At 38.4% G+C, this 63718-nt stretch overlaps 2 protein-coding genes across 2 annotated transcripts in view; both read left to right on the forward strand.

Moving 5' to 3' along the window:
- The window catches only part of PTPRE (protein tyrosine phosphatase receptor type E), a 139359-nt gene extending 131832 nt beyond the window's left edge, over positions 1–7527 (forward strand). The window contains exons 18-21 of the mRNA XM_087725982.1: positions 182–307; positions 2269–2420; positions 4653–4788; positions 6616–7527. Of these exons, the coding sequence (XP_087582108.1) occupies positions 182–307; positions 2269–2420; positions 4653–4788; positions 6616–6690 (489 nt within the window). The 3' untranslated portion in view covers positions 6691–7527. The remainder of the gene's footprint in view (positions 1–181; positions 308–2268; positions 2421–4652; positions 4789–6615) is intronic.
- Positions 7528–28921: 21394 nt separating this feature from the next.
- Positions 28922–60366, forward strand: MKI67 (marker of proliferation Ki-67). Its single transcript, XM_087725983.1, has 16 exons — positions 28922–28998; positions 30376–30489; positions 32621–32702; positions 32806–32921; positions 33194–33263; positions 33626–33704; positions 35202–36431; positions 38352–38593; positions 40637–40949; positions 41097–41215; positions 42968–43157; positions 50923–51018; positions 52334–54519; positions 55228–55297; positions 55680–58583; positions 59897–60366. The coding sequence occupies exons 1-16, from the start codon at positions 28964–28966 to the stop codon at positions 60013–60015; spliced, it is 7965 nt and encodes a 2654-aa protein (XP_087582109.1). The 5' UTR covers positions 28922–28963; the 3' UTR covers positions 60016–60366.
- Positions 60367–63718: the final 3352 nt, after the last annotated feature.

Consider the following 63718-nt stretch of genomic DNA (forward strand, 5'->3'; position numbering starts at 1 on the left):
GTGAGATTCTTTTCATTACTCCGATTATATGGTACATATTGTTGTGGTACAATATAAGTGGATGGGGAAGATTGGAATTAATTTGTAAATCACCATTCCCAGAAATGATTGACATACAGCTTAGATAGCAACCAGAAATCTAAAAGCATCATATATTTTTTTCTGTTTCTAAATTTTACAGGAAAAATGTTTTCAGTACTGGCCATCAGAAGGTTCTGTTTCTTATGGCGAGATTACCATTGATATTAAGAATGACTTGCTTGTTGATACTATAAGCATAAGGGACTTTTTGATTACACACAAACAGGTATTCTTCACATTTTCCTATTTCTTAAACTTCTGTGTTTTTTTTTTACTGTTGCATTAAATACATTTGTCTTCATATTTATCAGACTGGTCAGTAGTTATGAATATCTAATTTTAACAAATGTATTCTATCAGGAATAAGCAAAGGAGCAAATATCACAACAGGGAAATTTTCACTGTCGAGAAATTGAATCAGACCCTTCTGTAATTGGCTAACAGTGGAAGTTTACAAGTTGAGTTGGCTACATTTTGCAGACAAGAAAGAAGATATATACTGCAGAACTCAGAAATAAAGTCATCTCTTCTACACGCACATGGACACACACCACACATACATACCCTGACTCTATGTGTGTATTATACATACACACCTGTATTTATATAAGTACAGTATATACCATACATATACACACATACATACATACATATATGTTTGCATGCATGGTGTGACAGCATCAAGGTTTAAATTCTAAACCTTTTCAAATCAACAGATTGGAATTATTGTTTCCTTGGCCTGAAGCGTGCGAGATATTTATTTCATTTGATTCTGTTTAATCCTTAAATTAATGAAGAACTTCCTTTCAACAATTTAGTGTTCAGATTACTGGAGAATGTTAAAAATGGAAACTCTGGATGTATGTGTATATATATCTCTCACATACAAAATAGATTAAAAATACTACATATATATGTATATGGTATAGGTGAAACTTGAAAAATTAGAATATCGTGCAAAAGTTCATTTATTTCAGTAATGCAACTTAAAAGGTGAAACTGATATATGAGATAGACTCATTACATGCAAAGCAAGATAGTTCAAGCCGTGATTTGTCATAATTGTGATGATTATGGTTTACAGCTCATGAAAACCCCAAATCCACAATCTCAGAAAATTAGAATATTACATGCAAGCAATAAAACAAGGATTGTATATAGAACAATATCGGACCTCTGAAAAGTATAAGCAGGCATATGTACTCAGTACTTGGTTTGGGCCCCTTTTGCAGCAATTACTGCCCCAATGTGGCGTGGCATGGAAGCTATCAGCCTGTGGCACTGCTGAGGTGTTATGGAAGACCAGGATGCTTCAATAGCGGCCTTCAGCTCTTCTGCATTGTTCGGTCTCATGTCTCTCATCTTTCTCTTGGCAATGCCCCATAGATTCCCTATGGGGTTCAGGTCAAGCGAGTTTGCTGGCCATCACAATTATGACAAATCACGGCTTGAACTATCTTGCTTTGCATGAAATGAGTCTTATCTCATATATTAGTTTCACCTTTTAAGTTGCATTACTGAAATAAATGAACTTTTGCACGATATTCTAATTTTTTGAGTTTCACCTGTTTATGCACACACACATACATATACATAGCAATAGCAATAGCAGTTAGACTTATATACCGCTTCGTAGTGCTTTACAGCCCTCTCTAAGCGGTTTACAGAGTCAGCATATTGCCCCCAACAACAATCCGGGTCCTCATTTTACCCACCTCGGAAGGATGGAAGGCTGAGTCAACCTTGAGCCGGTAAGATTTGAACTGCAGAACTGCAGTCAGCTGAAGTAGCCTGCAGTGCTGCATTTAACCACTGCGCCACCTCGGCTCTGTACATACATACATACATATAGTGTGTGTGCATATACCACATACATACATAAATACATACATATATAGATACATACATACACACACATATATATTATTTTTAATCTATTTTCTAATATTACATTGGGCAGTTAAGAGAAAAAGGTAGCAGTTGATATAAATTGCATAATTTGTGTCACTAACAGAAAAGTTGCAATACGTAATAGACTCTGAAAGCTTTTATGAACCTTTTTCAAAGTAAGTCTTGCTATGTCTAACGGAATTACTCTCAGAAAAGCGGACAAGGCTTTGGCATTTAAAACTATTTCTTTCCATTGCTTATTTTAAACTTGTGGCTTTCTCACTTCTGAAAAACCAGGAGAAGCAAGGCAGAGTGATTCGACAGTTTCATTTTCATGGCTGGCCTGAGATAGGCATCCCGACTGAAGGGAAAGGTATGATTGACCTCATTGGAGCTGTTCAGAAACAGCAACAGCAGACAGGAAACCATCCCATTACAGTCCACTGCAGGTAAACCCATTCTTACATATTTTTTCTCCTCATATTCTTTTACAGCTTGAAAGTTGAAAAGCTAGCAAGGACTTTTGCTCTGAAGTAGAGCCCCCTAAGGTATCTGAAAGAACATTTCCCATTGAGAACTCTGTCTTCCAGCATACTATATTTACAGCTGCAGGATAAGGAAGCAGGTGAATTGGCTATTGATGAGCATGAGTAAGATGGCATGGGTATATATGGCGAACCTTTTCGGCACTGACGCAGTGGTGGGTTTCAAAAATTGTTCGAACCTACTCTGTGGGTGTGGCCTCCTTTGTGGGAGTGGCTTGCTGCCCATGTGACCGGATGGGAGTGGCTTGCCACCCATGTGACCGGATATGAAGATGCCGACGACACTTGTCAGAACCACCTTAAATTACCTCACACACAGCACTGGAATGCATAAGAATAGGATGTCAACTTGTTTTTTAAAAGGCATCTTTGGTTTGCGTTAAAACAACTTCAACACACGCAATGTTCTGATTGCACCACAAACGCAGTAGTCATCCTTACCTTTCACAGAGGCCCTGAGTTTTATAAATAGGAGCATGATAGTGTAGAATAATCATATCCAAGGACCAGTGGTGGGTTTCCAAAAATTTTGGGACCTCTTCTGTAGGTGTGGCCTGCTTTCCGGGTCCACTGGTGGAACCTCTTCTAACCGGTTCGGTAGATTTGACAAACCGGTTCGACTGCATAGGTGCCACTCCCACAAAGGAGGCCACACCCACAGAGTAGGTTCGAACAATTTTTGAAACCCACCATTGATGCTATCATAGCATGAAATGCACATGGTGTGGCGGTGTAGCACTTCACAATTCTATAGAAGACTTAACACATGATTCCATAAAGGATTCCATAAAGGATAAAGCAACCCAAGAAGAATTTTAAGTTAGCACATCGTTAATATCCCTTTGCTTCTAACTGGATAAATTGTTCAGATTCCTGAAGATGTGCTTCATTCAATCTTGTTCACTATTAATTATAATTCACGCTTTGCTTTAAGCTCATAAATTATCAATATTGAAAAAGAGAATAGGAAATATTTTTATGGTTAAACAAAGTACTGCAATGTGACAGAATCTTGAAAATTCGCCAAAGCAATTCTCCGGATCAGTTATAACTAATGTAAATACGGTGGAGTTATTCTGAGCCTCTTTATCATGCTTACCTTTCCCCCGGATGAAGGATTTCTTTTTGTGAGAGTCTTCTTTCCCTCTCCATCTTCCTGGGATCTAGTAAACATTCCATCGTAGCAGTTTACACAAATGTACTGACCTAGGCTTCCTGATACAGTAAAAAGCACACACAGTCCCCAAAACCCTCTTTTTTATTTCAAAGGCTGTGAATTCACAGCCTTCAATAAGTTCCAAATAGTTGTAAAGAGTCCTACAGTAGGCTGCCAAAGTCTTTCGTGATAAGGCTGATAAGCACCTCCCTTTATCTTTCTTGAAACGCTTCCAAAGACTTAATTGGCAATTAGCTGCAGCAAAGAGTTTAAGGAACAGGGGGAGCCTGTTCCTCTGCCTCGCTGATGTCTGACTCTGGAGGCTCTAGAGGCAGCACATAACTACGAGATGGTCCTGGCCCCCTCTTTGCCTCCGACGCAGAGCCCTCGTCCAAGCCTTCCCCAGACTCCAGGACTGGCCCATGTTCCTCCCCAATCTCCTCGCTGTCCGACTCTGCTGCCAGCAGACCACAGCAACAAGCTAAATTGAGACACAATTCAAGAAGTGTGTGAAAGTTGGGATTTTTTTCAAACTTCTCTGGAATATCCCAATTCCTAATTCTATATTGTTCGACAAAGTTGAAGAACACAATCAACACTGAAATAACTATTGTTTTCCCCATTTTTCAAGTGAAACTTCCTCTGGATCTTGATGGATGGATAAATGTATTCCAGGGGAAACTCTGTTTATAAGGAAGTAACTACAACATCAGCATTCATTCCCTGAACAATTTTAAAAGTTTAAATTTAGAAAGCTTATTTTTACAGTAACAGGAAGAAGGTTCTATAAAATCTATATACTGTCTGCAAAGCTTCAGCAAATCTGCAAAATGAATGAATGCCATATCTGGTACTAATGAAAAAGCAAAGAACTATAGAGTTACTAAGCCTATTTATATTAGTACAGACTCAATTCTACATGTACGTATGTTGTATTTTTCTGCATGTGATAGCCTAACTTATTTGTCCTTTATTTGTAGTGCTGGAGCTGGAAGAACAGGTACATTCATAGCCCTCAGCAATATTTTGGAGCGAGTCAAAGCTGAGGGACTCTTAGATGTATTTCAAGCTGTGAAGAGTTTACGGCTGCAAAGACCTCATATGGTGCAAACACTGGTACGTTGTTTGGTTCACCGACAAAAGGGCGAACGACAAAACCGTGCCCGACTAAACCGCGGTGACAAAACCGCGTGTTCTAAAGCGTTCCGACGAATGAGCGCTGAATCACGCCGACAACAGCGCGGCGACAGAAGCACGCTGTAAAACTAAACCTAACCCTAAACGTAACCCTAACCCTAACCGTAACCCTAAACATAACGCTAAACCTAACCCTAAACCTAACCCTAAACTAACCCTAACCCTAACCCTAAACGTAACGCTAAACCTAACCCTAAACCTAAACCTAACCCTAACCCTAAACCTAACCCTAAACCTAACCCTAAACCTAACCCTAACCCTAACCCTAAACCTAAACCTAAACCTAACCTTTACCTTAAGTTAAATCGGCTTTCTGTCTCTGCGCTGTTGTAAAGCGCCCTTCTGTTTCCCCACTGTTGTCTCCTCACTGTTGTTGGCACGTTGATGACGTCACAGTTTTAGCGACGCGGTTTAGTCGGGCGTGGTTTTGTCGTTCGCCCTTTTGTCGGGTCACGCGTGTGGTTTCACCACAATTGATAATATGGCCTTAATATTTTAAGAGTAAAATAGAGGCTTTATCTATATTCATACAATAGAATTGGTTTGCTCAAGCATAGCGACTATGGGGCTCAGTTGATGATGGCAACCATGACTGCAGGGATTGCTAAGCAATTCTGTCACACATTAGGACCGTATCACTTAGTGACAGAAATTCCCAATTGCCGTTGTGAGTTGAGGAGCAAGGACCTGTATAAATTTACTTCAAAATTCCTCCCCAATGGTAAAAATACCCAGTTCTAAAATAGCAGTTAGACTTATATACCGCTTCATAGGGCTTTCAGCCCTCACTAAGCGGTTTACAGAGTCAGCATATTGCCCCCAACAACAATCTGGGTTCTCATTTCACCCACCTCGGAAGGATGGAAGGCTGAGTCAACCTTGAGCCGGTGAGATTTGAACAGTCAAACTGCAGAACTGCAGTCAGCTGAAGTAGCCTGCAGTGCTGCATTTAACCACTGCGCCATCTAATAGCAATAGCAATAGCAGTTAGACTTATATACCGCTTCATAGGGCTTTCAGCCCTCTCTAAGCGGTTTACAGAGTCAGCATATCGCCCCCACAGTCTGGGTCCTCATTTCACCCACCTCGAAAGGATGGAAGGCTGAGTCAACCCTGAGCCGGTGAGATTAGAACCGTTGAACTGCAGATAACAGTCAGCTGAAGTGGCCTGTTCAGTACTGCACCCTAACCACTGTGCCACCTCGGCTCTCTGCTCTAATGCCTAAGAGGGTACGTTAGGATACAATTCCAGATCCCCTTATTTTGCCGGCATGCTCTAAAAGAGCTGGAAACCAATTATGAATAAGAGCATAGAGGAAAAAAAGAGAAGGACAAAAGATTAAAACATCTACTCAGTTTTCATCCTGGCCAGCAGCAAAAATTAGAACAGGCCTTTTGTTTGTTCTATGAAAACCTGTTCTAAAGTGAGTAGCGAATTTGCATTAATAGGCTCAAATGTGGGCCAGTAAACTGGAAATACTTTCATATTAATGAAAACATATATAAGTACCAGGATTCATTTCTCATTCAAATAGTTCTTCAAAGGAAATAATTGTTTTGTTCATTGTTTTACACATAGAAGTCTTATTCTAGGCAGTGTCACTTGATAGATAATTGTGCTAAAACATGTAACAAAAAGTGAAAAACGTTTTATCAGCATATTATATCATGATTCTACAGTTTTGAAGTTAAATGCGGTTCAACAGAGTTCAAACATAATAATGTCTCTTTTTTTGCACATTGCAGGAACAGTATGAATTCTGCTACAAGGTGGTACAAGATTTCATTGATATATTTTCTGATTATGCCAATTTCAAGTGAAAATGCCTGTCACTTTTTTTTTAATTTAATAATCTGTGTACAAAGATTTGTAAATCATGTTAATTTATTTCCATTTTCAAAAAAAAATAATTCTAAATGTACATATGATTATGTATGTTTTTGCTTTGAATGTCTCTTCAGGTGTATGTATGACTCAAATAAGCTTCAACCCCGATCCAAAGGAGTATGCACAGACTCTTTTCATACAATAAAATAAACTTCTAGTTCAGCTATTTGGTGGCAAAAGGAAAGAGCTGGTTTATGGGATTTGTATAGTTTTGAAAGGACTTAATATATATTCACCCCAGCTGGTTGATAAAGGAGGAACGTTGTATTCACAGAATATAGTTTGCATGTTGGACTACTAATTCAACTGAAGAAATATGTGCAAAAAACTGTGTCTGCATGTGTTAACAACCATATCTTGGTCATTGTTTTGTGTCTTTGTTGGTTTTAATTTTAAATAACTGAGGCCCATGTACAAATATAGTGCAGTATATATTGTTGTGAATACAGGCATAATTTAGCCTATGTTAGGCATATTTAAGACTCACTGATTTCAGTGGGTTTAACAAGCATATGCTTAAATATTTCCAATTGAAATTAATGGAACTTTGAGTCCAGCTAAATGTTTAAAAGCACTGTTTCTGAAATTAAACTGATATAGATCTGATCAGTGGCTTGGATGACAGCCCTCTGATCACTCTGAGCCCATATAAAAGCAAAATATATTAATAGAACTTCAAATCTCCTTAATTTTGGCTGAATCTTTCCCATATTTTGCCTAAATGCATGAAAAATTGTGATTCATTATCTCTAATCTTAAGTTTATATATATATATAGAGAGAGAGCACAAATATAACATATATATTTTAAGTTTATATATATATATATATATATATATATATATATATATATATATATATATATATATATATATATATATATATATATATATAAACTTAAAATATATATGTTATATTTGTGCCCCCTCTCTCTCTCTCTCTCTCTCTCTCTCTCTCTCTCTCTCTCTCTCTCTCTCTCTCTCTCTCTCTCTCTCTCTCTCTCTCTCTCTCTCTCTCTCTCTCTCTCTCTCTCTCTATATATATATATATATATATATATATATATATATATATATATATATATATATAATTTATTGTATATAGTCCCTTTTATTTATATAAAAAAGGAAAAAGAGTACATTTTTAGAGCTAAAATCATCTTGCTATAATTGAGCAATATTTTATTAAAAGCAAGCATCATTTAATGACTACACCACAAAGATATTATACCATCCAGACTGAAAGGAATATGGGCTTTCTGTAGACAGATATAAAAAATTCTTGAGTTTTCATTTCAATAAGATTTACATCTGTTTCTTGTTTCCTTATGTTGATGCTATTGTGGTTATTAATATATTTGATCCTGATACAACATCACTAATATTAATGTGGAGAATTCACTGAAGTAGATAATATACAAAGTGTGCTAGAATATGATAATATTCTAAATATTTATTTTTATTTTATCAATACCAATTAGACTCATTTGCCTTTTTGGTACTGTTTTGATCTTTATAGTTAAGCACAACTAGAATAGGGATGAACACAAATCTTCCATAAGCAACAACGTAAGATATCATTTTAACTTTTTTAAAAAATGTATATTTTTAAAAATAGGTCTCTAGAAAACTCTGTTTTAATGCAAGTTCTCAATTAATACCATAGTGTAAATATGGAGTTGCTTAAATTTAATTAAGTAGTATTAAAATGCAATTTTAAGTTATCATTTTATTGCATTAAGAGAAAATATATTTAACTTATAAACCAGCTGATCAATATTTGATACTATTTTGTATCAAGAAATTTTGTTTTGTTAATCATAAATAGCTATAAAGCCAGATATTACATTTATACAAAGAAAATGTCTCTCTTTAGTAAGCAACCTAAATTAACTCATCACTTGCTAAGTTATACTGAAGGTAATAAAAGTTAATAAACAGATATCATTTTTAAGCCTAATTGAAGTCAAATATTCAATATTCAATTCACAATAAAGCCCTTAATCATTTGAGTCCTTTTGATACCCAAGGCACATAAATAAAATAATGATTCTCTGCACTGTATCCCCAAATATCTAGTTGCTCCTTATCTCCATTTAGTTCCAAAATGAGCAAAGGTCTTATTTCTATTGTAATGTGGCCTGCATGAATCTAGAACTTAAAAGCACCATGTAGATACTAGAATACCTACTGGTGTTCTGGTTGGGCTAATCACGTAGCACGAAACCCAATCATCTTGATAATACTTGGATAGAAATTGCACTCTATATAGTTCTATCTTACTGACTGCTGCAAGATTTCAAAGTTCTTGCAACAGAATAAACATTTTATTGATGCCAGCAAACACAAACAATAAAAACAAAACAACATAAGCCCGGATTCAATTATGGTTAACTCCACCATTTTCAGGAAATAGTAGAGGCTGCTACAAGAAGATGATAAATTATTTTTATACTGTACCTTATAGTTTTTCACCCCCTCCATTCCCCATACATTTTTATTCTGGAACAAAGTAGAGAATAGGATAAGAATAAAGATGGAGATACTCTTAGAAATGTCCACCCATTCCTTCCTCTGTGGAGCAACTCATAAAAACTTTGCTCTGCAGAAGTATGGATCATACTTAAAAGTCTGTACAAAACTAGGATGACAGTGAAGTAACAAAGCAGAACATTTTATTTGCCCTCTATTTTAAAAGACATATCTAAAAGCACAAACATAATGTATATAATTTTATATACAAATGTCTATCTAATATGCAAGATATCTGGCTTCCCTGATTGTTTTATGAATTACAAATGCCTTATTACAATTATGTAGACTGCAAAATGGTCTTTCTACTTTAGCTCTTGTTCTTTTTAATTCTTCTTACATTTAAATTGTTTCTGAAAGGGAAAAAAAAAAGTGAATAACTTGGTAATCCAGAAGATAACAAAATTTCCATATCAGGCCAATTACTTTTAATTGCTAAACTGTTTATGTTAGTAGCTTAGATATTGTTGGACAACTGCTTATATCTTCTGAGGAAAAAAATCCTATGTACATATAGGATAAGGAATCATTTTATGAAGTGACTGATATAAAAATTCTAACCTAAAAAAATGTTATGTTAAGAAATATTGAGTAAACTTTCTAAAACTTTAGAAAAGCAAATTTTCCCAATTTTGATATAGACAAAAATCCATTGAGTCCAAAAGATGAACAATTTCCATAAGCTGCTTTGGAAAATGCTTCTAGCAACCTTGGAAATATCAAGCGTTTTCTACGTGAGTTACCGTATTTTTCGGAGTATAAGATGCACCTTTTTTCCTCAAAAGAGAGGCTGAAAATCCGGGTCCGTCTTATACATCGAATGTAGCATTTTTTGCATCCCGAAGCCTTGCCCCCTTCACCAAAATGGCCGTGCATTCCCTTATGAAGGCTTTCAGAGAGCTTCTGGGGAGGGCAGAAATCAGCAAAAAATGGGTCATTTTTTGCCTCTCCCCGGCCCCCAGCAGCACTCTATAAGCCTCCATAAGGCTATGCATGCAATTTTTTTGACAAAAAACAGCCCAATTTTCACGAAAAATGGGCCGTTTTTTTCTCCTCCCAGAGCACTCTGCAAGCCCTCCCAAGACTATTCATGCCTTTTATTTGAAAAAAAAAGGGGGCCGTTTTTGTGAAAAACGGGCTGTTTTTCGGAGGTTTGCAGAGTGCAAAAACTTTTTTTTTCCTTTTGGAAAGCTCTTTAACTGATGAGAATTACATTGATCAAGTGCTGTGCCAGCAGAAACAAAGTCTTAAGGTTTATCAGCGATTTCCTTCTCCAGCACATGGATAAATACACCTGGAAAAATCTACCTACCTATGTACTCTCTCTCTCTCCCTACCTACCTACTGTATTTCTCTCGATTTCGCTCTCTATCACTCTACCTACCTATCTACCTACACACACACTCTCTCTCTCCCTACATACCTTCTGTATTTCCCTCTCCCTCTACCTATCTATCTACCTACATACTCTCTCCCTACCTACTGTATCTCTCTCTATATCTATCTATCTATCTATCTATCTATCTATCTATCTATCTATCTATCTATCTATCTATCTATCTATCTATCTATCTATCTGTCTGTATCCTACCTACCTACCTACCTACTTACCTACTCACTCACTCTCCCTACCTATCTACTATATTTCTCTCTCTCTCTCTCTCTCTCCCTCTACCTACCTACCTACCTACCTACCTACTCTCTCTCTCCCTACATACTGTATTTATCTCTCTCTATCCCTCTACCTACTTACCTACCTACTCTCTCTCTCCATACCTACCTACTGTATCTATTTCTCTCTATCCTTCTACCTACCTACCTACTCACGCTCCCTACCTATCTACTGTATTTCTCTCTCTCTATCCACCTACCTACCTAACTAACTAACTTACTAACTAACTACTCTACCTACCTACCTACCGTATTTCTCTTTCTTTTTCTCCCTCTCTCTCCCTCTATCTACCTACCTACTTTTTTAAAAAATTTGCCTCTTCAAAACCTTGGTGCGTCTTATACTCCAGTGCATCTTATACTCTGAAAAATACGGTCAGTAAAAATTCACCCTGGCAATTATTGTGTCCCAGCTGTTCTTCTGTAAAAGGGTCATCTTATATAGATTGTGTGTGGGATGTGGACCTGAGATTAACATCAAAAATTATTTTGAGCATCTTCACATGTTGAACAAAATACATGTCTTTCAGCCGTCTTGATTCCTCAGTTCCTTCCTATGGATCTATGCAACTTTGCACTTTATATAAAACAGCCACTAGTTTAATCCATATCCTTAGATAAATCCAGGCTACTACAACTGGCTGGTGTTTATTCATCCATGTCCAGAATAGGGATGGGTGTTTGGTGCTCTCTGAGCTTGGCTGTTTTCTTGCAGATGTTTCATTACCCAAACTAGGTAACAACATCCATGCTAGTAAGGGAGCCTTACTCTTACTAGCACAGATGATACCTAATTTAAGTAATGAAATTTCTGCAAGAAGACAACCATGCTCAGAGAGCACCAAAGATCCCTCATTCCAACCTGAGCTACAAATATTCTTCTTTATCAGTACCATACCAGAGAGTTCTTGCTGCTTCCTATATAAACTGGCACCACACCCAGATGTATAGTACTTTATATCCTACTCAAGCATTAATGATTGTATCATTGTTGGAAAAAGTATGGGACTCTAACACATTTGAAGGAAACGGTTCACCGACAAAAGGGCGACCAACAAAAGCGCGCCCGACTAAACTGCGGTGACAAAACCGCGAGTTCTAAAGCGCTCCGACGAATGAGTGCTGAATCGCGCCGACAACAGCGCGGCGACAGAAGCGCGCTGTAAACCTAACCCTAACCCTAACCCTAAACATAACGCTAACCCTAACCCTAAATGTAATGCTAAACCTAACCCTAAACTTAACCCTAAACCTAACCCTAACCCTAAACCTAACCCTTACCTTAGCTTAAATCGCCCTTCTGTCGCCGCGCTGTTGTAAATCGCCCTTCTGTCGACGTGCTGTTGTTGCCGCGCTGTTGTCGGCGCGTTGATGACATCGCGGTTTTAGCAATGTGCTTTTGTCGGCGCGCTTTTGTCGTGTCACGGAAAGGAAACAACATTTGGAAAGTTTTGTAACATAACTGCACCTATGTGAATCACTTAAGGGGGATAGCATTACACGTTGTATTTAAATTACCCATCAAAAAAAACAAGAAAAATCCTTCCTGTTGTAGACATATGCTTCATTGTTAAAATAAATAAATAACAGAACTATTATTGTATAAAATAATATAGAAATAAAGTCTGTCGAAAGTGCACATAAGGTCCATGAATAAAAAGGACTGATTTCAACTGAGGAGATTGTAGCTCATGGTTGAACTGTGGAGTCCTTGATGCTGTCTTAATTTAGTTTTGTGCTTGATGATGTTTCATTCTCTGACCAGATAGGTAAAATCTTCAGTGCTAGAAGAGAGCGGGGTTTCTCTGTTATATACAGCTATACAGTATAGCTATAAGCTATACAGTAGCTTACTCAATCAGTGTTGGTTTATTTTTTCTTGCAGTTCTTTGATTAGGCTGTTTACTGAATGAATTGGTAATTCCTTGATTAGGGTCTTATTTAATTGCTTGATTGTCTAGTTTTATTCATGGTGTTTTCCTGGCTGATTGCTACTAAAGAGGTGTTCTGGTCCGTGGCACGACAAAACCGCGCTCCACTAAAGCGCGCCCGATTAAACCACGTCGCTGACGTCATCAGCAGGGCGACAACAGGGACCGTGGAGAAAAAAGGGCGCTTTAAATAGCGCTTTGAAAGCAAGCCGATTCACGTTAAGGTAAGGGTTAGGTTTAGGGTTAGGTTAAGGGTTAGGGTTAGGGTTAGGTTAAGGGTTAGCGTTAGGTTAAGGGTTAGGTTTAGGGTTAGGCTAAGGGTTAGGTTTAGGGTTAGGTTTAGGATTAGGTTTAGGGGGGTTAGGTTTAGGGGTTAATTTTAGCTTTAACATTTGCAGCATGCTTTTTTCGTCGCGCTGTGATGACATCAGCTACGCGGCTTCATCGAGCGCGCTTTAGTCGAACGCGGTTTTGTGGTGGAACCGACCTGGTCTTTTGGGGTTTTTTTTAATTGTCTCTTTTGAATGGTAGGAAAACTATTGTACATAGGTAGAGAGCAAATCTCACTTATTCTAGAACTGAACGTGTTATCTAATCAGGTAAAAAAATGTCTCTAACCAAACAGCCAAGTTACGAGAAAGTCAGAAAATGGAATACTTGGAATTGGTGCAATATAACTTAAGTAATTCAAAATATAAATCCAAATAGTCTCCTCCTAACATTTCTCCTGCAGTAGCTGATTTTAAATAATTATGTTGGATTCTAGGAGAAAAAGAAAAACAGAAAACATAATCTCTTTCTTGGATATTGTTCAGTATATTTGGTTCTGTGTAATTCCATTTGATGCCAATATTTTTGTTCTGGGTATAAAAAGATTTAATTCTGAATCTAATACAGGTAGTCCTGATCTCACAAGCACAATTGAGCCAGAATTTTCTGTTGTTTAGTGAGACATTCGTTAAGTGAGTTTTGCCTCGTTTACAATTCTTTCTTGCCAACATTGTTAAGTAGCAGTTGTTAAGTTAGTAGTAAGTTGTTAAATGAATCTGACTTCCCCGTTGACTGTGCTTTTCAGAAGGTTGCAAAAGATGGATTACATGACTTCAGGAGATTGCAATTGTCATAAATATGAACCAGTTGCCGAGCGTCCAAATTTTGATCACATGACCCTGGGGATGCTGTAACGGTTGTAAATATGAAAAATGGTCATAAGTCACTTTTTTTCAGTGCCATTGTAACTTTGAACTGTGACTAAACAAATTATTTTAACCCAAGGACTACCGGTAATAGAAAGATTACAAGGTTGAAGGATTGAAGCATTAAGGAATTTAATTTGGGGTTCAGAATATTTTAATCAGATCAGGGTACTATACTTTATATAGCATGCAATATTTTTCATGCTTTGTTTTTACACTGAATGAAACATCATTAATAAATGCCAAATAAAGATTAGAAATTATATATTCTGATCTGCATAACAGTCACTATGTGATTGACTTTGTCTTATGCAGTAATAGACACTGATTTACCAAAGTTTTAAGTTCCGGTTTAACTTGGAACATGTGAACAACTAGAAACATTAAAGCCATTTATTTCAAACTTATGTTTCTAGAAAAATCCTACATTCATCAATAATACATCAGAAGTTCATTAAGGAGCAAATTATTAACTAGCCAATTAGCTAACCAAAAAGAAAGATTATAAATTGCTTTTTATATTCTCTTCCAATGCAAAACACAGGAGTTATACATATTCTATATATGCCTGGAATTAGGGATGGACAGTCTTGACTAACATCTGCTATTTGGGAAACTGCTGAATAGCTCTCATCACTACACATCTGTATATAAACATGTTGGCATGATGCCAGAGGGACCCAGTTTTGAGCTACTACTAGGTTGCTTACAGACAAATGTTGCCATGGGATTTGTAACAGTCAGCTAGTAAATTAATTGAAGATTAATTTAGTCTGGATACTGTTGTGAGACTTGGGTAGCCTAAATCTGTATCTGCCCTTCCTGACCTCTTCCATTTTTCTATATAAAGGGTTAGTTGTGCCTGGTAAGAGGTAGTTATGAATTAACTACCTAAAGAGCTAAAGAGCCACGGTGGCACAGTGGTTAGAATGCAGTACTGCAGGCTACATCTGCTGACTGCCGGCTGCCTGCAATTTAGCAGTCGAAATTTCACCAGGCTCAAGGTTGACTCATCCTTCCATCCTTCTGAGGTTAGTAAAATAAGGACCCAGATTGTTGTGGGCGATATGCTGACTCTGTAAACCCGTTAGAGAGGGCTGTAAAGCACTTTGAAGCAGTATATAAGTCTAAATGCTATTGCTATTGCTAACTAGTCTCTTAGAGACAGCCCAACTCAGAATCCACTTTAGCCAGTCAATTAATCTTTGATGCAGAAAAAGTAAACAAGCACATGCTTTCTCTTTTAAGAAAGAAACTCTATTCAGGTATATTATTCCAAGTCATGCTAGAAATGGTTTATGAAGAAGAAAGAGAATCAGTCTGGTGCATTGGATAAGGCACTTGGCTAGAGACTGTGAATTCTAGGCCCATCGCTGACAAAAATCCAGTGGCCTGATTTAGGCCAGTCACTTCAGACCTAGGAAGAATAACAATAGCAATAGAAATAGCAGTTAGACTTATATACCGCTTCATAGGGCTTTCAGCCCCCTCTAAGCGGTTTACAGAGTCAGCATATCGCCCTCACAGTCCGGGTCCTCATTTCACCCACCTCGGAAGGATGGAAGGCTGAGTCAACCTTGAGCCGGTGAGATTAGAACCGCCGAACTGCAGATAACAGTCAGCTGAAGTGGCCTGCAGTGCTGCACCCTAACCACTGCGCCACCTTGGCTCCTTCAGAACACAGTAGCAAACCACTTCCAAAAGATGTTGCCAAGAAAGCTACATTCAATCAAGAATGAATGGAAGGCACCCTCCCCCCACTCCAAAAAAAGAAGAAAAAGGTTCCTTTGAATACTTTTGTCTTAAAGTTAGCATTGGCGCTGTGGCCTCTATCCCTAGCAGTCTATGAGAGGTTTTTAAGTTCTTGCACTGATGGGCATTTAATATCTCTTCATAATTTTAGCCTGAATTTGCAAAGGTTGCAGATTAATTTTTGAGTATCTCCATTATGCACTAGGTCTTATTTGGAGTAATGCCGGGAATATATAAAGCTATATATGCAGGTATTTTTCTAAGTGTAGGTAAAGTACAAAACCTGATGAGAACCAGGGGTGGGTTTTCTCGCCCCGTTCCAACCGGTTCGGTTGGAACGGGGCCGGCGGCGTCCTCGTGCACGCACGCGGTGCACGCATGCGTACTAGCGTCTGTGCGATGCTCCAGCTGCTCCTGGAGGATCGCGCAGGCGCTGTATGCATCCTGCGCATGCGTGGAAGCGCAGAACTCGTCAAAACCGGGTAAGGAGCGCGGGCAGGCGGGTGGGCCCTTCGCCGTTCCCGGAAGTTACTTACTTCCGGGTTCGCCGACCAACCGGTTCGCGGGGACCGCCGCGAACCGGTTGAAACCCACCCCTGGTGAGGACCATGGAAGGATAAGCAAATGCTACAGTATATCTGCTTACAATGATGTTGTAAGTGTATTTATCATCCTATCCAAAACTACATTTACAGCTTGTGAGTTGGGTTAGGACCAACATTGCTGAAAGTACTGAAAGCACATGAAATAGGCTGGCTCATCGCAGCATTTCAAATCACTGCATAACACAAATGCATTTGGAAGCAACCAAGTGCATGAGGATGTTGAGAATCATACATGCACATCAATTATATCATCATAGGGTTCCACCACAAAACCGCGTTCGACTAAAGCGCGCTCGACGAAACCGCGTACCTGACGTCATCACAGCGTGACGAAAAAAGCACGCTGTGAGCGCTAAAGCTAAAATTAACCCCTAAACCTAAACCTAACCCCCCGAAACCTAACCCTAAACCTAACGCTAACCCTTAACCTAACCCTAACCCTAACCCTTACCTTAACGTGAATCGGCTTGCTTTCAAAGCGCTTTTTAAAGCGCCCTTTTTTCTCAGCGGTCGCTGTTGTCACGCTGCTGCTGATGTCAGCAATGTGCTTTAATCGGGCGCGCTTTAGTGGACCGCGGTTTTGTCGTGCCACGCATCATAGCCCTTCTGAACTGCAGCGAAATACCTGGATGGGGCTTTTCTATTTCTTGTGCTTGATGAGAATGTTTCACCAATAATTATGTGTATCTATGATTCTTTTATATTTATGTACAAGCCTACTGCCATCTCTGACACACGGCCCTGAAAATTCAGAGGAGAGCCTTGGTTCAATGGTATATACATGCTTTATAGAGGCTCATATCTTACAGCAACAATTAGAAACTAACGTGAAAAAAAAGACTCTTGTTAATGGTTTCAAATACACTTAATACTTGAATTGTAAAGGCTCTCAAGAATAATGCCTATCATATTGGTCATTTTGAAAACAATGTTTATGAATCTGTTTTAAAAAGAGTTTGAACCTTTTTTGTTCCAGTAGTTTGAAATGTTTACTTTACGCCTTGTAATTTGTAATGTATTGCTTCTGAATCTTTTTCTGTACATGCTAAACCCTATTTAATTTATGTCAAGGACGTATGTATGTATGTAATATAGTGATATTTTCTTTTATTACATTTATAATTTGATCTCGCTGTACAGTATTTATAATTCCAGTGAATGTTGCTGAATTATTTGTATATGCGGACTGCAAATCTAATAATTCCAATGCAAGAACAAAAGCTTCATTTTATTTTCAGGCTGTATTTCTTTCCTTAAATCTCTTAATTTTAATTCCTGTCCTGTTTGCTCATTTAAACTAAATATTGCAATTGAAAGAATGGAAAAAGAATGGAAAACCCCTTATTTTGCCAAGCTGTTCACATTGTGATTATTTTACACACACCTATATTCTGACCAAAGAAAGAATGTTAAATGAAGCACTTTAGATATAATATTTAATATAAAATGGTAGTTGAATAATTCAGAACACACATACTTATTCTAAATCTGTATAAAAACAATCATTTTTCTTAGTTATCCCAGTGGATTATACAAATGCTAATGTAATGTTCCTGGACAGGTGTGTTTTTTTTTTTTTAACAACAAACACCATACTTCTAATGTTCTCCTAATGTTCCCCTTATTTAAAATCCACAGAAGCATTCTACATATGGTCTTTTCCCCTGAAATGGTTGACCATTGCACATTTTAAAGCTATAAACTGCCCTGGGTGTTGCATCAACAGAGAGAGGGAAATCTGACTTGAGTAAATAAATAAATTCCTTGATTTTTGAGTTAATTTTATTTAGTGACAGACATGTACAAAGATGCCGTGGCACGACAAAACCGCGCTCGTCAAAATCGCGGTGATAAAATCGCGGCGCTAAAGCCGCGATGTCATCACCGCGCGTCATCATCGCCACGACAACAGCGCGGCAACAGAAGGGCGCTTTAAAACAGCGCCGCGGCAGAAAGCCGACTTCAATTAAGGTAAGCATTAGGATTAGGTTTAGGGGTTTGTTTTAGGGTTAGGGTTAGGGTTAGGTTTAGCGTTAAATTTAGGGTTAGGTTTAGGGTACTGAGTGCTTGGGAATGCGTGAATTTGCCCTCCGTGATTATGTCATCGCGGTAGGGTCGCGTTTTTCCTTACCGCTTAGAACGGCGTGAATTAGTCTTTGCGCTTATGTCTCCACGGATAAGGGCTTCACGGATTTGTGGTGGAACCCAAAGATGCCACTTACGTTTTCAGCTTGTTGGGGTTTTTTAATCCCATTGCTTGATTTCACCAAAACAGAGCCTGGGAATTTATCCCATTTTATTTAGCAAAGGATAGGCCTGATTCTCTTTGCCCTATCTCTGGGGGGGCAAAGGCTCTCCATTCCTGTTGCAAATCATTTCACAGTATTTTCAGTAACAAACAAGCACTTAGTATTTCACCTTCAAACAGGCAAGTCAGTGCAGTGTTTTTAATACAATACTTTGTTCTTCCAGAGACAATGTGGTCTTGGGTATTGCACTAACTGCGATTTCTGGATGAGACCTTTCCTCACGTGTACTGTATTACTATACTCAAACTTGGATTTTACCAACACTTGTACCATAGATTTTAGGGTCATTTTCTTCCAGGAAGAAACAGTTAATTTATCAGCCAGTTATGGGGAAAGAAAGTGCTTCTGGCCATTGTCTTGGGTTGGGAGATTCAAAAACATTCCCCAAACTGTTTTTTTTCTGGGACAGCATAAACCTATTTAAAACAGGGAGCTTTCTACTAGCTTTTTCAAACTGTAATTCTCCTTTCAAACACCTCCATTATGCCTGGATATTAATGCACTACAACAGTAATGGCTAACCTTATTGTCCTTTCATGCCGAAATGCAATGCATGCACGACACATGCCCTGTGCATGCACGACCCCCCTCTGTGCCCTTTTCAGGACCTAGCAGCCTCCTTGGACCAAAAATGGGGTACCGGGGGGGGAACACCACACACACACCCGCTCCCCCTGGTCCCCGCACTTCCGAGTATCTCCTCGCCAGCAGGAAGCACATGCGTGGTGGAGCTGAGCTGGGGCGATGGCTCATTTTGCCATCACGGCACTATAATTTATACTGTCCTGTGTGGTCATAGGTAGTCAGTTCAAAAACCACCACCTCGCCGGCCCTTTCTGCCCGCCGCCCAAAGCCTTCCAGCCCGCCCGGGGAGAGTCGGCCGCGATGCAGCTGGTGGTGGGCAGGAAGGCTTCAGGCAGCTCCTGGGCAGCGGGCATCCAGGCAGGAAGAGCCGGCAAGGGGGTGGCGGTGGCATCTTCGGCAGCAGAGCAGAGGCGCAGCAGCAAGGGAGGAAAAAGGTGAGGGTGGAGGGAAAGCAGCTGGGCAGCCTCCATCGGGCAGAGAGGCAAGCTGCGTGCGAGGCCACAAGGCCAGCCCACCCCGCGACTCCTGCTAGTGCTCGGCAGCGCACAGCCACCGTGCAACCTCCAGCCCCACAGGCCGCCCTCCCGGCGCACAGCCACTAGTCTATAGACAAAGATAGACCTGGAAAAATGAGTGAAAATGTTTGCAAGAGGAAGCCACGTGGTGGAGCCAAAAAAGGGGCGGGGCACCCTTTCTACAAATATCAGGACTTTTTTAAAACGCCGCGGGGCACGGGACAAATTATTAAAAATCGTGACTGTCCTGCCAAAAGCGGGACATCTGGTCACCTTATCTTAGTTTTATTAACACACCTGAGACGTGTTTTTAGCTCCAAGTCTGAAAGAAAAGTAGTTCTATGTTCATGTAAGGGATTCATATATATATAAATCCAAAACAAAAGTTTCCTATGTCTTCGTATGTAAGATGTTAAGACAGTACTGTTGTCCCCAATTTGGGTCTGAGCCTGGTGCCGAAGCCAATGATGGACCTGCAGGTTTTCTGATTGCTTTTTACTGGAGTCCTCCAAGGAAAAGGGTTCCTAGTCAAAAGGCCAAGAGAACCAAGAACCAAGGATTAAGAAAGCTTTATGCATTTTCACTAAAGGAGAAGGCGGGACAAGGTGAAATAATAAGAAATATCCTCTAATAAACATTTTAGCAAGGATTCTACAATTTGTTCTATTGGTCTATAACTGTCCCATTCCTAAACCTTGGCTAATGAATGCTCCAGGAGTTATGGATTGCCACAATATGGAGTCTCTCGTTCAAAATAGTAAAAGTAACTGCATCACCACGCAGGTGAGGGTGGGAAACCCCTCAGTCTATCCTACAGCAGAGGTGGGTTCCTACCAGTTCGCACCAGTTCAGTAGAACCGGTTTGTCAAATCTACCGAACCGGTTAGAAGAGGTTCCACCAGTGGACCCGGAAAGCAGGCCACACCTACAGAAGAGGTTCCAACATTTTTGAAACCCACCACACACAAACACACACAAACTCACATAGAGAGAGAAAGAGAAAGAAAGGAAGAAAGAAAAAAAGAAAAAAGGAAGAAAAAGTGAGAAATGAAAGAAAAAAAGGAAAAAGGGACAGAGAGACAAAAGGAAGGAAAGGGAGAGAGAAAGAGAAAGAAAGGAAGAAAGAAAAAAAGAAAAAAGAAAAAGGGAGATGAAAGGAAAAAGGGACAGAGAGAAAAGGAAGGAGAGAGAGAGAAAGAAAGAAAGAAAGGAAGAAAGAAATAAAGAAAAAGTGAGAGGAAAGAAAAAAAGGAAAAAGGGACAGAAACAAAAGGAAGGAAAGGGAGAGAAAGAGAAAGAAAGGAAGAAAGAAAAAAGTGAGATGAAAGAAAAAAAGGAAAAAGGGACAGAGACAAAAGAAAGGAGAGAGAGAGAGAGAAAGGAAGGAAGAAAGAAATAAAGAAAAAGAGAAAAAGTGAGATGAAAGAAAAAAAGGAAAAGGACAGAGACAAAAGGAAGGAAAGAGAGAGAGAAAGAGAAAGAAAGGAAGAAAGAAAAAAGAAAGTGAGAGAGATGAAAGAAAAAAAGGAAAAGGTGACAGAGAAAAGGAAGGAAAGAGAGAAAGAAAGAAATAAAGAAAAAAGAAAAAGTGAGAGAGAGATGAAAGAAAAAAGGAAAAAGGGACAGAGAGACAAAAGGAAGGAAGGAAAGAGAGAGAGAAAGAAAGGAAGGAAGAAAAAAGAAAAAAAGAAAGAGAAAGAAAGAAAAAAGAAAGAAAAAGTGAGAGAGATGAAAGAAAAAAGGAAAAAGGGACAGAGACAAAAGGAAGGAAAGAGAGAAAGAAAGAAATAAAGAAAAAAGAAAGAAAAAGTGAGAGATGAAAGAAAAAAAGGAAAAAGGGACAGAGAGACAAAAGGAAGGAGAGAGAGAGAGAAAGAAAGGAAGGAAGAAAGAAATAAAGAAAAAGAAAGAAAAAGTGAGAGATGAAAGGAAAAAGGGACAGAGACAAAAGGAAGGAAAGAGAGAAAGAAAGAAAGAAAAAAAAAGAAAAAGTGAGAGATGAAAGAAAAAAAGGAAAAGGGACAGAGAGACAAAAGGAAGGAAGGAAAGAGAGAGCAAGAGAGAGAGAAAACACATGGTCAGCAAGCCACTCCCACCAAGTCACATGGCCAGCAAGCCACTCCCACAAATGAGGCCACACCCACAGAGCAGGTTCGGAAAATTTTTTGAAACCCACCACTGGTCCTACAGGTACATATGTTTAAAAATTGAAGTCCGTCGGGGCTCTCTCCCTATTGGATTACATTTGCGCTGACATCACTATACAGTGACCAATCAGAGTCCGCCGACCGCTTTTGAAAGAAAGAAAGAAAAAAAACACCCCACAGGTGGTGATATAAGTCCGCGTACGAAGCTTCAGAAACCTATCGAGGTTTCTGGATCGGGCAACGAGCGCGCGGGGATTTAGGTAATGCGGCTCCTCAGAAAGAGGAAGAATTAACGGCCTCCCGCCCGGCGCGGTCTTGAGAGTCGGCGGAAGGATACGCGTGAGGCTGAAGTGGGCGGGGCGGGGGAGGAGTCGGGCGGTTTGAATGAGCGGAAGGGAAGACTTGGCGCGCGCGCGCGCAGAGGCGAGAAGGGGCTCCCGGTGTGGCCGTTTGAGGGGCGACCGCGCTGGGCAGGTGAGGAGGGGCTCTTAGTCCGGTTGAGAGCGGAGGCTGTTGCCCGCGGTGGGCGGTGGGAATGGACCGAAGGGGGCAGGATATTTAAAGGGGGTTGTTGTTGTTGGTTCCTTGGTTTATTTAGGGCAGTGTTTCTCAACCTTGGCCACTTGAAGACGTCCGGACTTCAACTCCCAGAATTCCCCAGCCAGCATTCGCTGGCTGGGGAATTCTGGGAATTGAAGTCCGGACGTCTTCAAGTGGCCAAGGTTGAGAAACACTGGTTTAGGGGGAGCTTAGCTCGCACGTGGCCCTTTAAATCACCTTTTTCTTTTAAAGATCGTATGTTAATAAAAGTAAATCCTTTTCTTTCAGTGGAAGGAAAGTTATATGCGAAGCTCTCCTGTTGAAATAAATGGGGATTTTTTTTAAAAGTACTTGGCTTTGGGTGGCTTGCATTAACAATATTCTTCCACCAGCTCAGCTTTGCTGAATTGATTTTCAAGAATTAATTTGTTTTGTTCTCGTAACAGTTGCAAGAGGAATCAGTTCTTCTGCATGCCACTTTTGATCAGGGCCGGCTTTGAGCAGAGACTTTTGCATGCAAAATTGCCTTTTGGCTCCTTGGTCTGTAAAGAGACTTAATTTTTTGTTCCTTTTTAAAAGGAAAGGAGGCGAAATGCATTGCCAGTTTTTGTTGTAAAGCAAGGACCAAGAAGCTGTAAAATCAGGGCGTGTGAAAATAAGAGTTTGTTTAGCTGAATGTATTAAAGCTTCATCTATTTTTCAGTGCTAGTTTAGAACATAAAACCAAGTCTTTTGGAACATAAAACCAAGTCTTTTGCAGAGAAATCGGGCATACTTGAAATTAGGGGTTCAGCATGTTATATTACAAAAGGGGGGAAAATTAACTATATGTGAAGCTCTCCTGTTGAAATAAATTGGATTTTTTTTAAAGTACTTGACTTTGGTGGCTTGCATTAACAATATTCTTCCACCAGCTCAGCTTGGCTAAATTGATTTGCAAGAATTAATTCGTTTTGTTCTCGTAACAGTTGCAAGAGGAATCAGTTCTTCTGCATGCCACTTTTACTTTTTTTTCTGTTTTAGAAACAGTTCACCATAAGCAATTCTTGCATAGTCTTTGCACGGAGATATAGCTGTCAATAGAAAGTGCCCTTCATGCTTTTATACTAGCATTAAAAATCACCTTGTAACATAAAAAAAAGTAAATCCTTTTCTTAGATGCAGTCTTAAGGTCTGCAGGCGCTGCGTTCAATGGCCCGTGGATTTATTTGCTTTGCTTAACGTGAGATCTTAAAAATAAAAAGATAAATTTCAAGCGTGGCTTGAGACGAAAGCAGGAGAAGAGCAACAAATGAACGAATTGGGCTTTGTGTCTTTTGAGATAAATGGCGGTTATGTTTTTACTTGTTCTTTGTATCATGCAGTTCGTTAGGAGGAGACGAGGTTTTGATGGGTAGTTTCTGTGATGTGATGTGTACGATTGTTATTATGATTATCATGATTATTATTATTATTATTATTAAAATCCTCCAGCAGAAATCGGCACAATAGCTTACAAGAATGCCACGTGTAGCTTTAAAGCGGCTTTAACCTTGAATTTGGCAATGGTGTATTAAATCATTAAAAAAAAACTAATTTCCAATTGGCCATTTCCAAGCTGAAACTGCCTGATTTCATCTTCCAAACTCAATTTAATTTGCCCATATTGTAGGAAGTTTTTACCCCCGTCCAATGCCGGTTTTATATCAGCTCCATGTAAAAAGTAAGGATGTTTCAGGTGTTGGATTTGGCTTGCGAATAAACAAGATTTCTTTTTATATTCTTTGCCTATGGAGAATTTAGAGCAACCTTCAATTTATACATAATATAAACATATTTTGAAAGAAGCCTAAATTTGTTGTTTAGGCCTTAATATAACCTCATTGAAAATTAAAAACAGACTGGGGAATGGATGTGGGAGAGGGAGACAGCAACATTAATAGTGGATTACTAGCTTTAGATCTGCATGTTCCTTCTATTTCATTCTTTGCTCAGTAGATTGGGAGGGATTCAGATAACATTTGAAGATGATACAATCTCGTACATAAAGGCATCCACATCAGTAGGAACCAAGAGCATGCAAAGTTACGTAAGATTAGCTGGTCCACTATTGTAGAAGATAGATCAATGATAACACTGAAATCAAATACTCCCAACAACTCACTAAAGACATTTTGCTTTTTAAATGACTTAAAAGTCAAAAAATTCACAACTGTTATGCCAATATTTAGCAACCATAAGAGCATGTGTTACACTATATTCTATTTATGTATTCAATCAAGTTTGTACATCACTCAGTTCTGAATACTCAAAAGTTTTCCTAAAGCTGAAAAAGAACAAGGCTGACTGAATCTCTGTTGGAAGGGAATAACTGGAGTCATGAGATTACGAAAATACCACCTTCCAAAGCTTTATTAGGTGATAATCCTATATGGGTGGGACCTCAAAGTAGCTGACTAATATTTGATTTAGTTGGAAAGGTAGATGAATACAAGAGAAGGCAATCTGTCAGATAATCTGAAAGGTCACTCAATGTCTGTAAATCAGGGACTACCTGTAAAACACACCTGATATCGAAATATTGTATTAACCATGAAACAATTTGCAGCAACTAATCACCACTAAAAGGACTTTCAAATTGTGAACAGTACAACTATTTGTGCAGCTCTTCCTATTTCTTCTTAAGAGATTTTTTACGTGAAGAAGGCAGATTTGGTGGGAAAACAAGACAACTGCAGAGGAAAACTGACTTCTAAGATCTATGTGTACTGTTACGCATGTCTCAATACACGCATGTCTCATTACACTCAGTTTCTGTTATGTAGGATAAAGCAAATTGCTCTAGAATCAAAGGGATTTTGTTCTGTATACAAATTGATGAAATAATCTACTTACACATATATTTTGCAGTAGTCTAATGTGTCCTCAGATTTTATTATCAAAATTTGCCTTTGATAAGTGAAGTGGGCAGAGAAGAGGCTTAGTTACAAAGACATGTTAGATAATACGCATGGAGATGACTATAAGAAGGAGTGCTAGAGGAAACTAGTAAAGCAGCAAGACAATTTCTATAGGATAGAGAGAAGCTGGAGGACATGTTACTTCCAGATTCCCATTACTATGCTGTAACTTTTACAGTAGGATGGGAAAGGCAGTAAAACAGCCAAGACTTAGTGATGCACATGGTTCGGAACATTTTTGCTCAAATCATGTTAATCCTGTGTTAATTGGCTTTGAATACCAGCCCTCTTGAGACAACAAAAATGGATGGTTGTGTGGAACAAGGGAAATATAGTTTATTTCCTTAATGTCGCCAACGTTCCGAATGGCATTTGGGGCTTAATAATACCAGGCACTTCGTTTGCAATGTCCAGTAACTCCGAGAGCAAGTAAGGCTGCCATAATACAACAGGAGTTACAACTGGATAAATTTAAATGTTATGAGCATAACTCTCTAAAACAGTGTTTCTCAACCTTGGCAACTTGAAGATGTCTGGACTTCAACTCCCAGAATTCCCCAGCCAGCGAATGCTGGCTGGGGAATTCTGGGAGTTGAAGTCCAGACATCTTCAAGTAGCCAAGGTTGAGAAACACAGCTCTAAAACAGTGGTTCCCAAACTTGGCAACTTTAAAGACTTGTGGACTTCAACTCCCAGAGTTCTCCAGCCAGAAGAGCTAGCTGGAGAATTCTGGGAGTTGAAGTCCACAAGTCTTAAAAGCTGCCAAGTTTGGGAACCCACTGCTCTAAAAACAAGAGTATCCGCCCATCTACCACCGTCTTCCTTCTTGTGCGGTACGTTTAAAAAGCCCGCTCGGACTCCTTATTGGATAACTTGTGCGCTGACATCACTACACAGTGACCAATCAGAGTCCGCCGACCGCTTTTGAAAGGAAAAAAAAATCACAGGTGATAAAAGTCCGCTTGAGAAGCTTCGGGGCTCTCGAGGGTCTAGATCGGGCGACGAGCGCGCGGGGATTTTAGGTAATGCGGCTCCTCAGAGAGAAGGAAGGATTAACGGCCTTTCGCACGGCGCGGCCTTGAGCGTCAGCGGAAGGATATACGCGTGAGGGTGAAGTGGGCGGGGCGGGGGGGAGGAGTCGGGCGGTTTGAATGAGGGGAAGATTTGGCGCGCGCGCGCGGAGGTGATTCCGCGTCGGAGGCGAGAAGGGGCTCCCGGTGTGGCCGTTTGAGGGGCGACCGCGCGGGGCAGGTGAGAGGCTCTTGGTCCGGTTGAGAGCGGAGGCTGTTGCCCGCGGTGGTGGCTCGGGCTGGAGGGCGGTGGGAATGGACTGAAGGGGGCAGGATATTTAAAGAAGGAGGGGATGGTGGGGGGGGCTTGTTGGTTCCTCGGTTTGTTTAGGGGAGCTTGGCCCGCACGTGCCCTTGACAGGACGCCTACAAAGCCTAAGACTGTTTTTTTTTTCTCGCTAGCGTACGATCTAAAAAAGGATAATTTAAATCAGTGTTTCTCAACCTTGGCAACTTGAAGATGTCAGGACTTCAACTCCCAGAATTCCCCAGCCAGCGAATGCTGGCTGGGGAATTCTGGGAGTTGAAGTCCGGACATCTTCAAGTTGCCAAGGTTGAGAAACACTGATTTAAATGGTGGCTTGAGACGAAAGTGGGACAAATGAACGAACTGGTTTTATGCCTTACGAGATAAATGGCAGTTACTCTTTGAATCGTGGACTTCTTCGCTTGGGAGCAGAGGAGTTTTTTGATGTAGGACAACGTCCATGGTGTGCTATACGATTATTGCTAATGACATTTCCCAGCAGATATCAGCGCAATGCTGTAGCTTAAGAAGGCTTTAGGTCAGTGATTCCCAAACTTGGCAACTTTAAGACTTGTGGACTTCAACTCCCAGAATTCTCCAGCCAGCAGAGCTGGCTGGAGAACTCTGGGAGTTGAAGTCCACAAGTCTTAAAGTTGCCAAGTTTGGGAACCACTGCCCTATAATAATAAGCCCAAGCCCAAGAGTTTTATTTTCTTTTGCCCCACGAAATATGACCTTGGGCTTATTATAGGGCAGTGGTTTCCAAACTTGGCAACTTTAAGACTGGCTGGCTGGAGAACTCTGGGAGTTGAAGTCCACAAGTCTTAAAGTTGCCAAGTTTGGGAACCACTGCCCTATAATAATAAGCCCAAGCCCAAGAGTTTTATTTTCTTTTGCCCCACGAAATATGACCTTGGGCTTATTATAGGGCAGTGGTTTCCAAACTTGGCAACTTTAAGACTGGCTGGCTGGAGAACTCTGGGAGTTGAAGTCCACAAGTCTTAAAGTTGCCAAGTTTGGGAACCACTGCCCTATAATAATAAGCCCAAGCCCAAGAGTTTTATTTTCTTTTGCCCCACGAAATATGACCTTGGGCTTATTATAGGGCAGTGGTTTCCAAACTTGGCAACTTTAAGACTGGCTGGCTGGAGAACTCTGGGAGTTGAAGTCCACAAGTCTTAAAGTTGCCAAGTTTGGGAACCACTGCCCTATAATAATAAGCCCAAGCCCAAGAGTTTTATTTTCTTTTGCCCCACGAAATATGACCTTGGGCTTATTATAGGGCAGTGGTTTCCAAACTTGGCAACTTTAAGACTGGCTGGCTGGAGAACTCTGGGAGTTGAAGTCCACAAGTCTTAAAGTTGCCAAGTTTGGGAACCACTGCTTTAGGTAGGTCTTTTTTTTTTAATTAAGTTTTTTGTATTTTTTATTGTTACATAAACAACACATGCCCACACCAGTGGAAAAGGAAAAAATCAAAACACAAAAAAACAGAAAACAAGGCAGGGGAAAAAAAACAAAAGAAAACAAAAGAAAAAACACAAGTATATATTATAAAAAAGTATATCAGCTGGTTACAACATGTTTTTGTGCATCTCTTCCATTAACTCATATTAATTCAAATATCTTAACTCAAATGTTTACCATATTGACATCATCGTACCTATTCAAGGTAGGTCTTGAATAGCTTTATCCTTGAATTTGGCTACCCGTCTTTTTAAATCATCCAAATCGACTAACCCCAAAGGTTTCAAGCTGAAACGGGCTGGTGTCAGTGATGCAAACTCGGGTAGTTTGCCCATATTGCAGATTTTACCTTGTCCTTGAACAATACTGGTTTTATACCAACTTCCGTATAAAATAAAGCCATTCTGAGAACGTTTCAGGCGCTGTGATTGACTTGCTGTTTTACTCTTAACACACACCACAAAACAGGAAGTCTTCTGACTGTACAATGTGAAACTTGTTGAAGAGAAGGGTTGCGTACAAATTGAGATACAGATCCATTTTAGATGTAAGAAAAAATGTTAGTGTTTTTCAGTAAGTAGGTTTATTGCTTTTTCCTTTCTTATTAAGGAGTTACAGAAGGCTTCAGTTTCTGAGTTAATCTGCTTTTTTTTTTTCTTTTGCAGGTATGACTATAGGTAGAGAAATTTAAATTTTTAGTTCATGCAGGAAACTTCCCCAGCATCTAATCCAAGCAGGTAATGTCAGGCTTAATATCAGATACATCACTTACGAGTTTGCTACTTCACTGCACATTGGCCTGCTTCTCAATTCTCCTGCTCTTTTTCTGATGTCACAAGGTACCCTCCAAGTTACAGGAGGCATGAAATCCAAGTTCACCTAGTGAGTAGTTCAGGCTCTCAAGTTCCAAGCCCTGTGACCATTCTGTCTGAAATAGTTCATTGGGAAAAAGCATGTAATCTACCTACCACTCTGATTTAGGTTGCATTCTCATTCCAGGAGACATTAAAAGGATTATCTGGCATAGGGGAATACCTGCCTAATATTTATGTATGTATGTATTGTATTGTATTGTATTATTTGTATGCTGCCCTTCTCCGGGAGGACTCAGGGCAGCGAACAATTCAAGGGGGGGAAAAGGGGGGAACATAAAAGACAAAATACAAATAATAAAAGTAAACAACAGTCGCACAACCATACATGTCGAGAGGGGAGGGAACTCATCACCCCCAGGCCTGCCGGCAAAGCCAGATTTTGACAGCTTTTCGGAAGGCCTGGAGAGAGGTGAGGGTCCGAATCCCTGCGGGGAGTTCGTTCCAAAGGGCCGGAGCTGCCACAGAGAAGGCCCTCCCCCGGGTAGTAGCCAGATGACATTGGCTGGTAGATGGCACCTGGAGGAGGCCAACCCTGTGAGATCTAATGGGTCTGTGGGAGGTAATTGGCAGCAGGCGGTCTCTCAATCTCAACTGAGATTCTATCTATAATTCTAATCCAGGTGCAAGATCATAAAATGAATAAATTTTAAGTTCCCCGGTCCAAAGAAGAAAACCTTTGTAGACTGCATTAATCCTTTTACGTTGCACTAATGGGTTATTGTAATTTTTCTTTTTCCCTCTTGATTTTTCTCACAATTTAATTTTCAGGATTTTTAAAAATTTGCTTGTACTACTCACCTAAGTAGTTTCAAGTTTAGTTTCAAGTTTTAATCGATTTATAGGCCGCCCAATCCCGGAGGAGCCAACAATTATAAACAAATTACTCTTAAAGTAAGTTTTCATTGACTTTCTGGGCAAAGCCATCAGAAAAGATTGTAGATGGTGACCGTATGCTCTCAGGGCGGTTGGCAACTGTTCATAAATACAAATAAGTTGCCCAGCACCCAGATCACATGACCAGGGAATGTGACGCAATGCTTTATTACAGTCGGAAGTCCATTATAGATTTAAAGCACATTTTTCCTGTAGTCATAATGTAATTTTTTTCTATTCAAAAAATGGAAAAGGACCTCGGACCTCAGTTGTGGTAGCAAACATTATGCACAACCATGAATTTTACACGTATGGGCACCAAGGTCTGTTGAAATCTGCAATAATTTTATTTTATTTTTCCCTTAGAGGTAAGATCTACGAATTGAAAATGCCATCTTTGGCAGAAATTGTTGTTATTAAGAGAAATGGGACTGATGGAACTCATTTTCCGCTCACTTCAAACTCTTGTGTGTTTGGAAGGTAAGACTTTAAATTGATAAGGGGCTTATTTGTGTAGGATTTTCATTATGTAATTGTGATGTCGGGCTGTCCTTTCTGTGACAGAAGTTTTAGGTCAGTGGTTCTCAACCTTCCTAATGCCGCGACCCTTTATGTTGTGGTGACCCCTAACCATAAAATTTTTTGCCGTTGCTACTCTATAACTGTACTTTTGCTACTGTTATGAATCGTAATGTAGATATTGATATTGGAAGACTGCTATCATATCACCCTTATGTCCTTCTTTTCATTCAACCAGACATACCCAGTTCCTGCAACTGTTCTTCATATGTTTGAGCTTCCAGTCCCCTAATCCTCTTGGTTGCTATTCTATGCACTTTTTCTACACTAGAGCCTCCACATCTTTTTTCTAGAGGCAGCCAACATTTTGTCTACTCCTAAATTTTGGGTCTGAAAAGAATCACATCCTGGAGGCTGGACAACCTCAGCTGCTATACAATCATACACACACATACACAGAGACACACAGTGGCTTTATTCCCACAGCCTCCTTAACTAAGTTGTCTGCAGCTGCATTCACAAACTTGCTTACCCTGCCTGGATGAATCTTCAACCTGGTTTGGGGTTGTTTGCAGGAGTGCTCTTAACCTTGGTGGTGGTGGTAAGCTTCACCTTAATTTATTGGGCAAACGTCGTGCATTGTTTATTTTTAATTTTTTTTAAAGTGTTTTATTTTCTCTTTTAAGTTCATTCACAAATATACACTCTTATAATTACCATTAATTATATCATTATCATTAATCATTGTTTTCTTACAAATATATAGAATACAGTTTGGGTCACTTTTTTGCCACCCCATTTTATTTTGCAACAACTTTGCTCCTATCTTCTCGAACTCCCTTCTCTGCCTTCTTCTTTCCTCTCTTTCTTCCCTTCTTCCTCTCTCTTTTCTCCCCTCCTCCTCTTCTCCTCCTTCTTACCCTCACCCCTCCTCTTACTTCCCCTCTTTTACTTCCTCTGCTTTACCCTTTCTTTCTTTCCCTCCTCCTTCCTCCCTTCTTCCTCTCTTTCCTTCCCTCTTCCTTTCTTACCCTCTCTCCTACTCTTAATTTCCCTCCCTTACTTCCTCTGCTTTTACTCTTTCTTCCTTTCCATTCTCATCTTTCCTCCTTTCCGTTGTTGTCCTTGCTTATATACTTTCTCTGATGGGTTCTCAGGGTGGCATTTCAGGAAACGCAACTTTATATTTTCATACATATCATTTTCTCTGTTACATTTTATTTCTAATAATAATTCCACTTGTATCATTTTTAAAATTGTTTTATTGCATTGCATTTTTTTTCTCTTTTCCTTTGTGCATGGTTTATGGTACTTTTAGCAAGCAGGTTTTCATTGTGTGAATGGGGCCAATTTGGGCTCCTGAGCTTGGCTCTTGATGACAGGTCTGGTTGTGGATTTAGATATAGTTAAAAGTACCTGGCAGCGGTGTGGAAAACATAGCCACGCACATGCCCCACACAATTATAGCCCAGAGCAGGACCTAAGCCCCTTCCTCCCTCGCAGGAATACTTTCCCTCCATTACGAAGTCTCAGGCTAATTCTATAGGTTGTGTGCGCGCACATATGTTTTTACAGTGTGGAGCCGCGGTGACGCTCTGCGCGGCCATTCCAGAGCCCATCCACTGGGATTTCAAGGAACGTGAGGTGGAGTCTAAACTTTAGAGTTGCGCTGGTCTCAGCAACCCCTGTCTAACAGTCGTTGGGCCTCAAAAGGGGTCGCGACGCACAGGTTGAGAACCGCTGGTTTAGGTAGTGTCATAACTTACTTTCCTGGGTTCCTTCATTTGACTTCTATATAATTTCTTTAGTTGTGCAGTATATCTCACAATGGATTTGATCTGCTTCAGTGTATATTATTTATGCAAGATATTTGTTTAATCAAAAACCTAACCATTTTTTAAAGAAGTTCTTAAACCTCAATCTAAAAATTAGGTTGTCTCAATACATCTTCAGCAACAGCTGCATTGCCTTATGCTAGGTGGAAATGAATTAGAAATTTAGAGATCATAATATATTTTAAGAGATGTGTATATAAGAACATGTAGTTAAATAATTTGAACTAATAACCTTGTAATTATTTTATATTTTAAAGGAAAAAAGAATGTGATATTCGAATCCAGCTTCCTCAAGTTTCTAAAGAACATTGTAAAATTGAAATCAATGAAAATAAAGAGGTATGTATTATTATTTTTGGTACTTAAGCAATCCTAATATTTCTGGTACTTGTGCTTTATTGATTGATCTGGATATTCGTATTTTATTCCTATGTATTTTTAGGCAGTGCTGTTTAACTTGAGTTCTGCGAATCCAACACAGCTAAATGGGACTCTCTTTCAAGATCCCACACACTTAAAACATGGGGATATACTTACAATTATTGATCGTTCTTTCAGGTATGTAACAATGATATAAGCAAATATGAGTGTGCTAGAAATAGTGCTTTTTAGAAATCTGAAGATCAAGGAAATTTTAAAATAATTTGATTGATAAGAAAACTGCCCAAACAGGAAAACAGATTATGTAAAAAGTAATTAAACCATTAGTCTAAAACTATACTAGATTGGAGATGAAAACACTAATAATTTTGAATAAAGTGGATTTCATAACTTTTTAAAGTCTTAAAGTTGGATTAATTTTAATGTAAGCAATCTTTGTACTTGAATAGATTTGAATATCCACGTTCATCACTTCCTCAGAAGAGACTTTCTAGATCTCAAGAGAAGGAAACATTACAGGTAAAATAAAAATTGTTATGTTTTTCTTAGTTCGGCGAAGGGTACAGTCATAAAATGTAGAAATTAATGATGTGTTGCTCTTTGGCTTAATTTAGTAATTGGTCATTATCAGTTACCTTTCACTTTTAATCATTCTATTCCACCCTTTTAACTATAATTCAGAGGAAACAATATTTGATATTGGTGTTCGGCTGTAGAAAATTAAGATATTTTCTCTGGTCTGCCATTCATGTTTTCTACAAGGAAAAATGGCATGCTTAAAAGAAACATTAAATTCCTTTTCTATTTAATTTTCTACAAGGAAAAATGGCAAGCTTAAAAGAAACATTAAATTCCTTTTCTATTTAATTTTAATTTTACAGATTCTTCATGTTCAGCATATGCAACAGATGGACTTGCTGCACCCGCAGAACTCAGATTACAAAAGTTCTCCGATTACTGGTTGGTAATTTTTTTGTTCTTTTTCTATAAAATGCTTCATTGTAGTAATCACTTTTTATTAACAAAAAGGATGCGTTTACTAGTCAGTGGTAAAACAAATGAAAGTAGCCATTGGGAATGTGCTGTTAAAATACATGAATGGATTTGGTTTAATCGATGGGCGACTGCTCACGTGCCGGCAAAAAGGGCTCCGCATGCCATCTGTGGCGCATGTGCCATCGGTTCGCCATCACTGGTTTAAAGTATACTCAGAAACTAGGTTACTAACAGGCTCAGAAAACAATTTGCAAACTACGGTGCATGGTGTGGTGAGGACATGGTGGAGCTCAGCTCAAACTGCAGTGCTCTGAGATTGCAAGCCGCTGTTACTTGGGACGCTGCTTTCTTCACTGGCCCTGCAGGGCAAGCCAGCTTATGGTCCCTGAGAGGGGCGGGCTGCATGGGCAGAGCAGGGCATTTCTGTAAGGGAGGCATGCCAGCAGCAGGCTGGGCAGTTCACTCCTCCGTGGTCCTGCTGGCTGGCTGGATGCTGCCCAGAGTGTGAGGCTGCCAGGAGGAGGAGCTGCTGCTGCCTCTGCAAAAGCAGGCCATTTGTGCCAGCAAAGGTTTTGTCCAAAATTGGGGGGGGGGGGAGAGCATGCACGGTAGGTGTGCGCATGCGCATGAGTAAAAGGTTCGTGAGGGTCCACACATGTGCAGAGGCCGCACATTGCATTATGGGTGCTGGCACGCGGGAGTGTTGGTGTGCGTGTACGCCCGTACATTCGGCACGCAACAAGGAAAAAGTTACCCATCACTGCTCTAAACCATGATAATTAAGAGTTGAGAAACAGGCTAGTCTTAAAATTATATTAGAAATAATATTTCATAGCTGATTACATTTTAGAGAGTGACCCATATATTTTCTTGTCCATTAAGTAACTTTCATAACAGAGCTTATGAACACATCTATTCCTTAAGGGAAAATGATTTGGAAAATTACAAATAATCTGCTTGCGTATATTTATACTATATTGTTAGGCAATTACAAATAAAATTTGGCTTCCATAGTTTTGATTTGTTGAACTTAATAGAATTGTGCAAATCCTTTGAAGAGGGTATATTGTAATGTCTGCAGTTCTGTCCAAGGCTCATCTTTTAAGATCACTAAAGTAGTCATATATTTTTTGCAGGTTCATGTAGTTGCTTCCTAAACTTCCTAGCTGTTACCATTGAGAGAATTTTCAAAGTAGGAAGTCACAAGCATGTGGATATGGTTGGAAGCAGTTTACAAAGCTGTTGCTTGAGGCTGGAAAAAATTGGCTGATTTGAAAAGAGATTCTTTGTACACACCCCTGTGTGCTGTGAAGCACTTTTTTCTAAGGATTTGTAAATGTCTGCTTAATCCCTCAAAAATTACTTTCTGATCAGTACTTTATCTGTATAATGCTTCAAAAATAGTTTTAACTATATTCAAGAAAACTGATTTTAAAATCTGCCTGTTTCATATTCCTGTAGGCAAGAAATTTGAAATTTGCTCTCCTAAAAGAAGTGAGAAAAAACTTCAAAAACAATACAGCACACCTGAATTTAATTGCAAAACGCTGAGCGTTGAAAAAGCAAATGAATTGTCTCCTTTTAGCAAACTCTATGAATTAATGAAGCATAAAGAAGGCGCAGGCAATGCAAAGGAAAATACTGGTGATGAGACCTTGCTGGAAGATGTATTTCACTCAAGATCCAGGAGGTCCGCAATGCGTCGAGCAAAGTCAACTAAAGTTGAACAATCTGAAGACAGTAAAATTCAAGGAAACCATGATCTTGTAGCAAGTCCACTACCAACATTTGAAGAGAAGAATTCTGAAAAATCACCAAACACTCAAAATTGTGATACACAACAAAAACAAGAATGTGATGGTACAAATCAGTCAGATGTTAAGAGCATAGAAGATAATGAAGTGGGAAAGCATGCACATTTTGAAGCCAGCCAGCAGAGCGCACAGCATTTCCCTGAAACAAGTATACAGTCATTGGACGATGCAGAAAAGGCTAAGTGCCTTAACAAATTTAACGTAATAGATGTTTTCACATCTGTAGAAAATGCTTTGCCCAAAACAAAGCCTAGCTGGGAGAGTACTCAAAATTATTCCAGTCCACATTCTAGAAGGTCTAGAAGATCTTCCAAGTCCAGAAGGACAGGGGTTGAAGTAGAGTCACTGAACAGAAGGAAGAGCTCTGGAGAAATGAAACAGTGCCCTGTACAAGTTAGTGAGCAGGAGCATGAATCTGGTATTTTGATTGAAAATATATATTCTAAAACAAACGAAAATAGAGAACTGGTCACAGAAACAGCGCCTAATCTGAAAGATTCAGAAGATGGAAATTCTAGTACTGTTTTCAGTTCACGTCATCTTAATACTAGTGAAAACTGCAATAACAACATTGAACTAAATAAAACTATTTCAAATGGATATTCTTGTATAGAGGCAGTAGATAAAGAATCAATGATTCCTGCAAATCTTTCCCAAACCAGTGAAATAATGGCAAATGAGATTCCTGAAAAAGCCTTGGAAACGAAATGTCCTGCAGATGAAAATAAAAAAATAGGAACAGAAAGCCATGAGCAGAATGTTAATATGAAAAACGATATACCTACTTTTCCCAGTTATGAAAGCAGAGTTCAAATATCAGCCAAGGTTAATGCTGTTTCTGAAATGAATGTGTTATGTCCACTTAACAAAAAGTCAGGTAAATACAATTTCTTTTTATACCAAAAAATTATAATTGCTATACAGGTGAAACAAAAAATTAGAATATCGTGCAAAAGTTCATTTATTTCAGCAATGCAACTTAAAAGGTGAAACTAATATATGAGATAAACTCGTTACATGCAAAGCAAGATAGTTCAAGCCATGATTTGTCATAATTGTGATGATTATGGCTTACAGCTCATGAAAACCCCAAATCCACCATCTCAGAAAATTAGAATATTGTGAAAAGGTGCAATATTCTGGGCTCAAAATGTCCCACTTTAATCAGCTAATTAAGCCATAACACCTGCAAAGGGTTCCTGAGCCTTTAAATGGCCTCTCAGTCTGGTTCAGTAGGAATCACAATCATGGGAAAGACGGCTGACCTGACAGTTGTGCAGAAAACCATCATTGACACCTTCCATAAAGAGGGAAAGCCTCTAAAGGTAATTGCAAAAGAAGTTGGATGTTCCCAAAGTGCTGTATCAAAGCACATTAATAGAAAGTTATGTGGAAGGGAAAAGTGTGGAAGAAAAAGTTGCACAAGCAGCAGGGATGACCGCAGCGTGGAGAGGATTGTGAGGAAAAGGCCATTCAAAAGAGTCGGGGACTTTCACAAGGAGTGGACTGAGGCTGGAGTCAGTGCATCAAGAGCCACCACACACAGACAGATGCTGGACATCGGCTTCAAAGATTGTATTCCTCTTGTCAAGCCGTTCCTCAATAACAAGCAACATCAGAAGCATCTTACCTGGGCTAAAGAAAAACAGACCTGGTCTGTTGCTCAGTGGTCCAAAGTCCTCTTTTCTGATAAGAGTAACTTTTGCATCTCATTTGGAAACCAAGGACCCAGAGTATGGAGGAAGAATGGAGAGGCACACACTGCAAGATGCTTGAAGTCCAGTGGGAGGCTTCCACAGTGTTGATTTGAGGAGCCATGTCATCTGCTGGTGTTGGTCCACTGTGCTTCATTAAGTCCAGGGTCAACGCAGCCGTCTACCAGGAGATTTTGGAGCACTTCCTGCTGCAAACGAGCTTTAAGGGGATGCTGACTTCATTTTCCAGCAGGACTTGGCACCTGCCCACACTGCCAAAGCACCAAAACCTGGTTCAATGACCGTGGGATTATTGTGCTTGATTGGCCAGCAAACTCGCTTGACCTGAGCCCCATAGAGAATCTATGGGGCATTGCCAAGAGAAAGATGAGAGACATGGGACCGAACAATGCAGAAGAGCTGAAGGCCGCTATTGAAGCATCCTGGTCTTCCATAACACCTCAGCAGTGCCACAGGCTGATAGCTTCCATGCCACGCCACATTGAGGCAGTAATTGCTGCAAAAGGGGCCCAAACCAAGTACTGAGTACATATGCATGCTTATACTTTTCAGAGGTCCGATATTGTTCTATGTACAATCCTTGTTTTATTGATTGCATGTAATCTAATTTTCTGAGATGGTAGATTTGGGGTTTTCATGAGCTGTAAACCATAATCATCACAATTATGACAAATCACAGCTTGAACTATCTTGCTTTGCATGTAATGAATCTTATCTCATATATTAGTTTCACCTTTTAAGTTGCATTACTGAAATAAATGAACTTTTGCACGATATTCTAATTTTTTGAGTTTCACCTGTATGCTGTCTCCAGTAACTTTGGTTAAGATAAAAAAAATTACCACTTTATTTTTCTCCCAGTTAATTGGCTTGTTTAACATTGTTACTAGAAATAAGAGATTAAATTGTTTGAAATGTTAGTGCCTTAGTTATGATTGAAAATATTACCAAAAGTGTAAAAAGTAAGTCTAAGTTTAATCTTTTTAAAATTAAGCACTTGTATTCTGAGCGTAGACTTTTTAATTGTATTAATGTTGAAAGGCATTGTGTTCATTTTGCTATAATTTATTCTTCATTTATAGAGGCTAGGAAATCACCTCAAAAGCGTAGAGGTACAGAACTAGATCTTCTAGTCCAATCACTTGGAAAGAGGAGGAGAGTGTCTTTTGGTGGCCATCTGAGTCCTGAACTCTTTGATAAGCGCTTACCTCCAAACTCGCCACTTAAAAAGGGGGCCATTCCAGCAAGATTAAGCATGCCATTTGGAAACTCACCAAGAGCAGTTCTGAAAAAAGCTGCAGAAGTAAGGCAGTCTGTAACACAGGTATGTGATTGATTGACAGAACAACTGATTGCTAGGAATATTTACATTTTAACCAAATAATTGGTCTTGTTCCCACAACAATATATATATATAGACAAACATATATATATATATATATATATATATATATATATATATATATATATATATATATATATATATATATATATATATATATATATATATATATATATATATATATATATATATATATATATATATATATATATGTTTGTCTATACTTCACTATTCTTCATACTGAAATGAGGACCCGGATTGTTGGGGGCGATATGCTGATTCTGTAAACCGCTTAGAGAGGCCTGAAAGGCCTATGAAGCGGTATATAAGTCTACTGCTATATTGCTATTGCTATTGAAAACTTTGTGTTTTAAATAATGTATCTGTGCAAAGATGTTAAAACAATTGATCAGAAATTTTAAATCATGGAATTTACAAAGATTTTTTTGGGGGGGGAGGAATATAAGCTATGCACTTCTTAGTATACCTAAATATTTCCTTAGAATTCTTTCTGTGAGGAGTTGGTGATATATTGCACTTGAATGCTTCTTTTCTATTTAAAAAAATGCTGATTTTATTTCAGAGTAGTGTAATAGCGAGATGGGTAGCAAATAAATGTCATAAATAAAATTGATAAATCTTTTGGTAAAACATTTATTCCTATTTTATTGTTAGAAACTCCCAAAACAAAATTGGGTAAATATTTCACATTCTGTTAAAAAAATGAAAAACCATCCAGCAGAAATATAGCCATCTTTTGGTTATTGTGGATACTATTGACTTTTATTTTTAAATTAGAACATTTTTCAAAATAATAACATTCATCTTTAAAGCTTACCAAATATTTACTTGAGAAAGCAAATTTCTGAAATAGTTATTTCACAGAATAGTGGAGAGCTTGGAAATCTTTGTAGATACCTGGGAAGTAATACAGAAAGTTCTGTCTCTGGGGATAATGTTCCAAGAAAGTCCATTCTAGAGCTAGACTATGAATCCCTCCTTGCTCTGGATTATTTACTTCCAGAAATATGCTAGAATATCTCCAGAATGGCCAGATCTGTGTTCTGAGCAAGATAAGGCAATGCCTAAAATTAGCTGACTTCTCCTTTTTTTTATCTACTGCTTTGCATCTTTTCATAGTTTCATAAAGTTGCTAGGTAATAGATTTGAAAAGAAGTTAATTTTAGTTTATGTTAAACAATTGGCAAATGAGAAAGGTTTAGAGCTAAGTGTTGTGTGATTTTATTTGTTTTTTATACTATCACAGTCTTTTGGACTATTATTGGTTAGAATGTTACAGTTAAAAAAACCAACAGAATGAAAACAAAATACAATTCAAATTGGAAAACCAAAATTGAAATGGGAAAGACGAATGACAAGAGCTACCAATGATATTACTGAAATGCTGTTAAAATAATTCTCCGCTTTCAGTAATTTCCTAAAATCTATTGAAAGGATGCACTTTCCATAATTTGGTGCGGCTGCAAAAATGCAGCCCCTCCCTAAATGATGTAATAAGGTTGTGTAAAATCTGGTTAGAGCAGTGTTTCTCAACCTTGGCAACTTGAAGATGTCCGGACTTCAACTCCCAGAATTCCCCAGCCAGCGAATGCTGGCTGGGGAATTCTGGGAGTTGAAGTCCGGACATCTTCAAGTTGCCAAGGTTGAGAAACACTGGGTTAGAGGAGACTCTTCCATAGATAGCCAAGCACCAAGTTATGAAGAATATTGACACCAGCACTTTAAATTGTGGTTGGAGCTGAAATGGTAACCAGTGCAGGCTCTTCAATCTATGTGTGATCTGCTCTCATTGGAACCTAAGACATGCTACCCCACGCTGGACTAATTGTAATATCCTTATAGTCTTCAAAGGCAACCCTTTACAAAATATTGTGGGTTTTTTTGTGAATGTCTAATTGTTCCATTCATTTTTCTGAGAAGTTCTGCAGGAAATAGATATGATTGCTGTTAGTTCAAAATCTAAAGTTTGATTTTTGTGTGTGTTGCCTATTTGTTTCCCCGCAGGGTTCCTTTGAGAGGAAGCAATATGAAAATATTGTGTCAAGGCAAGCTGACTTAGATAGTGTGCCCCAAAGGCAACAGTGTATCTCTGATCCTCATGTTGCAAGAAGTCTATCTTCAGAGGGTGAAGCAACTTCTACACAAGAGAGGCATACGGAGAGCTTAGTCAGTGAATTTAAAAAAGCAGCATCTAATGCCGCTTCATCCTTAAGGAGCAAAACCTGTACGAGGAGAAGTTCTATAAGGAGAAAAAGTGGAACTGTGGGTACTATTCGTTCCAAAAGACGAAGTGGTGCTTCTGAAGCCAACTTGATGGGTGGGTTACAATTGTATATATTGCTAGATAATTTGTAAAAACAGAATTAAACCTTTTATGTTTCAAGCACAGTTATAACTTGATTATATATCAAATATTTTATTAAAAATGTTTAAGGTGAATAATCTTCAACAATTGTTGTTTTAGTTGTGAAGTCTTGGGCAGAAGTAGTGAAACAAGGTGTTCCAAAAGTGCAACTGAAGTCTGCTTCAAAACAGGTGCTTAAAACAAGAAAGACGAAGAAAGTGGCATCAAAATCATCAAAGGTAGAGGCAAAACAGATAATCGTATAATTAATAACTTTTTTCCAAGTGCTTAACTTCAAGAATCTGGATTCTAAGTACTGGGGAGAGATCGTTTGGATTCTTTGTTAATCCTAAATTCTGTCTCTAGTATTTCTAGGTACAATTGTCTTTTATTAATGGAAAAAAAGTTTTAGGATGGGGTAGTTTCAACCTATTTTAAAACAGTTTTAAGATCTTTTACTTTTAATTGAAGGCAGTATTTTCTATTAGTCACCTTTGGGGCAGCATTTTTCAAGTTTATATCTAGTAAATTTTGTCAATAATATTTATAGTTGATTTGAGTCTTGGAAGAAAATTATAAAATAATTTAATAAAAGTTAATGGCAACCAGACAGATTAACTTTATATTCCAAGACTTCTTTGTTGTTCAAATATATAGAGTCCTTTCCCATACCAAAAACCACTGGTTTCCTATTTGTACCCAATGTAAACTTTATCCTTTACATTTCTAAAGGTTTGCACTTTATCTTATTTTAACTTAATTCCTTTGTTGGTGAACTCTTTATTGATTCTTCTATTTTTAACTTTAGTTTTTATATTTTTGTCTCTCTGAATACCCCCTCCCCCCTTTTCCCGGAAAATTTGTATTCTTTGTTTTACCTTCAGGGACTTTGGTTAAGGTTGGAAGCTCAAATTAAAATAGCCATAACTCTTATTCTGTTGATACCACACCCATTCCCATCTCTCTTTCTGTCCTTGTAGTAGGGCCAGATTCATCTTTTGGTTATTTAACTTCTCTTTTGAAAAATTCTCTTTTTTCTTATGTATTGCAGTGCATTGTACTGCATTGACCTGGCTGTTCCTGAGATAGGATAGGACAGGATGGAACAGAACAGAATAAAATGACAGAGTTGGAAGGGATCTTGGAGGTCTTCTAGTCTAAACCCCCTGCTCAGGCAGGAGACTCTATACCATTTCAGACAAATGATCTAGTAATTTTCAGAAAGTGAATCTTTCAAAGTCAAGGACTGCGGACCAGATCCAGCCCAAGGGGTGCTTAGATCTGGCCCACAAAGCCACTCTTGAAACAGCAAAGAACTGGCCTGTGGTGCCTCTTCCAGCAAAAAATGGAGCTTGGGAGGGCGGCCAATTTATCCCCCCCCCCCCCCCGGCTTCATTTTCATTGGCAGAGAGTTGTCGGAAGTTCTCGCAGGAGCCCATTTTCACTGGCAAGAGCGCTCAAGCGTCCCCAGCACAACTGATGTTAGGCTGGCCACACCCACCTTGGCCATGACCCCCGGCTCTCCCTAGGTGAAACACAATCTGATGTGGCCTCCATAAAATCGAGTTTGACACCCCTCTTCTAAACTATAAGTGATGTAGTGAATTAAAAAAAAACAGCTTGCTTTCTGGCAATTTTTATTTTTTAAAAAAACTGGATTGAATTGGATAAAAAATGGATTAGTGTCACATGGAAAGGAGAAAAAGAAGTTTCCAGTGTTTTCTGGATGGTTCTGCCTCCAGAATGTTATTTGTACATTATTGAATTCTTTCCTATTGAAAGGATATATTGTCCCAGAATTGTTTGAAGCAAACTGGAAAACCTGGTGAAGTTTTAGCTTATACAAATTGGCCAATTAAGACTTTTCTCTAAGATATAACATATTCCTCAGAACTGAAATAAAACTACTATTATCACTAGACGTTTAAATTTATATTTGTACCTATAGTGACATGTTTCATTAAATTGATTTTTAATATATTTCTTTTTAGAATAACAATTCTTTAAAAACACCAAAAAGAAAAATTAGTGGTCACTTCTCAACAGGACATGCAAATTCTCCTGCTCCAATTGTGGTTGGAAAAGCTCATACTAGAATTTTGAACGTAACTGCACAGGTTCCTACGGTGATGAACAATTATCCTTTGAAAAAGCATTGTGACCTCAATGAAAGTTTTACAGGTATATTTTTGGACTTCATTTAATATATGTGCCAAATGACATGAGTTCATGTTTCCTGTTTAAAAATTAAATATGTTATAGATAAAAAAAACCTTGTATGTTATATGATAAACTACTTTGTATAACTCTGGCACTATATAGAGACAATCAGCATTATATAATATTTAACCAGATGATAATAGCAGTTGCTTTTTAAGGATACAAAAAATTGTTCTCCTACACCCTAGCACAGTGATGGCAAACTTTTTCAGCACTAAGTGCTGAAAAAGGAGCGCATACACACTTGTCTGGGCCAGAACACACAAGAGGAGCTGCCCAGGGGGGGATGCGCACACCAAAAAATGAGCTTCCAGATTCCAGTGTGTGCACACGCATTGGCAAGCTAGTGATCCGATTTAGGGATTTCAGCCCTCTCTAAGCGGTTTACAGATTTTTAGCAAATTGAGTCAGCAAATTGCCCCCACAGTCTGGGTCCTCATTTCACCCACCTCGGAAGGATGGAAGGCTGAGTCAACCTTGAGCCGGTGAGATTTGAACCGCTGAATTGCAGATAACAGTCAACTAAAGTGGCCTGCAGTACTGCACCCTAACCACTGCGCCACCTCGCTTTCTGGCACCCATGTGCGTGCCGGAAAACAGAAGACCAGCTCTTTCAGTTTCTGGTACTGTCGCATGCACAAAGACCAGCTGATCATCATGTGCACATGCGCACCAGAAACCCGGAAGAGGAACAGGCAATGCCATGCTTGCCAGGTGACATGGCTCCATGTGTCACTTCGGGCACACATGTCATAGGTTCGCCATCATGGCCCTAGCATGTCATTTATTTATTGCAGTTTATTGTATGTTTCCATTATCTAAGATAGTGGTTCTGGATAGCTTATAGCAGTTAAAACACAACAGCAAAATAAAATACATAACTAGGAGGTTCAGGCCCAATCTAATTTCTGAGGGAATGGTGTTCTAAAGGAATGGCATCATGACAGGACAGGTTCATTTCTTGGGTCCCACACGGTGATGGATGTTCCTTGATTGATGGCACCTATAATATCTGCCAAATAGCCAGAAACAATAAGAGAGATGTCCCATCCCCTTCTAAGTTAGAGGTTGATAATTATATAACTTAGATAAAAAGCAGAGTGGGGTAGGGTTGTTTTTTTTTGTATTAAATTATGTGTGAAAGATAACATGTACAGATACTGTTTTATAAACTCCATGCTGATAATCCATTATCCTCATTTACAAAGGACATCAGCAATATCTGCTTGCTTTTGATCCCAGCAATGGATGATAGATGGATATAGTACTGATATGAATTGCTTTGTTGCTAATTTAGAAAAAGTGCCTTAGAACAGACAGAAAAAAATAATTGCGTATCCAACACTTCAAAGCAGCTGTATATTTTCCTGGGGATGTGTGGTTCCTTTTCTGATCTGCCATATGATGCAGATGTTTTAAAGAGTTATAGAAAAGCATAAGTTTGCTTTATGAAGATGCTCCTAAGTCTGTTGAGATAATATAGATGGAAATACCACATTGCAGTGTTTTTTTAAATACTAGTGCATATGCTCTTACATTTTGTCATCTTAATGTTCAGAAGAAATTCAGACGTATTAGCACCTTTTTTTTGTGGTGAGCAGGCATCCTTTGTAAACTAAAATAATATGGTTGCATTTGAACAGCCTGCAGAGAACAAAAAGAGCATATAGAAAACTGGCAAAGAGATGATTATTTAGAAAAATCTGCCAAATATCAATAAAGGGATAGTGACCAATGAAAGGATATTTAATAAAATATAGATAAATGATCTGAATTATAATAATGAAATAAGGTTAATAAAAGAATGTAACAAGCATTTAAAACATTGCATTCAAATCTAGGGAAAAAAATACCAGACTCGCCAAGAGGAGTACTTCTCTCTTTAGAAAAATGTCTCAGGCTGTAAATTTGGGATTTTTCTGCAGAACTCTTTAATGTTAAATTAGAAATGATTCTTCCACGAGCAAAAGAGATTCCATTAGTGCCATGCATCTACGCATGCAAATAACCAATTGCTAAGTTTTTTTTTTTAAAAAAATTGAATATTATGTGTGTGTTTATCTACAGAGAGGAAATAAAATAAAGATTGATTTTATTGATTTAAGAAATTGATGTGTGAGAAATTAAATTTGCAGTGGATTGCTTTTCTTAAAGGGTACCAATGTATCAACTCCTTGCTTTGCCAACAGATGGTGCTACAATTGTGTAAGAATGTAATCCATTAGCAAAGTACAGTGTAGCATAATAGCATACTTACTGATATAATAGACCATTGTGTAACTATTTCCAGTTCTAGAAACGAGGCTTAAATGATCATAAACCTGAACTCAGTCTTTATATTTTTTTTTCTGAAGAATTACAAGAAACTATCTGGTAATAAGAGATTCTCAGCAGAAGGGCCATGATCAACGACAATGTTGATGGTGGAGCTTTGGTGCATTTTGCGGTATTAACAGTAATAATGGAAATTATAGAAATTTAGAATTGAAAGCAATACTACTCTTAGCCTTAAATCCCTCAGTTCCTTAGCAGCCTCCATTTGGACCCATTTTGTGAGGAAGAATTCAAGATTTCTGAAGAAAGATTTGCAGATGTTCTTGTTCTTCAAAATTTCAAAACAGAAAAATTGTATAAGAAGTCCTTATATAATCTAAACTGGTGCAAAATAATCATGCCTACTCATCTATATATTACTTAGTTGCAACATAGCATACATGGAACCCATTCATCCAGCTACTTGTGCTCTCAAGTTCTATGGCAAACTTTCCCTTTGCTTTTTAAAAAAAAATAATTATCTAGATCAGCACTGAGCAAACTCTTTTTGTTGAGTTGTATGTTTAACTCCTTGTTTCCTAACAACATTTATCTCCCACATCACTTGTCCATCCTAAACCAAGGCCTTTGTTTCCTACATCTGAGGAAGAAATATGTTTAAATGCCTCATGTAAAACAGTAGCTTGATTAATATTGCTGAGATCAGAGAAACACTCAAAATGATAGCCATACAAAAAGCCAAGCTTTCCTTTATAATCAGAACTCGAAATTGCCATATTGAACCAAAACATTTGTGCATCATACTAAATAATGGATTATTATTTTCAGTGTGAGATTTACATAGTTTTTCTTTGATGTCCAGTCTGTCTTTATTGCACTACATAGTTTAGTTGGTTTGCAAAATTATATTTTAAATTTAATATAATTAAAACAAAGCATAAAAAAATAAAAGCTGGCCTATTAAATCCAACATTCATGTAAACTGTCTCCTCCCTCCACAATTAGATTTTAATTAAAAGTCATTTAATTACATTTGAACTGCTTTCCAACATGCTATTAGGGAGGAGCAATTGAATTATTGGAGGTAAAATATTAGACATTAATGGGGCATATACATAGAAACGGTGGCCTTGCTTCCCCTAATCACATGCTGTGAGAGAAATGCCATCTTCCCCTTTTTTAATTTATTGTGTTTCTGTCTATTACGTTTGATCTGAGACCCAGAAATCTCTCTTTCTTTGGATATACTGGGGAATTTTCTATTGGCTGGTTCACCATTTTTGGACATATTCCTTTCAACAGCAGTTTCAACAGAAATGAGATCATTAAGCTAGGTAGCTCTTACACCCTCCCTCCCTTTTGTCTGCAGTCAGTTTAGGGAAACCTACCATGCCTCATTGCTAGGGACAATCAGGTTGTCAGTTGTTTTGGAGAGTCAAGGGACTCATGGACCTAGATATGAAGCAGCACATAGCATATTGATTATGTGCCACTAAGTTATCTTTGACTCCTAGTAACAAGATAGATTTTCCCCAAGTTGATCTATCAACAATGCACTCATCAACATTGCAATCAAATCCATCCGTCTTGCAGCTGATCTTCTCTTTCCTAGCATTAGAACGTTAGAACATAATACAATAGGATGCATCTGTTTTTTTTTCCTGTTAACACCTTACTTGTGGTTTCATACTTTCGGATGACAGAAGCATTTCTTGGTAAGTTGTCCTGCTGATGCAAGTACTTTGTTTTCTTGAGAGTTTGAAAAGTGACTTCCTCTCCCTGTGGGGGAAGCATAGCTGAAGAGAGTATCATTGTGTCTGATGTTTTGCAGAGCATTTCAGCAGGGCATTCAGCCTGACCAATGCCAAAGATGAAAATGCAATTGCTCCTCAGTTGATTTTTATTCTTTTCTCCAAATCTAATTGAGTCTTCCAAAATAAGGAGCATTCTACACTAATGATAATTGATGAGTGGTAGAAAATACTCCTTTAGCATGAGATGTGAGTTTGCTGGTGGTGTTGATTGTTCGCTTCCCATGCCAGTTAGACAAAGAAAAGACATTGAAATAAAATAGCAATTAGGAATTGACTGCCACAGATTTCTGGATACTGTTTTCACACAGCAGTTTCGGTTTTCTAAACAAACAGGTCTTTAAGGTTCTTACTCCAATTAACATCCAGTCCTTTTTTGGACCTAGGAATAGTCAAAGGTTTTCTAGTAGCTTAATACCCAGCTGCCAATTCCTAGTTCCCAGATGCATTGGGTTGTTTTCATATAATTAGTGGGCCATCTGGACCTTAGCAAAGAAGTCCAGCTATACCTAGATACAAATGGGTGACTGGAAGTAGAATCCCAAGCCTTTCAAACCCACTTCTACGCCATTTTTATCCTGACATCTTTCAGAACATCAGTGATCTAAATATGTAAAATAGTTTTTTTTTTCCTACTGAAGCAAGAGAAAAGAGATTCAGCTTATTAAGGCTTACTATTTTTTGGAAATTAGACTTTTTGTAAGCAAGTCTTTCAAAAGACTTTTATAAAAGAACTATATCATTGCTACGGCTCAAAATATTTCATTGAGAGTTGTCTCGAGTTATAAGATGGATGACTATATAAATGTTTTAATAAAATAAGATTGGATCAGGATTTGAAATCCACTCATTAAAATGGCTGTCTCTTTGCACTGACTTCATCTATATGCACCTATTCATATTCCTTTGTAGAAACTTCTTTTTTGATACCTTCCTGTGTTGATAGATGTATTTAAGATTGCAGTTAAGTTATACAAAACCTGTTACATCAGTGTTTTTCAACCTTGTCAACTTGAAGATGTCTGGACTTCAACTCCCAGAATTCCCCAGCCAGCATTTGCTGGCTGGGGAATTCTGGGAGTTGAAGTCCAGACAACTTCAAGTTGACAAGGTTGAGAAACACTGTGTTACATATACCGGTGAGCAGTTCAACCAACTTTTCCATCAATGCTTTGCTGAGTATATTTGAAGAATAGCAACAAGCTCCTAACCCTTTACTTTTGTGACAAAATTCAGTCTTAATTCACGGGTATTATCAGATGCTTCATTTGATACAAGAGGCTTGTAAAAAAATAGTGCCTTGTTTCTAACTCTGCTTAGAAAGAAATGCCCAATTATTTGGATTGATTTTATGATATTTTTAAAGCACTCTAGCCAGAAAATGCTGGGCTTAGAATGACATTTTTTTGCTGTGGCTGGAGAATATTGTCCACTTTTTAAAAGAATTTTGTCTGTACTAGGAAACAATTCCTTAATGCCTGTTTTCTAATCTATGTCATCTATCTTTAGACTTGGAAATTGCATTGACATTGCTTTTCAGTCTCAAAACTATAAAAACTGTTAGCACTTCCTTACTGTCACTTTTTATTCTCACTGGAGATGTGGATAAAATGGGGGAAATTATTTTATTTTGAATCCTGAAAAGCTCATTGGTTTCCAGAAACTATCAGTTTCTGATAAATAGTAATAGATTGGTTAGGGTTGAGCAGAACCAAAACCCAAAGTGCAATTGTTCCATATTCCAGATGAAACCATTCAAAAGCGCCAAAAGGGCAAGTATGCCAGTCCTTCTATCCTTTCATTAGTTTTCCACTGTATCCCATACATCCATTAAGGCACCAGTCTCCTGAACACATTTCCTTTTCTCCCTTCAGTCTCTGCTCCAGTAGGAGCACAGGTAGTCCTCGACTTACAACAGTCCATTTAGTGACAATGGCACTGAAAAAATGGCTTATAAGTGTTTTTCACACTTGAAACTATTGCCTCTCCATCGTCACATAATCAAAATGTGAACATTTGGCAACGGACTCATGATGTTGCAATGTCCTAGGGTTATGTGATCCGTGGCACGACAAAACGGTGCTCGACTAAAGCGCGCTCGATTAAACCGCGTCGCTGACATCATCAACAGGGCGACAACAGCGAGCACGGAGAAAGAAGGGCGCTTTAAATAGTGCTTTAAAAACAAGCTGATTCAAGTTAAGGTTAGGATTAGGGTTAGGTTAAGGGTTAGGATTAGGTTTAGGATTAGGTTTAGGGGGGTTAGGTTTAGGGGTTAATTTTAGGTTTAGCGTTTACAGCGTGCTTCTGTCTCCGCGCTGTTGTCGCCCTGTGATGACGTCAGCTACGCGGTTTCGTCGAGCGCCCTTTAGTCGAACACGGTTTTGTGGTGGAACCATGTGATCACCTTTTGTGACAGACAAACTCAATTAGGAAACCAGATTCACTTAACTATGTTGCTAACAGTGATTAACAACTATGGCAAGAAGGGCCGTACAATGGGGCCTTATTAAAATGGGGCAAATTCACTTAACAATTGTCTCATTTAGGAACAAAGTTTTGGGCTCAATTGTCAGGGAATTGCACAACCAGTGTCCAAACTTGAGTCAGAGATGCTGACACAAAATTGTAGTGTTAAATAAAAAAAAAAATGTTTCCAGTAAATAAAAACGGGAGCATCATCAGGTAAATCAGCAGGAAGATCATGAGGTAAAATCAATGGAGAGCACACAGAGGAAAAAACGGGGAAACAAGGAAACTCCCCCTTTGCTCTCAGCAACCAATCACAGCTCAGATTCCCTCACGCAGTGGCCAGCTCTCTTTCACCAATTGGCTATAATTGTTCTTACCGCCCAATCTTTCACTGCTCCAGCTATTACGTTTTAAATACCTTAACAATTGTTATAAATTGAGCACTACCTGTATTGCATTTTTTTTTTAAATTCATGGAAAACTATATAAATTGCCCATGGTCCAAAGATGCTACTTTAAACAAAGCCGTTCTTTAACTGGGAAAGCTGCGGTTCGTGGTCCAAAATGGCATTTTAAGCAAGGCTGCATTTTTACTGGAGAAATTGTTGAGGCAGCATTCACTAGCCTGGCACTTCCACTCCAGCAGTCATAATAAATCTTAGACTTCAAACAGAGGAAAAGGAAGATGGTTTTTTTTTCTTCCTTGTTCTGTTAAACATTTATGAGAGATACACATTCATGTATAGGCACACACCATTTGTTACAAATCGTATTTGATAGGCGTAAGTCATTTTGACAGAAATCTACTTACAGTTGCTATTATACTACTATAGAAGAAATCACAAGTTTTACTTTATTTTGCAAGGCAAATTAATTACTTAAGTCATAATTTGTACTAGAATTTGCTCTTAAGTTGGTGTTTGATAGAAAGTAACCACAATCTCCTGAAAGAGCTTGAAGGAGGAATTTTTATCCTGATAAATGGTGTTAAGTCCTTTACCTTTAAATATGCTATGAATATTAATATTTAAAAAATAATGCTGGGATCCGATTGCATTACAAATCTAGGGAGCAATCAAGTGAAGAAAATATATTCTTTATGGTGATATCTACTCTTGCATTTAATTACATGCTAACTGAACATTAATAGATTTAAATGCTATTTGCAGGCTTGGCTGAAATGTTCTGCAGTCCACCAAATGGAAAAGAGAAAAGTTTTGTACCAGAAACTCAGACATCAGAAATAAATGCGTCAGAAGAATTTGGTATGTTTTATTGTGTATACATTCTGAATAATGGCTTTAATACAACCACTTAGCATAATTTAATTTTAATTAACCACATTTATAGGCCGCCCAATCCCGAAGGACACCGGGCGGCTTATAAAAATAAAGAGAGAAAAAAGACACATAACGAAAGAAAACGGTTTAAAATAGCAAACACCCTCATACATTCATTCTAATCGGGGGCTGGACCTCAACAGTGAGGTCAACAGCCCCCAGGCCTAAATTACTTTATCATTCGTCTTAGAGATAAATACTACAAATCAATGAGGTTTGGATTTTAGAATGGAAGGAAACCTCTTCTGCATCAATACTTCTCGTTTAGTTTAGTTTAGTTTAGTTTAGTTTAGTTTAGTTTAGTTAGCTTGTATGCCACCCTACTCCCGGAAGACTCAGGGCGGCTAACAATAAGAAGGGTGGGGTGTACAAAAATAAAAACAACAATTAAAAATTCAGCAAAAGACATAACATCGGATGGGGCTGGATAATTTCTGAAACTGCTAAGGCTAAACAATAAGGCTTCACTTATTGTTGTAGAAATTTCAGGTCAGTCTTTCCTGGCAGTACCCATCAGAACTTCAGGTGTTGCTTTAACAACTGTGCTGCTTTAAGTAAGAAGAGAATCTGCTTAGAGATGCAAGCCAGATGAGCAAAGGCAGAGAATAATGGTGTTTATTAAGTCACTGAGCTACATCAAGTCGTAAATACTGAATAAAATATAAGGTCTTCTCTAAATAAAGTTTTATGATGATGTGATAATGAAAACAGGATATAACCTGTCATTCCTTGTGTTACCCTGTAAAGATGTTTTAGGGGGGGGGGAAATAATTTACCCAACAGATAATTAAATTCATTCAAGATGCAACAATTTAAATGGCTTCAAATCTAGGTGTCAGGTTGGAGAAATACATAAAACTATTTCTGTATTTGATTTCACAATTTATATTAGTAGAATAAACATACTTCCCTTCTGATTGGTAGAAGGTTTCCTAGATAGTTGTAGATATTTTGGTCCTCTGTTACTTAGAAGTTGCCATGTTTCAAATACTAGTTTGCTTAAGGTTCAATCCCAACTATAATATGTATGTTTTCCATTATAAGTAACAGTTACTTTAATTTGACTTAATTCGTTTTTAATATTCTTGGTGTAATTTGGTTTTTATGTTTTTGTTTCATTCTAAAACATACAAAGAAAAATACATAGTTATTTTAAGTAATATTTCTTCACATTCAAATGCATTTTCGTCAATGTAGTTAGTGAAGTTTCATTACTGTATCATTTTTCTATTTCTATTAGAAAAAAACTCTGTTTTGGATGTTAATATTTCAAGCCAAAAAAGAGCTTACAAGAGCAGTCAAGATGTAATATCTCCAGCACTGGAAGAAGTATCACAAATACCCATTCATGATAATTTAATGGTATCACTAAATGAAAGAAATATAATGGGAATGGAAGAAAAAAACCTGCAACAAGAATCAGAACCAGGCAGACAGGTTTTGGAAATCAAGAGACTCTTGAAGACAAAGAAGGAAAAATCTGAACCCCTTGAGGCTCTTTCAGGGGTCAAGAGGCTCCTGAGGACACCAAAGAAAACGTCAGAGCCAGTCGAGGCGCTTTCAGCAGTCAAAAGACTCTTGAAGACACCTAAGGAAAAGTCAGAGCCAATCGAGGCGCTTTCAGGGGTCAAGAGGCTTTTGAGGACACCAAAGCAAAAGTCAGACCCAGTTGAGGCGCTTTCAGCAGTCAAGAGGCTCTCGAATACACCTAAGGAAAAGTCAGAGCCAGATGAGATGCTTTCAGAAGTCAAGAGGCTCTTAGAGACACCTGAACAAAAATCCGAATCTGATGAGATGCTTTCAGGGGTCAAGAGGATTTTGAGGACACCAAAGCAAAAGTCAGACCCAGTCAAGGCACTTTCAGCAGTCAAGAGGCTCTCAAATACACCTAAGGAAAAGTCAGACCCAGTTGAGGCTCTTTCAGCAGTCAAGAGGCTCTTGAGGACACCTAAGGAAAAATCTGAATCTGATGAGACACTTTCAGGGGACAATAGGATTTTGAGGACACCAAAGCAAAAGTCAGACCCAGTTGAGGCGCTTTCAGCAGTCAAAAGATTATTGAAGACACCTAAGGAAAAGTCAGAGCCAGTTGAGGCTCTTTCAGGAGTCAAGAGGCTCTTAGAGACGCCTGAACAAAAATCTGAATCTGATGAGATGCTTTCAGGGGTCAAGAGGCTTTTGAGGACACCTAAGGAAAAATCTGAATCTGATGAGACACTTTCAGGGGTCAAGAGGCTTTTGAGGACACCAAAGCAAAAGTCAGACCCAGTTGAGGCGCTTTCAGCAGTCAAGAGGCTCTCAAATACACCTAAGGAAAAGTCAGAGCCAGACGAGATGCTTTCAGAAGTCAAGAGGCTCTTAGAGACACCTGAACAAAAATCCGAATCTGATGAGACACTTTCAGGGGTCAAGAGGATTTTGAGGTCACCAAAGCAAAAGTCAGACCCAGTCGAGGCACTTTCAGCAGTCAAGAGGCTCTCGAATACACCTAAGGAAAAGTCAGAGCCAATTGAGGCTCTTTCGGGAGTCAAGAGGCTCTTAGAGACGCCTGAACAAAAATCTGAATCTGATGAGATGCTTTCAGGAGTCAAGAGGCTCTTGAGGACACCTAAGGAAAAATCTGAATCTGATGAGATGCTTTCAGGGGTCAATAGGATTTCGAGGACACCAAAGCAAAAGTCAGATCCAGTTGAGGTGCTTTCAGCAGTCAAGAGGCTCTCGAATACACCTAAGGAAAAGTCAGAGCCAGATGAGATGCTTTCAGAAGTCAAGAGGCTCTTAGAGACCCCTGAACAAAAATCCGAATCTGATGAGATGCTTTCAGGAGTCAAGAGGCTTTTGAGGACACCAAAACAAAAGTCAGAGCCAGTCGAGGAGCTTTCAGCAGTCAAAAGACTCTTGAAGACACCTAAGCAAAAGTCAGAGCCAATCGAGGCTCTTTCAGCAGTCAAGAAGCTCTTAGAGACACCTGAACAAAAATCAGAACCTGTGGAGGTGTTTTCAGCAATCAAGACACTGAAAACACCCAAACAGACTATGGCACCTCTTTCTGATGATATCTATACTAAATCTAGGTTATCTACTGAAGAAGTATCAAAAGACATGATTGGAAGTGTTACCAAAAATAAAACACAAATTATGGAAGATACAAATATTAATGACGTTATAAATATTACTGAGGAAGTTAAGGAAACTGTGAAGACAATAGAAGATAGAGGAAATAATCAAATGATGCCAGCAAAAGAAAGATTTGAACCCATGAATAATATGGTTGGCAGCAGTCAGACATTGAAAGCATCAAAATCTATGCCAACTGATGACTACTTGGGATTGCAGAAATTTATGGTTGAACCTCGAGAGAGTTCTGTAATTCCTGATCTAGGTTATACAGGTGTCAAAGAAATGTTGGACACTGAAAATGATAAGGTATGTTCATTATATCAAATACTTGTACTCATTTTTATTTAGGTAGCCCATAATTTAGTAACTAAAAAGAATTCACATAATCCATTTTTATTCCATAATAACATCTTGAAATATTGGGATCAATTATTTTGATCCCAGAAAATTCAAATGAAAATTCGATAGTTAACTTTGGTTTTAGGGCTAAACATTGTGATCTTGTAGTAAGTAGCTACTTCAATTTTTAGAACTAAAATTTCAATATTTTGGATTCTTAATTATAGCTGTTAATATTTCAAAACACAGATTTAAAAATAAATCCTCTGCTTCTTACTGTCATTGCCAGCAGTAATACTTCATATTTGAACATATAGTCTATCATGTATTACTATATTTTTAATATACATAATATGAATTTGTGTAGCACCCAATTTCTGCTAATATAAAACAGGATTATGTAAAACATTTCCTTGAGAAGCATAGCTTCTTGAAATGCTATGCTTTGCCTATACATGCATGTTGTAAGTAGACTTACTTTGATTTCCTGGCAGATATAGCACAAGTACAGTCTGCGTGCACTCAAGAAGGAAATTTGGAACAATGTTCAGCTGCACTGTTTCCTAAGCCCAGCCTTACAAAATACATAGCTGTATCATTCAAGGAAGGGTATGGGACATTTTTATTTGAGCAATAATTTGATGTCTGCTATTTTAATAACTCTAATATTTATAGGATAAAATGCCGGAATCTCTGAATTTTGTGGAAGAAAATGGATCTTATACCAGTTCCAGAAATAAACTGGGTAAGTATAAAGTTTATTTCATTAAAATATGCTTTGTATATTCTTTTCAAAGAATACTATAATATAGGTGAATGAAGATGTGGTTCTGATTTATTCATGCAGAAACATTTTGTCTAAATTTTGACATTTTACAGATTGTTTCACTACAGTGAATATTAATGAGAACTTTTTTAAAAAATTAGTACATCTATGAAAATTTAAAATTAGTAAAAATTTTAGAATATAAATATTAGGACAGTATTCCAAAAAGAAGTTTTTATATCATTAATGAAATACTTACATAAATGTTTCTCCAAAGTAAAAAGAAAGTCACGCAATTCAAAACTTCACTTTTCTTAATGACTGTGATCTTAAAAATATATTTGAACATGTTTTATTTCAGACGCCATGGAAAGTGTGCCTGGAAGTTGTGAAGCAAACCTGGAAATGAAAATTGAAAAAGAATCTCATTTTCCAGTTACAAAAAGTAACAGTAGTGTTCCAAACCATGTAGGCCATATTGCATGTAATTCATTTAGTGAATTGAAAACAGAGTTCAACAAAAGAACAACCAGAACAATCTCTCTCTCTCAAAACTACGAGCCAGATGGAATGAGTTTCAAAAATGAAGCCGAAACTGATTTTGTAAAGGAAGCAGCTGAAAATTCTGATGCATTAAAACCAGAAAACCCTGAACCACTTGCTTCGGCTAGAACTAGGAGAAAGAAGATAAATGACTGCAGTTCTGCAGTAGATACAAAGATGATTCAGAGGCCTACAAAGAATAGATCAACATCAGCTAATTGTGAGCAAATCATTGAAAGTTTTGACAGCCACACAGAACTAAACCCATCACACAAATCCGAAAGCAATTTTACAACAATTGAACCAACCAAATTATCTAAAAGAGGAAGACCAAAAAAGCAATACGTTGAAACAAATGGGAATATAGGATCTGACAACATAAACTATACTCAGGAATTAGAAAAATCTTTAAAGGAAGTAACAGTGGGAAAACAGCCTGTAAACAGGAGAAAAGTGCCAACTAAAAGAAAAGGAAAAACTGTAACAAGTATGGAAGTATTGGAAGAAAATGGACCAATTCAAGAAAACGAAAGTGATTTAACTGCCAAAACAAGGCTAAGATCTAGAAATGTAAAAAAGAGTGCAAGTGATGTAAAGACATTTGCCAAAGGTAAAGCGAATGATACAGTGTCAGAGGAAGAAAGTAATAAAAGAAATAAGAGAAGAAAGATTGCCGCAACAGAATCAACATTAATCACAACTTTGAATGCAGATAGGCATGAAAAGCAAAAATGTACAATATCTAAAATAGGTAAAACCGAAGCTTCAGAAAATAATATAACAGCAGCGGAAGAAAATTTAGTGAAGAAGAAAAAAGTACAATTTCTACTTAGGGAGTCCTTTAAGGCTTCTGAAGAAAAACGTGCACTTAGATATGAGAGTAATATTCAGAAAGAAGAAGAAAGTCAAACTGAAAACATTTGTAATGGGATTCCAAAGGTTCCCCTAGAAAGCATGCAAACTCCTGTGGAGCCCACTTCGCCCAGAATAGAAAAGCTATCAAGAAAGAATCTGCGTAGCAGAGGTAGAGGCAAAAAATCAGTTTTCAGTCCTTCTGTAGAAAGTGAAAACAATCGGGCCTCTGATGGGAAAGATCATGATGTGGTTGTCAGTCTAAAAGAAAACCAGCCCAGAAGAGGCAGAAGGAGAAAGATAGATCAAGTTCTCCTCAAATCTATTCCTTTAGAAAATAATACTTCTGGAGATTCAGCTGTGAACAAATGCCCTTCATCCCCAGGCGGATGTTCTTTGCCACAAGTTCAAAAAGAAAAATTTGAAGAATCTGAAATGTTGCCGTTAGAAAATGTGCAAAGTCATGAAGGGCGCATTCCGCCAAAAAAGGTAGTAAAAGAAAATCCACCCAGGAGAGGAAGAAGCAAGCAAGTCAACGAAACATCCGGTATTAAAGAAGCTGATGTCCAAGGTCCAAATATGGCCATCAGACAAGAGGATAATCAGTCCAAAAGGACAAGAGGGAAGAGAGATACTCAAAAATCATGTTCACTGAAGAGCCAAAGGACAGTGAAAGAGAATCCACCCAGGCAAGGCAGACGTAAAAAAACTATTTCTGGTGACGTTTCTATAAATTCTGACAGTACACACATAATCCCTATAATAGAGGAAACTATGGATGGCAAAAATGCTTGTCTTGCAAAGGAGGATCAATCAAAAGTAGGTAGAAGAACAAGAAACACTGTTGTATTTCAGAAAATCCTTTCTGTCAAAAACGACACTTGTCCAAACAGAGGGGAACATTCAGATGAGCAGCCAAATGAAGATTTGAAGACAGCAAATAATGCAAATGAGAATTTTACCTACAACTGTAGAAAAAGGAAAGCTGCTCATGAAATTTCAGCGAACTTAGTTTCTTCCAGTAAAAAATCTGAATGTATTGATGATGACATTCAACAAAATGGAAAGAAAAATTCAAAAACTGTATCAAAACAAAATACAACCAGAAATAAAAGGAAACAATTAACACCTTGTGAAATGTCAGCAATGAGTAATGATGAACTAAGAATTAACAGTAAAAAGAGTCCACTAGTAACAGATAATGTTGGTCCTTTAGAAAACAATTTTGGGAAACGCCAATCAAAGAAGCAAAGAGAAGAAACAAATATTACATCACTAGTTTCTCCCTCCTTGAAAGTGAGTATCACTTTGTCACCATTATCTTCTAATGAAAATCAAAATGGAAATTGCAAAGTTTCTGTTGGGAAAAGGGAATTAGCAAAACTTTCAGGTACATGCAATATAAAGACACGCTCTCTCAGACGAAAGGACATTATTCCAAAAGAAGAACTTGTTCATGAAACTCAAAACAAAGATTTGCAGAAAACAGCTGTGGTAACTGTGATAAATCAAAGAAGAGGTAGAAGAAAAATTAATAAACTTGAGGCTGCTGAAGAAAAATGTTCACTATCTGGAGGCAGTGATAATTTTCCTAATGAACAAATTCTAAATAATGTTTCAAATAAAAAAGTCTCCTTAATGGGCAAGGCACCGAAAGTTCTTCAAATAAAAACCATGACTCAAAACATCAGTAAAAATGATTCATCTAATTATGACCAAAATAAAAATCTTAAGCACTCAAGTATGCTGGTGCAAAAGAGTTCATCAGAACGTGCAAAAAGAAAACAGATTAACAATTCAGAAACAAGTACCGTTGCTAACATGGTGAAAAATGTAATTCCGGAAAATAAATCAACAGTATCTAAAACAGGTATGTTATCTTTTATGACTTAAACTAGTAAGCTTCATTCTTACTCTTTAGAATTAAAGAGATAATCTAGTAAAATAGGTTTTCTCTTTGTCTTTCTGCTCCCAAATTCTGTTTGGGATTTTCAGTTGTAACATTATTCTGGAATCTTTATTATTTATTTATTTTATTATTAAAATTTATATGCTGCCCAATCCCGAAGGACTCCGGGCGGCTTACAAAAGAAAGAGAGAAAGAAAAAAATAATAAGATAAAAAGAAAGACAGTTTAAAATCACAACATGCATTCACTCTAAGCGGGGCTGGACCTCAACAATGAGGTCAACAGCCCCAGGCCTGCCGGAACAGCCAAGTCTTAACAGCTTTCCTGAAGGTCATGAGAGTGGGTATGGTCCGGATCTCTGGAGGTAGTTGATTCCAGAGGGTCGGAGCAGCCACAGAGAAGGCTCTTCTCCCGGAGCCCGCCAGCCGACAGTCTGGCTGAAGGGATCCGAAGGAGGCCCAATCTGGGATCTTACTGCCCGCTTGGAGGTATGTGGCAGTAGGCGGTCTCGCAGGTACGCTGGCCCTAAGCCATGTAGGGCTTTAAAGGTAATAACCAACACCTTGAATTGCATTCGGAGACCAATACACAAGAGTAACATTGAGAAATTAAGTCAGTCCAGATCAATATATACACTTAAAATATGAGTAGTTTTTTTCTTGACTATGGACATGCAACTTACAACTCCACTTTCCTCACAGATGCAGGAATTATCAGAAAATTCTGAAGGAGCTGTTTTGATAATTGGTCTTTAGTTACATGTGTGCTGTATATCTTTCAATTGAGTCTATTGACTGTTGAAGGATTTTTTTTTTTTGCTCATAGGAATAGACTAAATTGTCCTACCCAGAAATGCAGTGTTCTGTTAACACTCCCAGATAATACTCTTTTTTTTAGCCTGAAAATTTGTAGATGTGTTATGATTACAGTTTTCAAAATTCTTGGTATTATAGCACCAATATATCTAAAAGGCATCAGATTGATTAATCCTATCACAGTTTGAATGAAATAATATAAAATTAATTACTCAGGCACTGTTATTCTGTTCTGTACATTTTGGAACTTATATTTACTAGGGCTTTAGAGAAATAATAGCATACAGCCCTCCTTTGGAATTTCTTAAACATATGCTGAAGGTTTTCTTGAATTTTAATTAATTTTAATCATATTGGATTATTCCAAAGTTCTGTGTGTGTGTGTCTGTTCCAAATAATTTACCTTCTCTAGGAAGAATTCTTGTAAATATTGGTATCATATACCGTTTTGTTTTTCAGTACATACAGTGCAAACAAGAGGTAAAAAGAAAATGAAAGAAGAAAATACCACTCTGTCGGCTGAATTGCCTAAAGAAACCGAACGCAGGACAAGAGCAAGCAAAAGAATAAGAAAATAGATTATAATATTTGCTCTGAGTGAATTTTTTAATCCAAAAAATTACGGCCTTAAAACTACGACATTTGAAATGCTTCAACATTCGCTTCAGCTTAACCTATGACATTGATAATATCTAATGCAAATATTTTGTAAATAGCTTTTTAAAATATTTTTTTAAGATTTTTGTTTAAAATATTAAAGGATTAAGATTTTAAATTTTAACTGTTTTAATTTGTGTTTTTTAAATGCTAATGCTACTGTACTTATGTGTTTCAAAATTAAAAACATACATAAGCAGTATTATTTTATATGATGATCTAATTGATGCTAAGGTCTTTGCCACATTAGCAAAGGTTAGTCACAGTTCTTGGAATAATACTTATGTTAGCTTTTCTTCCACTCTGCAGTAACTGATGATTACACAGGTCTGCAAAAAAAATTTTTTAGAGAATTGTTTTGATTATTCCACGTAATATTTTTTGGTGCGCTGAATCCAAAAATGACCTCCATTTTGTCATAGGACATTACTTTTCCTGACAATTTAAGTAACTGTTAAATAAGGCAATACCTCAAAATAAATGGAAATAGACTTATAAAATTAAAGTTTTATTACAATATTTTCATGAAAATCCTTTTTTGAACTGAAATGAGCTCACCTACACACTAAACTCGATTCTTCCTTGTGAGGCTCCTCTTGGTGCATTTACGCTTGTGAATAGCATCTGGAATGTCTCTGAAGCATCCAACAGTAGTCTGCCAGAAGAACTTTATGAGAAGATACCAAAGTTTCTTGGAGAACATTTTTTTCACCAACTGTTAGCACCCTCGGCTGCCAATTCTTCTTGGTCCAGTGATTTTGTCGGTCTCGACTGTCCCATAGACACAGAAAACAAGAGTATTTGGTATACCCAGCTTGTCCCGAGTAGCATGCACAAGACTTTCAAGTCCCCACACACTTGCCAACCATGGTCTTCATATTTAAGTTTACGAAGAACCAATTCCAAGTCCTTGTAGGTTTCCTTCAAGTGTACGGAATGACCTGAGAAAACAATTTTGGTCTTGTATCATCTTCAAAGCCAGAACTTGATTTGTCATCTGGTTCAGGTTTGACTTCACCTTCATTGGAGCTAGATATCTTTTCCAAGGTAGCAGGGGGCTTGGATACTGGTATATCTCCCATGGGTGATGAGATGAATTGTTGAGTGAAGATTGGGGTATGAAATGGAAGGCTTCCATTTGAAATTAAACCCTTTCACACCACATGAACAAAAGTAACAGTCATCACCAGTGATATGCGGTGGGGTTTACGATTGGTGAGGCAAGAGCGCGGCTGCAGCGAGAAGCAGCATCCCCGTCGCTGTCCCCGACAGGTGTCTCATGTTTATGTCCGCCATAGACACAAGACGCCTCTGTCGGATACAGCGGCAGGGATGGAGGAGGCAGGGTGCGAGATGGCGGCAAGAAGCAACGTCCCTGACAGGCGTCTCACATGTCCGCCATAGATGCAAGACGCCTCTGTCGGACACAGCGGTGGGAACCAAGGAGGCGGGAGGCAACAGCCAGCGAAGAAAGGGGAGAGGAGGAGGAGGAAAGGGAGAGGAGCAGGACAGGGCTCCCGGTGGGGGGGAGAGGAGAAAGGGAAGAGGGGCACAGCAGGCAAAAGAAAGCGACAGCCCGCCAGCAGAGGCGAGTAAAAAACCCACCTGCTGGCGGGCTGCCCCTCTCTTAAACAAGGCTGCTCTCCCCCTTCCTCCTCTTCTTAAACACACTCAAATTGAGAGAGTTTGAATAAAAAATTACAATAATTTTGAATTCCTCCGTACAACCCACAAACCTTTTCCAGCTGTGTCACAGAGGATTTCAACACTCCTCTTGTCTGCCATGATGAAAATGTAAAAAGAAAAAGGCAAAAGCTGCTGCTGCCAGAGCAGGAGGAGGCGAGAGAACCACGTGCCTCCTCTGCATAAGGAATTTTTCGCCTTTTAACCCTTGCTTAACTGCTCAAGTGATCATAAAGATAGTCTAAAGGAGGTACGTGGTTCTCTCACCTGCAGTTAAGCACTAAGCAGAGTCATCCACTGTGACTGGCAGCAACTACCTCAGCCTTTTTCCTTTTAATTTTTTTTTTCTTTTCATCATGACAGTGGTGAGGCCGTGCCTCCCCTGACTGCACATCCCTGGTCATCACTATGGTTCTTTTGTTCTTGCCATACCATAGGAATCCCATAATGGAAAGATGTTTTCTTACCCTTGAACCAGTTTCGGAGGTCCTCAACACACCGTTTACACACTTTATGAGGCGCCCAAACTTTATCTTGATCTCCAATTTTTAGTGCAAAGTGATATTTGACAATTTTAATATTCAAATTTTGTATATGTGATTGGTGGATTTGTTCTAATTTCATTCATTTTTCATTTTCCTCCTTTTAATCTGACATTTAAATTCTACACGTCACACTGAATTGACTTCTTGGCTACCAAACCATCTTTAGGAAGCACTTGGCAATTGTAAACTTGCAATCTAACACTTTTAATCTAACAGCAGCTTTACTTGCTAAGATGTTCATCCATAAATTCAGAGGTTATTTACCTGTGTCTCTTAGCTATATTTCCATTAATTTCTGTTGAAATAATTACTTGTACTTTAAACAAGTAACCGTAGTTTCCACGCGAGGCTTCTACACAATTTATAGTCGGGAACTATATAACTTGTTGATTTATTTAATTTTCTTTGAAATACAAGCTGTTTCTGAGTGGACTAATAAAATTATTAAATTAAACCCTGCATTATTAAGTGTAGTATATTCTAATGAAGATGCCTTGTGTAACTTAATGCTGACTTCTAAAGGAGAGAATTGAAAAAATAAACCGTCCCATCCATGCTTTCTTAACATTACTGTGCCATTTGGTGCACTCGATGTAAACTGGCAGTTTCAATTTTCTTTAGTTTAGTTAGTTTAGTTTATTAGTTTTATTAAACTTGTATGCCGCCCTATTCCCCGAGGGGACTCAGGGCGGCTAACAAACTAAATAGGGAAAGGGGGAAGTACAAAAAACAAGAAGACAAGACAAATGCAAAAAGAAACAAATTAAAAACTCATCAACAGCCGCAACAATTCGAGTGGGGATGGGAACTCATCAGCCCCAGGCCTGCCGGAACAGCCAGGTTTTAACGCCTTTACATGCTTGTGCAGTGTAACTAATTGTCTTATATGCCTTTGCTGTTTTGTGCCAGGTCAAATAATCCTTCAAAAGCCATTTTTGTAATTTCAGATCTACATAGATCAACCTGATATTTTGTCAAGGATCTAGTAGGCCAGAACTAAAGTCCATCTGAGTAATTTTAAGATAGGGATTCTTCAAGGCTTTACGTGAAATTAAAATGTTCTACAAGGCTTTCTGTAATTCTTTCCCCTTAAGTGTCATTTCATTAAACATAACTAAGAAAAGATATTAGCCATGCATATAAATATTAAAATGTTGCTGTTTTAATAACAACCTAGCGCGCAAACGAGTTCGGCAACAGACTTCCGGTTTGTGCGTTAGGGCATTTTTCTCCCTCTGGGGGCTTCAGGGAAGCCTCTTGAAGCCTATGGAGGGCGGAAAATGGTCAAAAATGAAGGCCAAAGTCAGCTGGATTGAAGCTGACGGCAACGCCTTGCGTGCCCTGGCTCAGCGTGCCGTAAATTCACCATGGTGCTAAGCGGTTTTATGAGTCATGA

This window comes from Thamnophis sirtalis, unplaced genomic scaffold (genome assembly GCF_051295495.1).
Source record: "Thamnophis sirtalis isolate CommonGarterSnake01/CBP01778 unplaced genomic scaffold, rThaSir2_p1.2 scaffold_11, whole genome shotgun sequence".
In the NCBI taxonomy this organism is placed as follows: domain Eukaryota; kingdom Metazoa; phylum Chordata; class Lepidosauria; order Squamata; family Natricidae; genus Thamnophis; species Thamnophis sirtalis.

Excerpts from the sequence above, each read along its gene's own strand:
- MKI67 (XM_087725983.1), top strand. The coding sequence starts at position 28,964 with ATGCAGGAAACTTCCCCAGCATCTAATCCAAGCAG. Across the intron at positions 28,999-30,375 it reads CCAGCATCTAATCCAAGCAG|AGGTAAGATCTACGAATTGA; the intron begins GTAATGTCAGGC and ends TTTTTCCCTTAG. Across the intron at positions 32,703-32,805 it reads AAATCAATGAAAATAAAGAG|GCAGTGCTGTTTAACTTGAG; the intron begins GTATGTATTATT and ends ATGTATTTTTAG.